At 55.6% G+C, this 60,948-nt stretch overlaps 3 protein-coding genes and 8 non-coding genes across 15 annotated transcripts; 2 read left to right on the forward strand and 9 right to left on the reverse strand.

Moving 5' to 3' along the window:
- Positions 1 to 8,799: 8,799 nt before the first annotated feature.
- On the reverse strand, positions 8,800 to 8,872 carry TRNAV-AAC (transfer RNA valine (anticodon AAC)). The gene has a single exon. It is a non-coding gene; the product is annotated as a tRNA-Val (tRNA).
- Positions 8,873 to 9,178: 306 nt separating this feature from the next.
- Positions 9,179 to 9,250, reverse strand: TRNAP-UGG (transfer RNA proline (anticodon UGG)). The gene has a single exon. It is a non-coding gene; the product is annotated as a tRNA-Pro (tRNA).
- Positions 9,251 to 13,954: 4,704 nt separating this feature from the next.
- On the reverse strand, positions 13,955 to 14,027 carry TRNAT-UGU (transfer RNA threonine (anticodon UGU)). The gene has a single exon. It is a non-coding gene; the product is annotated as a tRNA-Thr (tRNA).
- Positions 14,028 to 15,409: 1,382 nt separating this feature from the next.
- On the reverse strand, positions 15,410 to 26,220 carry TRIM7 (tripartite motif containing 7). Of its 2 annotated transcripts, XM_075998812.1 has the most exons (7): positions 25,705 to 26,220; positions 24,784 to 24,879; positions 20,401 to 20,631; positions 18,601 to 18,623; positions 18,219 to 18,334; positions 17,739 to 17,774; positions 15,410 to 16,981 (listed from the first exon to the last, which is right to left on the reverse strand). In XM_075998812.1, the coding sequence occupies exons 1-7, from the start codon at positions 26,218 to 26,220 to the stop codon at positions 16,470 to 16,472; spliced, it is 1,530 nt and encodes a 509-aa protein (XP_075854927.1). In that variant the 3' UTR covers positions 15,410 to 16,469. The 2 variants fall into 2 exon arrangements, with proteins under 2 accessions (XP_075854927.1, XP_075854928.1); XM_075998813.1 differs by lacking the exons at positions 15,410 to 16,981; positions 17,739 to 17,774; positions 18,219 to 18,334; positions 18,601 to 18,623; positions 20,401 to 20,631 and adding exons at positions 22,376 to 22,590; positions 23,460 to 23,476 and having other exon boundaries at positions 24,764 to 24,879.
- A 3,099-nt stretch (positions 26,221 to 29,319) lies between these two features.
- On the forward strand, positions 29,320 to 29,391 carry TRNAA-UGC (transfer RNA alanine (anticodon UGC)). The gene has a single exon. It is a non-coding gene; the product is annotated as a tRNA-Ala (tRNA).
- A 6,207-nt stretch (positions 29,392 to 35,598) lies between these two features.
- On the reverse strand, positions 35,599 to 35,671 carry TRNAK-CUU (transfer RNA lysine (anticodon CUU)). Its single transcript has one exon. It is a non-coding gene; the product is annotated as a tRNA-Lys (tRNA).
- Positions 35,672 to 36,082: 411 nt separating this feature from the next.
- On the reverse strand, positions 36,083 to 36,155 carry TRNAV-CAC (transfer RNA valine (anticodon CAC)). Its single transcript has one exon. It is a non-coding gene; the product is annotated as a tRNA-Val (tRNA).
- A 2,292-nt stretch (positions 36,156 to 38,447) lies between these two features.
- TRIM41 (tripartite motif containing 41) lies at positions 38,448 to 49,183 on the forward strand. 4 transcript variants are annotated; one of them, XM_012738549.3, is made up of 8 exons: positions 38,448 to 39,974; positions 44,570 to 44,665; positions 46,323 to 46,553; positions 47,061 to 47,083; positions 47,285 to 47,412; positions 47,836 to 48,017; positions 48,597 to 48,653; positions 49,005 to 49,183. In XM_012738549.3, exons 1-8 carry the CDS (start codon positions 39,165 to 39,167, stop codon positions 49,050 to 49,052), a joined length of 1,575 nt encoding a protein of 524 aa, XP_012594003.1. In that variant the 5' UTR covers positions 38,448 to 39,164; the 3' UTR covers positions 49,053 to 49,183. The 4 variants fall into 4 exon arrangements, 3 of the variants coding, with proteins under 3 accessions (XP_012594003.1, XP_012594004.1, XP_012594001.1); XM_012738550.3 differs by having other exon boundaries at positions 47,836 to 48,011; XR_001147271.2 differs by having other exon boundaries at positions 47,836 to 48,653; positions 49,005 to 49,094.
- Positions 49,184 to 50,542: 1,359 nt separating this feature from the next.
- Positions 50,543 to 56,275, reverse strand: RACK1 (receptor for activated C kinase 1). Its single transcript, XM_075998804.1, has 8 exons — positions 56,036 to 56,275; positions 54,368 to 54,539; positions 53,674 to 53,821; positions 53,343 to 53,438; positions 52,526 to 52,636; positions 51,888 to 52,028; positions 51,284 to 51,394; positions 50,543 to 50,653 (listed from the first exon to the last, which is right to left on the reverse strand). Exons 1-8 carry the CDS (start codon positions 56,142 to 56,144, stop codon positions 50,588 to 50,590), a joined length of 954 nt encoding a protein of 317 aa, XP_075854919.1. The 5' UTR covers positions 56,145 to 56,275; the 3' UTR covers positions 50,543 to 50,587.
- Positions 53,981 to 54,059, reverse strand: LOC142865613 (small nucleolar RNA SNORD96 family). Its single transcript, XR_012915813.1, has one exon. It is a non-coding gene; the product is annotated as a small nucleolar RNA SNORD96 family (small nucleolar RNA).
- LOC142865614 (small nucleolar RNA SNORD95) lies at positions 55,818 to 55,885 on the reverse strand. Its single transcript, XR_012915814.1, has one exon. It is a non-coding gene; the product is annotated as a small nucleolar RNA SNORD95 (small nucleolar RNA).
- Positions 56,276 to 60,948: the final 4,673 nt, after the last annotated feature.

Raw genomic sequence — 60,948 nt, forward strand, 5'->3', positions numbered from 1 at the left:
CTTCTTTTTTTCACTTTTTAAAATTTATTTTTATTTATTTATTTATTTTGAGACAGAGTCTCACTCTGTTGCCCAGGCTAGAGTGAGTGCCGTGGTGTCAGCCTAGCTCACAGCAGCCTCAGACTCCTGGGCTCAAGCGATCCTCCTGCCTCAGCCTCCCCAGTAGCTGGGACTACAGTCATGTGCCACCACACCCGGCTAATTTTTTCTATATATATTAGTTGGCCAATTAATTTCTTTCTATTTATAGTAGAGACGGGGTCTCGCTCTTGCTCAGGCTTTGCTCAAACTCCTGACCTCGAGCAATCCTCCCGCAGAGGCCTCCCAGGGTGCTGGGATGACAGGCGTGAGCCACTGCGCGCCCCCCCCCCCCCCCCCCCCCCCCCCCCCGCCTCTACACCCTTCTAATTTTGCTCCAATTAACAAACCTAATTGCCTACTCCCTTTCCTGTCTAAATACCCCCAAAAAACCCTGTCTTCCCAAGTTCTTGGAGAGGCGGACTGAAGAAATGCGTCCCTGCTGCCCGCTTAGCGCTGTGCGGGACAGACTCCCCTTTGGGATCTGACTGGCTCAGGACCTGGGTTCTTCTCTGCGCAGCGGCCACTGCGACACGGTCGGGTGGCAACGAAAGCAGCCGGCTGGGTTTGGGGAGCCAAGGAACGTGCCAAGCCGAGTGCGCGCCACAGGCCGGGCCTGGAGGGAGCTGGCCCGCGCTGGCCCTGCGTGTGGAGGTGCCGGAGCTAGCCGGCGACATGCAGCACCTGGAGTTAGGGGCGAGGCTGAGAAATGAAGAGACAACACACAGACGGGGGCGGGAGGATGGAGTCCTTGGTGACTGCCCTGCCGCAGTTGCTGTATTTACACAGATAAGAACAAAGGAGGCCGGGCGCTGTGGCTCACGCCTGTAATCCTAGCTCTTGGGAGGCCGAGGCGGGCGGATTGCTCAAGGTCAGGAGTTCAAAACCAGCCTGAGCAAGAGCGAGACCCCGTCTCTACTATAAATAGAAAGAAATTAATTGGCCAATTGATATATATATATAAAAAAAAATTAGCCGGGCATGGTGGCACATGCCTGTAGTCCCAGCTACTCGGGAGGCTGAGGCAGAAGGATCACTCAAGCCCAGGAGATTGAGGTTACTGTGAGCTAGGCTGACGCCACGGCACTCACTCTAGCCTGGACAACAAAGTGAGACTCTGTCTCAAAAAAAAAAAAAAAAAGAACAAAGGAGAAGCGAAATGGAACAGGTGGTGCATGTCTTCACTAAACCAGAGAGCAAAACAGTTCTTGTTTCTTTCAACCTTAAGTCATTTTGATTGCCCTTTCCCTCGTGTAAGCAGTTTTCTAATCTACAACTTAACTTTCTTCTGATATCAATAAAGCTACAAATACTCAACTGTGATTGCTCAGACAGTTCACGGAAAAGAGCACCCAAGCGTAATTTACGATTCTGGGAAAGGGGTGTGCAGGGCTTGGGGGGTGGCTATAAGCTACGCGGGCCGTGTGCACAGGATTACTTCAGAGACCTTCCATAACTGCTCCTGCTATCTCCAGCACCCTCCGGGCTGGAAGAAAGGCCAAGAATGCCAGAGCTCTGAGTCAAGGCGGTCTCAAGGACCCCAGTGTTCGGGGGCTGCAACCGCACTTTAACTCTCCCCTGTCCTGGACAGCTCCGGACACTTCCCAAGTTCTTGGAGAGGCGGATTGAAGAAAGGGGTCCCTGCTGCCCGCTTAGCGCTGTGTGGGACAGACTCCCCTTTGCCATCCGACTGGCTTAGGACCTGGGCTCTTCTCTGCACAGCGGCCGCTGCCACGTGGTCGGGCAGCAATGAAAGCAGCCGCTTCGGTTTGGGGAACCAACGAACGTGCCAAGCCGGTGCGCACCACAGGCCGGGCCTGGGAGCAGCTGGCCCGCACTGGCCATGCATGTGGAGGCCCGCCCAGGGCCAGGAGGGGCTCCGGGGGGCCAGGACACGTCCAGCAGAGAGGGCAGCCTGCGCTCTTGCACTGGCGACAGGGTTGTCACACAGAGATGAAGATATAGTAAAGTAAAATTTATTTTATCCTTTAGGAGGACAGAGAGAATGTGGGGGGCGGGGGGTGGGGGGGAAGCAGGGAGACGGCGTGGCATCCCAAAGAAAGAGAAAGGAGACGCCAGGAGGGAGACCAAAGTGGCTATCTGCTTTTATAGGGACAAAGAGAAAAATAGTAATTGTCTTGGAGTAATTTGCGAAACCACCCTTCAATAATGGGGTGCGAGGCGAGAACTGTGCTGAGGGCCTAGCTAAAAATAATGCACAGGCCTAGCTAAAAATAATGCACAGGTCTAGCTAAAAACAATGCACAGGTCTAGCTAAAAATAATGCCCAGGCCTAGCTAAAAATAATGCACAGGTCTAGCTAAAAATAATGCACAGACCTAGCTAAAAAACAATGCACAGGTGTAGCTAAAAATAATGCGCAGGGCTAGCTAAAAATAATGCACAGACCTAGCTAAAAAATAATGCACAGGTCTAGCTAAAAAATAATGCACAGGTGTAGCTAAAAATAATGCGCAGGGCTAGCTAAAAATAATGCACAGACCTAGCTAAAAAATAATGCACAGGTGTAACTAAAAACAATGCACAGGTCTAGCTAAAATTAATGCACAAGCCTAACTAAAAAATAATGCACAAGCCTAGCTAAAAAATAATGCACAGGTGTAGCTAAAAACAATGCACAGGTCTAGCTAAAAATAATGCACAGGTCTAGCTAAAAATAATGCACAGGCCTAGCTAAAAAATAATGCACAGGCCTAGCTAAAAATAATGCACAGGTCTAGTTAAAAATAATGCACAGGCCTAGCTAAAAATAATGCACAGGTTTAGCTAAAAAATAATGCACAGGCCTAGCTAAAAAATAATGCACAGGCCTAGCTAAAAATAATGCACAGGCCTAGCTAAAAAATAATGCACAGGCCTAGCTAAAAATAATGCACAGGTCTAGCTAAAAATAATGCACAGGCCTAGCTAAAACTAATGCACAGTCCCGCGGGTCTCCGGGTTGCAGCTGCGGGAAGGCGCAGGGGACCCCTGGCCCCGAGCCAGGCGCCGGGCTGCGGGTCCTCCCGGGGGAGTGGGGACGGGCTGGGCGCGGGCGGGCGGGACTCCCGCGGGGACTTGCAGCTCGGGAGGTCCCTGGCTCCGACCAGGGCACCCGTTAGCTTCCCCGGGGATGCTCTCCGCCCTGCGCGCTCGTTAAAGGCTCGTTAGAAACTTTCCCCGTAACGAGCCCTGGCGGACGCGCCGCTCCCAGGCAGGGCACCTGGGGACGAGGAGCAGGTTCCGGAGGGACCTGGGAGCCTCGGAAACGGTCCGGGAGCGCGCGGGCCTGGCCTCGGCTTTGCCCGGGTTTGCGTCCCCAGCAGCAAAAGCAGCTCTCAGCACCCCTGGCTTTCCTTAGTGTGGTCGCAGGTGACGCACCTGTCCCTGGGCCCACCTGTCCCTGGGCCCCACCTGTCCCTGGGCCCCACGTGTCCGTGGGCCCCACCTGTCCCTGGGCCCACCTGGCCCTGGGCCCCACGTGTCCCTGGGCCCCACCTGTCCCTGGGGCCCGCCTGTCCCTGGGCCCACCTGGCCCTGGGCCCCACCTGTCCCTGGGCCCACCTGGCCCTGGGCCCACCTGTCCCTGGGCCCCACCTGTCCCTGGGCCCCACCTGTCCCTGGGCCCCACCTGTCGCTCCGGGCCCACCTGTACCTGGGCCCCACCTGGAGCTCTCCCGTTGGATCCCCCAGCCCCAGTGGCGGCTTGGCCCCAGTCGCCTGCCCGCTGTGTCCCCAGAGTCCCCAGGCTCCCCACCTGACCCGAGCCCCGCCCTGCCCTCGGGAGAGAGGGGCCTTCCATTTTGTCTCCTTCCTGCTCTAGCCCCCTGGGGGAAAACCCCACCTGTCTTGGCTCACCTTGATCTCACCTCCGTGCATCCCGTGAGTCTCTGCAGGTGCATATACACTTGGTGCATATGCATGCATTAATTCGTTTTTAAGCCTCCATCACCAACCTAGACTATTTTTTCTTTTTCTTTCTTTCTTTTTTTTTGTTTGAGACAGAGTCTCACTCTGTCACCTGAGTCAGCCTTGCTCACAGCAACCTCCAACTCCTGGGCTCACATGATCCTCCTGCCTCAGCCTCCCAAGTAGCTGGGACTACAGGCATGCGCCACCACGCGCGGCTAATATATATATATATATATATATTTATATATATATATATTTTTTTTAGTTGGCCAATTAATTTCTTTCTATTTTTAGTAGAGATGGGGTTTCGCTCTTGCTCAGGCTGGTCTCGAACTCCTGACCTTGAGCGATCCCCCGCCCCTGTGCCTAGGCCTCCCCTCCCAGGGAGCTAGGATTACAGGAGTGAGCCCCCCCCCACCCCCCCCACCCCCGCGCCAGCGCAAACCTAGACTACAATCACCACCATCAATCATCCCATCCTACAGACAGGGACTCAGACCTGGAGGTGATGCACGACTTGAGCCCTGCCGGTGAGTGCGGGACCTGAGCCGGCACAGGTGCCCCTTGCAGAGCAGACCACCATGCTCACAGACGACATTTTTAAGACAGACACAGAAAATAGAACGTGAGAGTCCCCAGCTCTTCGAGTGCTGGCACTGTGCACAGCACTAACACTCGCCCGCACGCTTTGGTGCCTCATGCAGACACAAACTCGGGTGGCTGTGCTTGTTTTTACCATAGCCTGGATACTTTTGTGGGTTATCATTTCATTTCCGCAACTGTGCGCTTCTCATGTTTTGAACCCATCCTTTGGCAAGTTCTTCAGTTGGCAATTTCGGATGGATCTTCCATCACTGTCCTTGCAATTCTCCGATCTTGCAACAGCTCCTCAACTCCTTCGTTTACTTGTCATTTCCTCAAATTTACTCGCATCTTTATTATTTATATATCTACTTTGGCTTCATTACAGGCAATGCTATAAATAAATTCAAGTTTCAAGATGCAAGTTACTTGTCTTCCAACACCACGGTCAAAGCATACATAGGCCAGGCACGGTGACTCAGACCTGTAATCCTAGCACCCTGGGAGGCCGAGGAGGGAGGATCGCTTGAGGTCAGTGTAAGGTTTTTGGGGATGGGTGAAAAGAAAAGACAGACACACAGAGAGAAAGAGTGGGGCCAAACCACGCGGCTTTATTTAGTGCTCCCAGACAAGGTGGAAGTTGCTTCCGTTTGGAAGTCGCCTCTGTTTGAAGGGGGTGAGGCCTTTAACACCGTTTTGGCCGGGCTAGGGACTTTTGGCGGGAAGAGCTGGGGCGACCTTTGGTGGTCACTGAGAAATGGGAGGGGCTGGCAGCATTTACAGAATCCAGGAGCCAAAACATTCTTATCCGGGTGTGGTAGTTTTCAGCCGGACAGTCATCCTTGGCAGGTCCCTGGCGGGTCTGGTCTCATGAGCCTTTTCTTTTTTGATCCAGGGAAGGGAGGGGGCCCGCCACCGGCCTTAGAGTTAAGAGTTCGAGACCAGCCTGAGCAAGAAGCAAGACCCTCCTCTCTACTAAAAATAGAAAGAAATTAATTGGCCAACTAATATATATAGAAAAAATTAGCCGGGCATGGTGGCGCATTCCTGTAGCCCCAGCTACTCGGGAGGCTGAGGCAGGAGGATCGCTTGAGCCCAGGAGTTGGAGGTTGCTGTGAGTGAGGCTGACCCCACGGCACTCTAGCCCCGGCAACAGGGTGAGACTCTGTCTCTAAATAAATAAATAAAAATAAAAAGAATGAGCAAAGGGCTTGAATAGGCATTTCTTCAAAGAAGATATGCAAATGGTGATAAGCACATGAAAAAATGCTCTCAACATCATTAATGATTAGCAAAATGCAAATCAAAACCACAATGACATACCACCTAAAACCCATTAATTAAGATGGCTATTATAAGAAAAACAGAAAAGAACCAAGCGGTGGTGAGAATATGGACAAATGGGTATCTTTGTGAATTGCAGATAGGAATGTAAAATGGTACAGCCACTGTGGAAAACCCTATGATGGTGTTTTTTTGTCCACCATAGTGGACAAACTTTGTCAAAAATTTAAACATATTATTACCATATGATCCAGCAATTCTACTCCTGAGTACCTACACACGAGAATTTAAAGCAGGGACTTGAGCAGGTATTTGTACACCAATGTTCATAGTAGCGTTATTCACAATAGCTGAAAGATAGAAACAACCCAAATGACCATTGAGGAATGAATGGATAAATGAAATGTGGTGTATACAAATGAAGGAATATTATTCAGCCTTAAAAAGGAAGGAAATTCTGACAAATGCTACAACAGGGATGAACCGTGAGGACATAATTATGCTAAGCGAAGGAAGCCAGACACAAAACAACAAATATTGTATGATTCCACTCTTAAGGTACCTAGAATAGTCAGATTCATCGGGACAGAACGTAGAGCAGTGGTGTCCTGGGGCTGGGGGGAGGAGGGAAGAGGGAGTTATTTTTAATAAATACACTGGTTCAGTATAGAGTGATGAAAACATGGGTAGTACTGAGTTGCATAACAATATGAATGTATTTAATACCACCGAAATGAGGACTTTAAATAGTTCAAATGGTACTTTTCATGTTAGATATATTTGTTACAATTTTTTTAGAAAGAAAAAAAACCCAATTCATTTAGAAAATGAGCAAAAAATATGAAAAGACATTTCATGGAAGAGAAAATATAGGTAGCAAATAAGTACACAAGAAGGTGTTCAACATCGACAGCCATTGGGGAAATGCAAATTAAGATTGAGGGGAGATTTCCCTACATGCCATAACAGCAAAAATAAAAAACAGTGATAACGCCAATGTTAGCAAGGATGCGGAGCAAATGAACCTCTTGTACAATGCTGGTAGGAATGTAAAATGATACAGCCGCTCTAGAAAATAGTTTGGTAGTTTCTTCCAAAACTAAAAATACACTTAGCGTTTGACCTAGCAATTGAGCTCAAGCGTTTATTCCAGAGAAATGCAAAGTTATGTTCATGCAAAAACTTGTACACAGATATTCATAGCAGCTTTATTCCCAACAGCCAAAAACTGGAAACAAAACAAATAACATTCAACAGGTGAAGGATTAAGCAAACTGTGCATATTTATAGCATGGATTGCTACTCATCAACAAAAGGAAATGAACCACTATATTGATACGATTGGGATAGATCCCAAGGGAATTATGGTAAATGAAAAAAAAGCCAACTTCTAGGGGCCATATGCTGTATTATTCTATTATTGTATTTATGTAATGTTCTTTTTTATTATTATTATTCAACCCTAAGAAAGCATGCTGAGACCATCTCTGCAGGCCTCTGAGGCCTGTGGGATACACGCATGGGCTTAAGAGCAGCCAGCTGTATACTGTCTTAAGAATCAAGACACAACCTGCACATTAAGGAACGAAATATCCGTGCCAAGATTTCATGACACAGAACCTAAGTTTAAAAAGCACGATTTCAATGTTTATCTGCAGCAAAATCACAACCAAGGATACAGACGTACCGGTACAGGGGAAAATCAACAGGAAGACAAATGATACTTGTTCACCAACTATTGATGGTTTTCTCCCAGTTGTGGGTTTACGGGGTTTTATTATTATTATTATTATTATTATTATTATTATTATTTCTATAGGTTTTCCCTGGATTTTGCTACTTTTTGAAAATAGATGTTTCTAACCAGGAAAAAGGATATTCGCTGTGCAGTGCGAGCGAGTGTATTGTGACAAGGCTTGTCTGCAGACAGGACACCTTGAGCTGGAAAATAGCTGCTTGGAGGTGGAAACCTCCAGGCCGCGGCCAACGCATCGGTGCCACTGCCAAAATGCGAATTAAAAAAAAAAAAAAGGGAATGGACATTCCCTCCTGCCTCAGCCTCCCGAGTAGCTGGGACTACAGGCATGTGCCACCACGCCCGGCTAATTTTTTCTATATATATGTTAGTTGGCCAGTTAATTTCTATTTTTATTAGAGACGGGGTCTCGCTCTTGCTCAGGCTGGTCTCGAACTCATGACCTCGAGCGATCCGCCCGCCTCGGCCTCCCAGAGTGCTGGGATGACAGGCGTGAGCCACCGCGCCCCTCCTTTTTAATTCATAAAAACACCACGTTGATAGTTTTTGGTTTTGGTGAGTCCAGAAGGCTACGCCACTCCGCAGAGGGGGCGGCGTGGTGACGTCCTGAGGGACCTTCCGTGCGGAGGGCGGCGGCGCAGTCTCCCAGCCGCCCACCGGGACCGCGCCGCGCCGCTCGCCCACGGCCGGGTGCCGCAGTTTCTGTGGTGGGGTGGGTAGCGCGGTCCAATGGGACAGGCTCTGGTATCCTCGGGACCGCGGGTTCGAATCCCATCGCTGCCAAGGAGTTAGGGCTTTTAACCCCGTGGGTAAAGAACTAGGTGGAAGAGGTCGACTCGGCCGGGCCGTGTATGTGCTGGTGTCCGCGACAGCGCAGCGAGCCGGGTTCGAGTCCCCGCAAGTGCGGAGAGTCAGGTTGAGGCTGTGGAAAGCAGTGGTCCAGGGAACTCTCCGCTGGAGACAGGAGCGGGGTATTCTGGGTGAGTTCCCAGAACTGTGTAACAAACGTCAAGTAGTAAGCAAGAATCACTTTATCTCTACTCCTGGCAAAAAATAATAAAACTAAAAAAAAAAAAAAGCACACCTGTGAAATTAATGCCAATAGATAAAGAAAAAATAAGTAAAACGATAGTAAGAAAAGAAAGCTAAAAACGTTTAAAATTCAACGAAAAACCAAAGCCACCCGCTGTTTCCGCCCGGTTTCGAACCGGGGACCTTTCGCGTGTTAGGCGAACGTGATAACCACTACACTACGGAAACACGCAGGCTGCTGCTTTGCACCAACACTATTGAACGTTGCTGAAGAATTCCATGTGACAGTAGACTACCCACCAAGTGCTAAGAGGGGTCCCCACTACCCACACTGGAGGAAACAGCCACGCGCGGCTCTGTGCCCAATCCCTCGCCAGGAACCCTCCGTTCTGGTGTGGCTACCTCACTGTCTTATCCGCACTTCTCCCCGAAGCCCGGCACTCCCGTAAATCTTGACAATGCACACTGGCCCCGCCCCGACAATTTGGGATCAAAACAGTCAATTTGTAAAAAAACGTAAGCGGAAAACACGACGGGCTCGTCCGGGATTTGAACCCGGGACCTCTCGCACCCAAAGCGAGAATCATACCCCTAGACCAACGAGCCTGCCGGGGAAAACCGCCTGCTGGATTAGTTCATGATCCTATTGTACGGGGATCATCCCATCCCCTCAACAAGGAACTTGACTTCCAGCCGCCTGGAGACACGCTCCCGGTCTCCGAGTGCTTCGGGCCCGGCTACCCCTGCTCGTCTCTGCGTCCGCCATCGACTCTCAGCAAGTGGAGCCCCGTGTCCCTGGTCCCTCTGAGACGCGGAACCCTACGGAGCGGCCCCGCGCGCCGGGCCCGGAGCAGCGCAGGACCCCGCGCTCTGCAGGCCGGCGTCCTCCCCGCGCAGCCCGACCGCGCGCGCAGGCTGCGGCGCCAGGTCTCGCGAGAGGGCGCTGCGCCCCCTGCAGGACGCGGGACCGGCCGAGAAGCACCGTGAAACCAGGGGCCCAGGCTCCTTGCTTTATGAAAATATGAAAAGCAACAGACTTTTTTGCAAAACCTTCCCAAAAGGTAGGGAAGCCTGTGGCAGAAACGACCAAGGACGGGGAACCGTGCAACTTCTTTTGAAAACTCTTTTTTTTTTCTTTTGAAAAATCATCTTTTTTTTTTTTTTTTTTTTAAGTATCAGTGGGGAGAAAAAGGTAAAAAGGGTCATTGATGTAGAGGGACTTACGAGCGAGCGCGGTGTTGGGGCCGGATCTCCGCTCTGCAACCGCCCAGACCCTGCGCTTAAGGACCTTGGGGGAAAAGGTGCTTCTTCCCAGGTGACCTGCCTTCGCCTGGGTCCGGCCCACCCCACACGGCTCCCTCCCGGGGTCCCTCCCACCCTACACGGGCTCCCTCCCCAGGTCCCTCCCACCCTACACGGCTCCCTCCCCGGGTCCCTCCCACCCCACACGGGCTCCCTCCCCGGGTCCCTCCCACCCCACACGGGCTCCCTCCCCGGGTCCCTCCCACCCCACACGGGCTCCCTCCCCGGGTCCCTCCCACCCCACACGGGCTCCCTCCCCGGGTCCCTCCCACCCCACATGGCTCCCTCCCCGGGTCCCTCCCACCCCACGCGGCTCCCTCCCCGGGTCCCTCCCACCGCACACGGGCTCCCTCCCCGGGTCCTTCCCACCCCACACGGGCTCCCTCCCCGGGTCCCTCCCACCCCACGCGGCTCCCTCCCCGGGTCCCTCCCACCCCACACGGGCTCCCTCCCCGGGTCCCTCCCGCCCCACACGGGCTCCCTCCCCGGGTCCCTCCCACCCCACATGGCTCCCTCCCCGGGTCCCTCCCACCCCACATGGCTCCCTCCCCGGGTCCCTCCCACCCCACACGGGCTCCCTCCCCGGGTCCCTCCCACCCCACACGGGCTCCCTCCCCGGGTCCCTCCCACCCCACACGGGCTCCCTCCCCGGGTCCCTCCCACCCTACACGGCTCCCTCCCCGGGTCCCTCCCACCCTACACGGCTCCCTCCCCGGGTCCCTCCCACCCCACACGGGCTCCCTCCCCGGGTCCCTCCCACCCTACACGGCTCCCTCCCCGGGTCCCTCCCACCCTACACGGGCTCCCTCCCCGGGTCCCTCCCACCCTACACGGCTCCCTCCCCGGGTCCCTCCCACCCCACACGGGCTCCCTCCCCGGGTCCCTCCCACCCCACACGGGCTCCCTCCCCGAGTCCCTCCCACCCCACACGGGCTCCCTCCCCGGGTCCCTCCCACCCCACACGGGCTCCCTCCCGGGGTCCCTCCCACCCCACACGGGCTCCCTCCCCGGGTCCCTCCCACCCTACACGGGCTCCCTCCCCGGGTCCCTCCCACCCCACACGGGCTCCCTCCCCGGGTCCCTCCCACCCCACACGGGCTCCCTCCCCGGGTCCCTCCCACCCCACACAGGCTCCCTCCCACCCCATAGCGCTCCCTCCCCGGGTCCCTCCCACCCCACACAGGCTCCCTCCCACCCCATAGCGCTCCCTCCCCGGGTCCCTCCCACCCCATAGCGCTCCCTCCCCGGGTCCCTCCCACCCCACACGGCTCCCTCCCCGGGTCCCTCCCACCCTACACGGGCTCCCTCCCCGGGTCCCTCCCACCCTACACGGGCTCCCTCCCCGGGTCCCTCCCACCCCACATGGCTCCCTCCCCGGGTCCCTCCCACCCCACATGGCTCCCTCCCCGGGTCCCTCCCACCCCACATGGCTCCCTCCCACCCCACATGGCTCCCTCCCCGGGTCCCTCCCAACCCACACGGGCTCCCTCCCCGGGTCCCTCCCACCCTACACAGGCTCCCTCCCCGGGTCCCTCCCACCCCACACGGGCTCCCTCCCCGGGTCCCTCCCACCCTACACGGCTCCCTCCCCGGGTCCCTCCCACCCCACACGGCTCCCTCCCCGGGTCCCTCCCACCCCACACGGCTCCCTCCTCGGGTCCCTCCTGCCCTACACGGGCTCCCTCCCCGGGTCCCTCCCACCCCACACGGCTCCCTCCCCATGAGCCTTGCACCCAGCCTTCAGGACCAGCTGATCATGGGCCTGACACTGGCATCTCCCCTCCCTGCACTTCACCTACCTGCTGTCTGATTAGGCCAGGTGACCTTCAGTGCACCTGGCCCCCCTCTCTTGGGCGTGGCTATGGCGCCCAGGCTCTGAGTCCCCTGAGTGCAAGGCCTGGGTCATTCACCTCTGTTGGGAATATATGATTGAGGAATTAATGAGATGTGGCTTATAAAATCATTGTTTTATTTTATTTTTTCATTTTTTAGTTATTATTTATTTATATTTTATAATAAAATATTTTAAAATAATATATTGTTTATATATTATTATTTATTTATTATTCACTTATTTCATTATATATTTTATTATATTTATTTTTTTGAGGCAGAGTCTCACTCTGTTGCCCAGGCTAGAGTGAGTGCCGTGGCCTCAGCCTCGCTCACAGCAACCTCAAACTCCTGGGCTCAAGCGATCCTCCTGCCTCAGCCTCCCGAGTAGCTGGGACGACAGGCATGTGCCACCATGTCCAGCTAATTTTTTCTATATATATTAGTTGGCCAATTAATTTCTTTCTATTTATAGTAGAGACGGGGTCTGGCTCTTGCTCAGGCTGGTCTCGAACTCCTGACCTCGAGCAATCCACTGGCCTCGGCCTCCCAGAGTGCTGGGATGACAGGCCCGGCCAAGATCATTATTGTATTGTATAACCCAATATTACTCTATTAAAGACAGAAACAGGAGTTTGCAGGGTTTTGCAATTCCTTTGTTTGAAGGAATGTGTGGACTCAGTGGTTCACTTATTAGAGGCTGCTATCCTGGGAGAGCTCTCAAATCTACGGTAGGGATGTTTTCCAGGGAAGTATCTCAAAATCTGTGAGCTTCCCTGTGTCTTGAAAGACAAGGCGAAGAGGGCCCACAGGGTGGGAGCCCAGATGATGAGTGCACTTTGCCCAGAGATGCGCCCCGGTGGTTAGAGACAACCTGTTTATGGGAGAGGGGCTTCCTGCTCTCTCCTGTCTGCCTACCTGCAAGTCTACCGTAACTAATCGAAGAAATACACAGAGTCACTGTGCCTCTTTTGTTTTACCTTTGCTAACTGGGAAATACCTTTTTAGAGGTTAGGCCCCTGACAGACTTTGTACCTGTTTGTTCACCTAGGTAGGTTAGAAGCCCCTAGAGAGGACTTTGGACCCCAACCCACTCCCTTTGTCTCCCCTAGCAACTGCATTCCCTGATATGCAAATGTGTTACCCTGACAACTGGCAATTGATGCCTGTGATTATAAAAACCTGTATGGACTTGTGGAGGGAGGGGGGAAAGGGGCTTTTATTGAAACCTTAAAATTTGCACCCCCATAATATGCCAAAAAAAACCAAAACCCTGTATGAATCTAACCATATTGCTGGTGGTTATGGAGATGCACCAGTCCCCTAGGGGCCCCCGCTGTGTTATATCTGATATATATACATATACACATATATGTATATATACATATATGTACATATATGCATATATGTATATAAACTATACCTTAGACTCTGTGTATTCTTTTATTTCTCTCTGTTGCCTATCAATTTCCTTATCCTCTGTGGAGACCCCTATCTTAGGGACCTGGCTGCGCGGGGAGAAGCAGCTGATCTCCTCAGGGGCCTGCCTCAACTACTGTCGCCCCCCACACCTGCTTGTTCAAGTATTGCTTTCTTTTTCTTTTTTTTTGTTTTTTTGAGACAGAGTCTAACTCTGCTGTCCCGGCTAGAGTGTCAATGGCGTCAGCCTCGCTCACAGCAACCTCCAACTCGTGGGCTCAAGCAATCCTGCTGCCTCAGCCTCCCGAGTGGCTGGGACGACAGGCACGCGCCACCATGCCCGGCTGATTTTCTCTCTATATATATATTATTTAGCCAATTAATTCCTTTCTGTTTATAGTAGAGACGACGGGGGTGTCGCTCCTGCCCAGGCTGGTCTCGAACTCCCGACCTCGAGAGATCCGCCCGCCTCGGCCTCCCAGAGTGCTGGGAAGACGCTGACGCTTTAAAAGGACTGAGAAGCGAACCCCGGGCGGGGACGGCCTGCAGGCCGGCGTGTCGCGAGTGCGGGAGTTCGCGCTTTCCCTCAACGATGCCACAGCGGAGAGAGGCAAATGTCGGGGTGACGCGCGGGTGTCGGGGACGCACCTCAGCCGCCCCGTGAGGCGGAAATCCGACTTGGCTCGCGTCTATTCCGGTTTCCCGCCGTTTGGGAAAGGGGTTTGAAAATAAATTGAACGTGAGGAAAACTGGAGCAGGCCCCAGCGAGATTTGAACTCGCGACCCCTGGTTTACAAGACCAGTGCTCTAACCCCTGAGCTATGGAGCCAACTGCAGGAGAGGCTTCTGCGCAAGGGCAGTAGACGCCGGCTCTGGGCCCGCGCAGCCGCAGATCGCGCGGTCAAGGAGCTGAACGGGGAAAAGGTGGAACAGATGTTTCTCGGTGCAGCGGCCGCCGCCTGGCGCGTAGCGTCTGTAAGTGCAGCAGACGCTGGCGGCTCGCAAACGCTTGGGAAGACCATGCAGGCGCCTGGGGGAATGGGGGTCAAGAGGTCAAGGCTACAGAAAAGGCCAGGGGAGGAATGTCCCTGGGGCTGTCCTGCGGGAACGCAGGCCTGAGCTGTGCAGGTGGGCCCTGGGGGGGGGCCGGGGGGGGGGCGAGGAAGCAGTGGGGGCGTGGAGAGGTAGAGGCTGGGAGGGAGTGCATGGGGGATTTGAAAGGTGGAGATGTTTGGAGGTGCTGGGCCAAGGTGGGGCGGGGGTGGTGAAGGGTGACCCTTGCATCACCTAGGGGTGAATTAGGAAAAGACAATTCTTAGGGCTTGCCTTGACTCAGGAGCTGGTCTGTCAAGACCCCTAAAAGGCACAGGGGTTGAAGGACAGGGAAGGAGGGTGAGGGCCCAGGTGACAGGAGCCCTAACCTGGCAAAGGGTAGAAAGTGGTGGCTTTAGGTGGTGGGCCTTGGCCTTGTGGCCCAGCCTGCCCTATGGTCCCTGCAAGGTTAGGCATCCTCTCAGCCTTGATGCTGAGGGCCTGTGAGGGTCTGCTGGCAGGGGCCTGGATTCTCTGCCCCTAAAGATATTCCCACAGTGGCCGGGCATGGTGGCTTGGGCCTGTCATCCCAGCACTCTGGGAGGCCAAGGCGGGCGGATCGCTAGAGGTCAGGCATTTGAGACCAGCCTGAGCAAGAGCGAGACCCCGTCTCTACTATAAATTGAAATAAATTAATTGGCCAACTAATACATACAGAAAAAATTAGCCGGGCATGGTGGCGCATGCCTGTAGTCCCAGCTACTCTCGAGGCTGAGGCAGGAGGATCGCTTGAGCCCAGGAGTTGGAGGTTGCTGTGAGCGAGGCTGACGCCACGCCACTCACTCTAGCCTGGGCAACAAAGCGAGACTCTGTCTCAAAAAAAAAAAAAAGATATCCCCACAGTGTGTATTTCCATCTCCCCATCGCCCTTCCAGGGGAGCACGGAGCAGGGAACAGCCCGCTGCCACCCTCCCACACGCTCAGCCATCCAGAAGGCGGGGAGCAATTAGCCAAGAGGCAAGGAGGCAGCCACCCTCCAGGGCACTGGCCTGGCTCCACCCCTGGCATACATTTGCCAGGTTCCAGAAAGGGTCTGTCAGGGGTATGTTTGTGCATTTCTAAGCTGGTGCTGGTTACATCTGTAAAATTATAAATACCAACTTTTGTTTCAAAGTTCCAGAAGCTTTAATCTCAAGGGAGGCTGTACTTTGGCTCTGGGGAACGGAGGGTTTGGAATCCATGAGGACATGTGTCACTGGGGCCGCTGGGGTCAGGATGCAGCGCTCTGTCATCAGACTAAGGGGTGTTGGAAAGTGGCCATGCCTCCATGCTGTTGTCCTGGGCTTTCCCCTCACATGTGCATGGAGAGACTCCTCCCAGGCTGGCCCAGGCTCTCCTCTGAGCCGGGAGCACCGTGCTCCGCCCCGAGCAGGCAACTTTCTCAGGCCAGCTGGATCCAGAGGCCCAGTGACCATTCAAGGCAGAGCAGGGAGCCATCAAGAAGGCAAGGCAGGGCCGGGCACGGTGGCTCACGCCTGTCATCCCAGCACTCTGGGAGGCCAAGGCTGGTGGATCACTCGAGGTCAGGAGTTCAAAACCAGCCTGAGCAAGAGTAGAGACCCGTCTCTACTATAAATAGAAAGAAATTAATTGGCCACCTAATATGCATAGAAAAAAAAAATTACCCGGGCATGGTGGCGCATGCCTGTAGTCCCAGCTCCTCGGGAGGCTGAGGCAGGAGGATCGCTTGAGCCCAGGAGTTGGAGGTTGCTGTGAGCGAGGCTGACGCCACGGCACTCACTCTAGCCTGGGCAACAAAGCGAGACTCTGTCTCCAAAAAAAAAAAAAAAAAAGAAGGCAAGGCAAAAGTGATGATGAACCTGGCTGGCCGACCCTGAGGGCAGCTCAGGACCGGCCTGACATCATTCCTGGGAACCAGAGGCCCCCCTGAGTCAGGGCAGGGAGCCCCTGGGATAGGAAGCACCCCCAGCAAGAGCTGGCTTCCTGTGCTCCCCAGCCTCCACCTCCTCAGGGCTCTGGCCAAATCCACATGCTGCCCACAGGGAGGGGACAGCCCCCAAGCATGCACGGCCACAGTCCCTGGGTGCCACGCCTCCAGGGTTGTGCCAGGCAGCCTGGGGCTAGAGTGTGGAGGGCAGACCCGAGGCATACTGGCCAGGGGGCCACGACCCTCCCCACAGGCAGACAGGAGAGGGGGACTCCTCCCCAGGAGGGCCCCTCAAGGCCAGATGCGCAAGTAGGTGCCGGTGGAGCAGACGGAGAAAAGCGGGAACACGCGCTCCTGGAAGTTGACGCGGAAGGTGTAGAGGTGGCGCAGGTCCTCCGCGGCGTAGAAGGACACGGCGCCCACCTCCAGGTCCAGGGCCACCCGCACGCGCGACAGGCGCGCACAGCTGAGGGGCGTGCGCTCGGGGCTGGTGACAGCCCAGTACTGGCCGCCGTGGAGCTGCAGGGCCCAGACGCCCTCCTCGGGGGTGAAGGGCGTGAGGCCCTTGCGGCGCACGCTCTCCCGGGCCACCCCGAAGGCCCAGCCGTCCCTGGAGCCCACTTCCACCTCCCAGTGGTGCCGGCCCGAGGAGAAGCCGCAGGACGCCAGGACGCGCGTGTTGGTGTCGAAGCGCCGCGGGTGGCCGGGCAGGTCCTGCGCCCGCTGGCCGAGGCGCACGCTCTTCAGATCCAGGGAGAGGACCAGGCGCGGGTTGGCCGTGTCCGGGTCCAAGGTGAGCTCCACTGCGGGCAGAGACAGAGGGACAGGAGCCCCATGCAGGGCCCTGGCACGGCCCCTCCTGGTGCAGCCAGCCTGCCTTCCCTCCCACAGCATCTGTGCCAGTGCCCAATCCATGCCCAGTCCATATTCCAGGAGCAGCAAGGAGGGTGCATATCGGGGAGCCGGGATGGTGGGAGGAGGGGTGTGCAGGGAGGCCAGATCCCAAGGGGCCACCATGGGGCTCTGAGCACAGGAGGGGCATGGTCTCACTCAGTTGGTTTAGGTAAACTCTGACTTGGCCTGGTCTCTGGCGTCAGGAATATGTGCCTGTCCCTCCTCTCCCCTCCTCTCCGTTCCCCTGGGTGTTGGGTCCCACACCCTCCAGAGCTCTGCAGGACTCAGAACCATCTTCCTTCCTGGCTCCGGCCCCCCCTTGCTTCCCTGGGCCTTACAGAGATCCCCAGGGGAGGTCTCCGTCCGTCCTGGAGTGGGGCCCAGGAAGAGGTTCATCCAGGTGACTGGCCAGCCTTCCCCAGTCTGAGCGTCCCAAGGTACAGGGCACTCTTGCTCCTGACTGACCTCTAGCTTTTGGGCCCCCTGAGGGAGCCAGAGCCGCCCACTCCCAGGGGGAATGGGGCAGGGTGGCCGACCGGCAGAGTCGCCGAGATGGGTGGGCAGAAGGAACCCACATCGTGTAAAACCCGCGAGATGGTCTCGGCAGGGCCAGGCTCCTTGTCAGGCAAAATACTCCGAACTCAGTAGCACCAGCAGGAGCCCTACCTTTCTCCTCTTTCTCCAGCTCTTCCCGAAGATCCTCTGCGGAGGAAAAACAAAGCAGGGTGTGTGAGGACGACGTGGGAGACTGTCTAGCGAGGACACCGGCTCTTCCCACGTTTATAGCCCAACAGACTTGCTCATCCCCAGCCGCTCCAGAGGCTGCGCGAGTTGGTGTGCAGACACCCGGGCCAAGCATGGCGGCAGGGCAGGGCCAGACGCCCAAGTTCCCTAGCTCTGGCCCGAGCTGAATTTCCCCTCCTCAGACTTCTTTCTGCCCCCAGTATTCCTCCAAGCGGTCTGAACCCGTGGGAAGCTGCATTTGCCACCGATGCCTCCCCCTACCAGCCTGGCGTTGGCACACCCAGCTCTCTCCTGTTTTCTCACGAAGCTTCTGGAAGGGCACACCCTGGGGAGCCCCGAGCTACGAGAGCCTGACCACCCCCACCCCGCCTGCATGGCCCAGCCAAGAAGCCAGGCCCGTACCTTTGAACTTCTTCAGCAGCCCTTTTAAGACGAAGGTCTTCAGGGAGACATTCCAGACTTTATTCTTCATCTCAGAAGAGACTGTGGTTGGCTTGGGGCCAGGAACATTGCTGCACCTGCAGCAGGACAGGGGCTCTGAGGAAGGTCCCCGGACACCGGCCTGCTCCCACCGGGCTGGGACAGTCGGGACGGTGAGATCCTCTTGGCAGAAAAAGGTAGAAAAAGGGGAGAGCCAGACCTCGTGTGGGACAAGCCGAGGCCAGGCAGGCAGACATTTGCCACGGAAGGTAGCCAGGCGAGGAAGCGGTGGGATCAGGTGAGAGGGCGGGTGGGGAAAGAGGAGAGAGCCAGCTCAGCCCCAGGCACCGTGAGGCTCACTCACCTGTCTAGTGTGCTTTTGAATTCCTGGAAGAAAGCACAGAAGAAAACCAAATCAGCATGGGGTAACTTCCATTCGCCTTTCATCGTTTTTTTTTTTTTTATTATTTTTTCTTATTTTCCCTATTTCCCATTTTTTTCATATTCGTTCATTATTTTCCTTTTTTTTTTTTTTTGAGACAGAGTCTCACTTTGTCGCCCAGGCTAGAGTGAGTGCCGTGGCGTCAGCCTCGCTCACAGCAACCTCACAGTCCTGGGCTCAAGCAATTCTGCTGCCTCAGCCTCCCAAGTAGCTGGGACTACAGACATGCCCGGCTAATTTTTTCTATATATATTAGTTGGCCAATTAATTTCTTTCTATTTGTAGTAGAGACGGGGTCTCGCTCTTGCTCAGGCTGGTTTCAAACTCCTGACCTCGAGCAATCCACCCGCCTCGGCCTCCCAGAGTGCTAGGATTACAGGCGTGAGCCACCGTGCCCGGCCTGTTTTCCTATTTTAATAGACCAGCATATCCCATCCATTCACCTTTGTGAAATAAAGCTTGCCCTTTCATCTGAGAGAGTAAGCAGCAAGCAGGTGCACCACGCCTCCCGGCCTGCGTGGGCTCCTGGAGGCGTCTGGCTGCTGGGTGTCTCTCCACGGGGGACTCCTCACCACAGCCAGCCTGCTTGCTTGTTTTATTTATTTAGACAAAGTCTCGCTGTGTCTCCCGGGCTAGAGTGCCGTGGCGTCAGCCTCGCTCACAGCAACCTCAACCTCCTGGGCTCAAGCGATCCTCCTGCCTCAGCCTCCTGGGTAGCTGGGACTAACAGGCATGCGCCACTGTGCCCAGCTAATTTTTTATATATATTTTTAGTTGGCCAATTAATTTCTTTCTATTTTTTGTAGAGACGGGGTCTCCCTCTTGCTCAGGCTGGTTTCGAACTCCTGACCTCAAATGATCCACTCGCCTCGGCCTCCCAGAGTGCTGGGATTGCAGGTGTGAGCCACCGCGCCCGGCCACACAGCTTCATTTATTACAGATTCATGGCTGGAACCATTCTGCCCTTGAAACTACCCGAGACAGGTCACAGCCCTTAGGCACTGACTGGTCACTCAGACCAGTGTCTTTTAAATGACTGTTCTTGACCCATTTGTGGTTTGTGAAGTTTATCTCCGTGGCTTGTGACTGCTTTATAATGATATAAAATAGAATAGAAAACATCAAAGAGCATGACATGTAGCAAAGGTATTATTTCTGACTTTTGTCTCAAAAAGTATACTTGGAATATTATGTAATATATGCAATTGTGGCTCACAATCAAGGTATTTTTTGTTTTTTGAGACAGAGTCTCACTCTTGCCCAGGCTAGAGTGCCGTGGCGTCAGCCTAGCTCACAGCAACCTCCAACTCCTGGGCTCAAGCGATCCTGCTGCCTCAGCCTCCCGAGTAGCTGGGACTACAGGCATGCACCACCGTGCCCGGCTAATTTTTTTCTATATGTATTTTTAGTCCAGATAATTTATTTCTATTTTTAGTAGAGATGGGGCCTTGCTCTTGCTCAGGCTGGTCTCGAACTCCTGAACTTGAACGATCCTCCTGCCTCGGCCTCCCAGAGTGCCAGGATTGCAGGCGTGAGCCACCGCGCCCGGCCCTCAATCAAGGTTTTATCACATTCCTCTAGACCTCCAACCCCAGGAGAGTCAGGGTGCCTTCCCTCAGTGCCCTTTCGCGCCGGGTCCCACGATTCTACTAAACCCCCGGGATCTGACTCGGTTCCCCGGCTGCCCATCCTGATGCCTCGGGATAAACGACTCAGACTCACCTGGAGAAAGTCGAGGTCAGGCTTTCCGGCTGTCTCCTGGATCTGGCCGCAGAGCTTGGAGAGCTGGGCGATCTCACCTGCAAGCTGGGTCAGGTTCTCCTTGTGCTTCTGTGTCACTTCCCGGGACAGCTCCTCCAGGTGGCCCTGGAGCCGGCCCTCCTGCTCCACCAGGAAGGCCCGCAGCGCCTGGAACTCTGCCCCCACCTTCTCCTGCTCAGCCGCCATCTGCTTCTGTCCCAGAGGAGAAGTCGGAGAGGCAAGGGTCTTGGGCATGGAGCTATAACATTTGGACAGGCGCCTCTGAGTCGTCCCACGAGGGCAGGGCCCTCCCCTTCACGGACTGGGGCTCAGGGGCTCCCCCAGCAACGTGAGCTCTGCACAGGCTCTGCTTCCCACACCCGGCTCTGTGTGAGGTGCAGTCTCCACACACGCCGGCCTCTGCCTGCCACAGGTGTGCGCCCGCATCTCTTTGGACCTGAGCTCTACCGCCTAAACTAGGGTGACTTCATACTCCCCCAGAGCGACCTGCTGTTTCCCCCCTTTATAAGACGCAAGGGATAAATTAATGGGGCCATCATGACGACTAAACTAAGATTGCTTTTTTCCTCCCCAAACACATTTATTTCATCATCCACAAACTTTCGCTCTTCACTTTACTTTTTTTTTGTTTTGTTTTGTTTTATAATTTGAGACAGGGTCTAGCTCTGTTGCCCAGAGCTACGGTACAGTGTATACGCGCATAGTTCCCTGAGCCCTCAAACTCCTGAGCTCAAGTGATCCTCCTCCTGCCTCAGCCTCTGGAGTAGCTAGGAATATAGGCGACCACCACCATGTCCTGCTAATTTTCAAATTATTCGTGGAGACCGGGGGTCTTGTTATGTTGCCCAGGCTGGTCTCAAACTGCTGCTCAAACTCCTGGCCTCAAGGTATCCCCTGCCTGGGTCTCACAAAGTGCCAGGATTACCGGTCTGAGCCACCCTGCTGGGTTTCTTTTTCTCTCTCTTTCTCTCTCTCTTTCTTCCTTCCTTCCTTCCTTCCTTCCTTCCTTCCTTCCTTCCTTCCTTCCTTCCTTCCTTCCTTCCTTCCTTCCTTCCTTCTTTCTTTCCTTTTTTTTTTTTAGACAGAGTCTCACTTTGTTGCCCAGGCTAGAGTGAGTGCTATGGCGTCAGCCTAGCTCACAGCAACCTCCAACTCTTGAGCTCAAGCGAGCCCCTGCCTCAGCCTCCCGAGTAGCTGGGACTACAGGCATGTGCCACCATGCCCAGCTAAATTTTTTCTATAAATATTAGTCGGCCAATTGATTTATTTCTATTTTTAGTAGAGATGGGGTCTCGCTCTTGCTCAGGCTGGTCTCGAACTCCTGACCTTGAGCGATCCTCCCGCCTCGGCCTCCAAGAGTGCTAGGATTACAGGCGTGAGCCACCGTGCCCAGCCGTCTGAGCTTCTTAATGCTACATCCTACTGCCTCCCAAGGAGATAGCACGTGGAAAACAGTATTTGCCAAAACTCTCGTAATTGGGGTTTCCCAGCCTCAGCACTATTGACGTTTGGGGCCAGATCATTCTTTGCCGATGGAGGTTGTGCATTATAGAATGTTTAGCAGCACCTGTGGCATCCACGACTACATGCCAATAGCACCCCATCCCAGTGTGGACAACACAAAATACTTCCAGAAACTGCCAAGTGTCCCCTGAGGTAAGAGCATTTTCAAATAAAAGTATTCCTTCTCCTTTTGATCGTGCAACAGTAGTTGTAGTCTACCTCCATTTTTTCTTTCTTTCTTTTTTTTTTTTTTTTGAGACAGAGTCTTACTGTATTGCCCAGGCTAGAGTGAGTGCCGTGGCGTCAGCCTCGCTCACAGCAACCTCCAACTCCTGGGCTCAAGTGATCCTCCTGCCTCAGTCTCCCGAGGTAGCTGGGACTGCGGGCATGCGCCACCACGCCCTGCTAATTTTTTCTATATATTTTTAGTTGGCCAATTAGTTTCTTTCTATTTTTAGTAGAGACGGGGTCTCGCTCTTGCTCAGGCTGGTTTTGAACTCCTGACCTTGAGCAATCCTCCTGCCTCAGCCTCCCAGAATGCGAGGATTGCAGGCGTGAGCCACCACGCCTGGCCTACCTCCTTTCTTTCTTTCTTTCTTTCTTTCTTTCTTTCTTTCTTTCTTTCTTTCTTTCTTTCTTCCTTCCTTCCTTCCTTCCTTCCTTCCTTCCTTCCTTCCTTCCTTCCTTCCTTCCTTCCTTCCTTCCTTCCTTTCTTTCTTTTTTTTTGTTTTCTTTGAGACAGAGTCTCACTTTGTTGCCCAGGCTAGGGTGAGTGCCATGCCATCAGCCTAGCTCACAGCAACCTCAATCTGCTCAGCTCAAGCGATCCTCCTGCCTCAGCCTCCCGAGTAGCTGGGACTGCAGGCATGCACCACCATGCCCGGCTAATTATTTGTATATATATTTTTAGTTGGTCAATTAGTTTCTTTCGATTTGTATAGTAGAGACGGGGTCTCGCTCTTGCTCAGGCTGGTTTCTGAACTCCTGAACTCGAGCGATCCGCCCGCCTCGGCCTCCCACAGTGCTAGGTTTGCAGGCGTCAGCCACTGCGCCCGCCAGGCCCATTTCTTCATTAAACAGGTACTTTATTGTTATAAAAAATGTGTGGCCTGGGAATGCGGGTGAAGGGGTGGGTGTGGGGAGAGGGCAGAGGTGGAAGGTGCGGAGTGATGTCTGGGGAGTCGGCTCAGAGCCCCAGCGGCTGCCTGTGCGGTGGGAAGACCCTCTGGGTCACGGATGTAAACCAGCGGCCGCAGAGCTACACACGGGCTCACTCCAGCAGAAGTGGGCTGGAGCGCCAGAGGGTGGGCTCGCCTTTGTGGAGGGAAGTAGACGATCAGATGGGGAGGTCTGGGGCGCGCTCTGGGTGCAGCTGTAACAAATGCAGTTGGGGGTTAGGAAAGGACCTTTGGGGATCAAGGGGGGAGGCGCCCAGAACTCAAGGGTCCTTCCCTGCTGCCTCCTCACACTGAGGATAGGACAGTGCTCAAGGGCCTCTTCTTCCTCCAGTTCCCAACTCCAGAGCTGAATGGCCCTGCCCTAACAGGCCTCAGTAGATCCTTTCACTCTTTCAGAACCTATTTATTCGGGCCGGGAGCGGTGGCTCACGCCTGTCATCCTAGCACTCTGGGAGGCCGAGGCAGGAGGATCGCTCGAGGTCAGGAGTTTGAAACCAGCCTGAGCAAGAGCGAGACCCCGTCTCTACTATAAATAGAAAAGAAATTAATTGGCCAACTAATATATAGAGGAAAAAATTAGCTGGGCATGGTGGCGCATGCCTGTAGTCCCAGCTACTCGGGAGGCTGAGGCAGGAGGATCGCTTGAGCCCAGGAGTTGGAGGTTGCTGTGAGCTAGGCTGACGCCAGGGCACTCACTCTAGCCTGGGCAACAAAGTGAGTCTCTGTCTCAAAAAAAAAACAAAACAAAACAAAAACAACAACACCAATTTATTGGGCTAGGGACTGGATTTGCAAGGTAGAAACTGACAGTCAGTGATGCATGTTTGCCTACTGTAACCAACATGAGCCCCATGTCACTCTCCTCTTCCACCCTAAGGAAGTCAAAGTATCATCCCAGTGGGGACCGGGAGCAGACAGTGCCAGCAGGCTGGGCTGCTGCAGACCCAAGTCCCCAACCTCCTGCTCTCTGACAGAGCCAGGAGCAGCTCTGATACCCCCTGAGCCCCTTCTCCCTTTGCCTCAATTTCAAAAAAGAGAAACTCTGAAAATGGACATTTTTTTCACTCTCCTTTTGGTGACAAAACATGCCTTGAGCTGACATGAGGCTCTTTATTGTATTTATGTTCCCACTTAATATGAATATCCAGGGCCGGCGCGGTGGCTGAAGCCTGTCATCCTAGCACTCTGGGAGGCCAAGGCAGGAGGATCGCTCAAGGTCAGGAGTTTGAAACCAGCCTGAGTAAGAGGGAGACGCTGTCTCTACTAAAAATAGAAAGAAATTAATTGGCCAACTAAAAATATATAGAAAAAATTAGCCAGGCATGGTGGCGCATGCCTGTAGTCCCAGCTACTCAGGAGGAGGCTGAGGCAGGAGGATCGCTTGAGCCCGGGAGGTTGAGGTTGCTGTGAGCTAGGCTGACGCCACAGCACTCTAGCCTGAGCAAGAGTGATGCTCTGTCTCAAAAAAAAAAAAAAAAAAGTTCTGGTTTGTACAATACATTGTATGGTCACCCTATATAATATGCACCCTATCATCTTCCTAAAATCTACCCTGCTCTTCCACAGCACACACTCCAACACCTGGCACACAGAGCCAGCCCAGGTGGCGGTGGCGGTCCTCTGCTGTCCCCCATGGGGCCCACCTGAGGGGTGCCTGGCTCACCAGGAGCTCCTTGCTCTCCTTCTCTTCCGAGGCCTGGAACACCTGGTAGTCTTCCAGCTCTTTCTTCAAGACCCGGAGCCTGGACTCCAAGAGCTCCTGCGCGGGAGAGGGGACGCGTCGTGGGGAGACTTCTGGGACCCCCGCACGTGCCTCCCTGGAGCCGCGCGGGAGAAAGGGAAGCCCTAGTCCTGGAGGAGGGGCTGGGCCGAAGTCACCTCTGCACACCGGGCTGCGCACAGTCTGTGCAGGCTGCAGACACAGGTGCCGGGCGGCAGCAGGGCGACTCCAAGGGCCCCTGATCTTGCTTGCCCGCAGCGCAGCCCCCGCAGCGCAGCCCGCCTCGTCCTCTGCTCGGCTCTCCTCCCCACAACCAGAGGGAGGGCGGGCTGGAGCAGGGTCGGGGAGCAAGGCGAGCCTGGGGCCGCGCTCACTCCGCCAGGCCCTCGCGAGCAGGAGGCGCCCCGAACCCGCCACCTTGGCGACGCTGGACACTCTGCTGAACCCGGAGCCTTGGAGCCCCCAGTCCCGGGGCCCCTGGCGGGGTCTTCGCCCTCGGCCCCGCGGGCGGGGTTTGGAGCAGAGCCGCGCCCCGGGGAAAGAGAGGGGAGCGGGGCAGTGGGTGCGCGGGGGTCACGGAGGCTTCCCGGGAGGAGTGGCAGGCGCGCAGAGCGGGCTGGAGGCCGCGGATAGACAGCGAGAACGTCGCCAAGTTCGCGGGCGCGTCGCTCCTGGGGGACCCCACGTCCGGCCCAGAGCGGGACGCAGGGGGAACTTTGGGAGGGGACAGGGGAGGGACGCGCGCAGGCCGGGACCCGCGCTGGGCAGCCCGGAACGGGAGAAGGGAAGCAGGCTCGAGTGGCCCCCGCCGGCCTCCCCGGGGGGCGGCGGTCGGGGGCCCCGGGCGGTGGGGCCCGCGCTCACCTTGGCCTCCTGCACCGCCTCGTCGAGCGGCAGCACGGCGTGCGCGCGGTGCTCGCGGGCGCGGTCGCACACCACGCAGATGGCGCGCCCGTCGTCCTGGCAGTACAGCTTGAGCGGCTCGCGGTGCTGCGCGCAGCGGGCGGCCGACGGCCGGGCCGCCGCCTCCGGGGCCCCGCGCTCCCCCGGGACGGGCGCGGGCAGGCGGAAGCGCCGCAGCAGCGCGGCCACCGCCGCCAGCGGCCTGTTGGGCCGCAGCTGCCCGGGGCGCGCGGGCTCGCGGCACTGCGGGCAGGGCAGCGCGCAGGGCGGGCCGCGGGGCGCGGAGGCCCCGGCGCCAGGGCGCTCCCAGCAGCGCGCGATGCAGGCGCGGCAGAAGCTGTGGCCACACTCGGCCGACACCGGCTCGCGGAAGAGCTCCAGGCAGATGGAGCACGTCGCCTCGCCCTGCAGCTCTGCGGCCAGCGCCAGCGCCTCGGCCCCCGCACCCGGGCCGGCCCGCGGTCCCACCTCCGCCATGCGTGTCCCCGCGCGCCCGGGCGCCGCGCTCCGGGCAGGTGTCCGCACCCGCCGGTGCGCCCCGGACGCCCACGGGGAGGGGAGGCGCGGGCCGCACAGCAGGACAGCGGGGACCCTAGCGGGGCGCCCCGGACGCACACGGGGAGGGGAGGCGCGGTGCGCCCCGGACGCACACGGGGAGGGGAGGCGCGGGCCGCACAGCAGGACAGCGGGGACCCTACCGGTGCGCCCCGGACGCCAACGGGGAGGGGAGGCGCGGGCCGCACAGCAGGACAGCGGGGACGGAGTGGGGCGCCCCGGACGCCCACGGGGAGGGGAGGCGCGGGCCGCACAGCAGGACAGCGGGGACGGAGCGGTGCGCCCCGGACGCCCACGGGGAGGGGAGGCGCGGGCCGCACAGCAGGACAGTGGGGACCCTAGCGGTGCGCCCCGGACGCCCACTGGGACAGGAGGCGCGGGCCGCACACCAGGCTAGCTGGGAATGGAGCGGTGCGCCCCGGACGCCCACGGGGAGGGGAAGCGCGGGCCGCACAGCAGGACAGCGGGGACCGGAGCGGGGCGCCCCGGACGCCCACGGGGAGGGGAGGCGCGGGCCGCACAGCAGGACAGCGGGGACCAGCCGGTGCGCCCCGGACGCCCACGGGGAGGGGAGGCGCGGGCCGCACAGCAGGACAGCGGGGACCAGCCGGTGCGCCCCGGACGCCCACGGGGAGGGGAGGCGCGGGCCGCACAGCAGGACAGCGGGGACCAGCCGGTGCGCCCCGGACGCCCACGGGGAGGGGAAGCGCGGGCCGCACAGCAGGACAGCGGGGACCAGCCGGTGCGCCCCGGACGCCCACGGGGAGAGGAGGCGCGGGCCGCACACCAGGCTAGCGGGGACCAGCCGGTGCGCCCCGGACGCCCGCGGGGAGGGGAGGAGCGGTGCGCCCCGGACGCCCACCGGGAGGGGAGGCGCGGGCCGCACACCAGGCTAGCGGGGACCAGCCGGTGCGCCCCGGACGCCCACGGGGAGAGGAGGCGCGGGCGCCCCGCCAGCGGGCAAGGGAGGTTACCGGAGACCGGGCGATTCCAGCGCGGGACAGTGCCCTGCGCCCGGGCTCTGCGCTGCCCGGTATGCCCCTTGGCCAGACGCCTCCGCCCTGGCTCAGCCTCTCTAGGTCGCCCCAGCCTGGCCCAGTCAGCCCCGGGAAACGGGCCGCGACAGGTGGGCGCGCGAGGCCACCGCCCAGCCGACCCAGCACCGCCCGGGCGGGCGAGGGCCGGGCGCGCGGGCCGCGGTGTCAGGTTCCCTCTGCGGAGCCAAATTTAGATCTGGAACCCAGCCTCGTCCCCAGCACGGCCTCCACCTCTGTAGCTGCGTTTCCCGCGGCTGTCCCTCTTCTTCATTCTTTATGTCATTTTCTTTTTTTGAGACAGAGTCTCACTCTGCTGCCCAGGCTAGAGTGAGTGCCGTGGCGTCAGCCTCGCTCACAGCAACCTCAGACTCCTGGGCTCAAGCGATCCTCCTGCCTCAGCCTCCTCCCAAGTAGCTGAGACTACAGGCATGCGCCACCATGCCTGGCTCATTTTTCTATATATATTAGTTGACTAATTGATTTCTTTCTATTTATAGTAGAGACGGGGTCTCGCTCTTGCTCAGGCTGGTTTCTAACTCCTGACCTTGAGCAATCCGCCTGCCTCGGCCTCCCAGAGTGCTAGGATTACAGGCGTGAGCCACCGCGCGGGGCCTTTTTCTTTGTTCTTTATGTAATTTTTGAACAAATACTACATCTACAATTTTCCCACCTTATTTGGTATTTTTCCCCACCCCAACCCCTAATAACTCACGCATGTCGGCCTCCTGTGGTTCCCTCCTCCTTTCCCTGCACTCACTCACTCCTTGGGCCTCCTTCACTCACGCCCTTGTGATAATCACTTCCATTTCCTTGCCTTGAAAGCCCCTCTCTCCCTGCTGACGACTCCACACTAACACCCCAACCCTCCTCCAACGAAGCCCTTAAAATAGCCCGAAGGCCTTGCCCGTTTGTCCCCATCCCTGCACCCACGCCTCCCTGGCCTGTCTTCTGCTCTCTGGAGTGGACCCCATTCTAGCCACATAGCCCTCTTGCTATTCTTGCGTAATGTCAGGAATTACCCTACCCCAGGGCCTTTGCACTGCACCCCTTCTCTCACAGGCCTGCATGGCTCACATCCCACCTCCTTCAACTCTTTTTATTTTTTTGAGACAGAGTCTCACTCTGTTGCCCCAGGCTAGAGTGAGTGCCGTGGCGTCAGCCTCGCTCACAGCAACCTCCAACTCCTGGGCTCAAGCGATCCTCCTGCCTCAGCCTCCTCCCGAGTAGCTGGGACTACAGGCACGCGCCACCACCATGCCGGGCTAACTTTCTCCATATATTTTTAGTTGTCCAGCTATTTTCTTTCTATTTTTTTTCCATATATTTTTAGTTGTCCAGCTATTTTCTATTTTTAGTAGAGACAGGGGTCTCGCTCTTGCATCAGAGCTGGTCTCGAACTCCTGACCTTGAGCGATCCTCCCGCCTCGGCCTCCCACAGTGCTGGGATGACAGGCGCGTGAGCCACCACGCCCGGCCTCTACAGCAGTTCTTGGCAAGCTCAGGAAACTTGTCTTGCATTGAACAGATTTAAATTGTGCTTCAAATTTCATAAGACGAGCAGTTCAGAGTGAACAGTCGGCCTTATGTCCACTTCTTTCCCCATCCCAAGCAATCAACTTCACAGTTTCTAGGTTATTTTGTTCAAATATTCTGTATTTTACTGCCCCAACATCTCCTTTTTAAAAGGAAAACGTTGCATGCTGCATGCACATGCATAGTGTTGTTTTTACTTCCCTTTTTCAAGACACAGTCCATTTTGGGCATTGTGCCTGATGTTTCCCTCTCTTTTTTTTTTCCCACCGCTGCTCCCAGGTATTTCCAGCGGGCTCAGTGCTCCCTGGTGGCACCCGGCGGTCAAGACCCACAGGTGTGGCGTCAGTGGAGGACCGTGCAACACGTCCTGCACAGGTTGCAAGCCCTGGGCTCCCCGCACCGCGCGGGACAAAGCCATTAAGAGAGTGACGAGAGGAGGCGCCAGCCGTGTGGGGATGTAGCTCAGTGGTAGAGCGCATGCTTTGCATGTATGAGGTCCCGGGTTCGATCCCCGGCATCTCCAGCTGCGTTTTGCGCTTTTCTTTTCTCTCCTTCTGCACAATTTGTCTCTCCTTATTCAAGTTCCACTTTATTTGCAGAGTGCTAGGGAAAAATCCCAGCGGGTAGCGTCTTCGCAGCTTGGAAAAGCTCCGCTGCAGCTGCCGCCCTCCCACTGTCCTTCCTTCCTGAGTAAAAAAAAAATCCACAGGTGCAGTGCTGCAGCGGTGTCAGGATGCACACGGTTTTCCTTCGCGTCGTGCACTGCACCCCGGGTGCAAAAAGCCCCCAATCGCTGGCAGAACAGGCAGGAAACGGGCGCACGTGGGAGGGACGGCCAGGCAAGGACGGCGGAGTTTGGATTTCCCGGGCTGCCAAGGCCCTCTCTTGGTTCTATTGCAGTCCAGATGAATGCAACCAGACAATTTAATTGGCTGGCTGGCTTTTAAGAAAAACAAAGAAATCCTGTCCTGGAAACTTTGTACGTGCATTCATTGGGTTTGTGTGTGTGTGTGTGTATGTGTGTGTGTGTGTGTGTGTGTGTGTGTGTGTGTGTGTGTCTGGGGGGGTAATTTCTTGTTCATTGTTTAATCTATCTTTTAACTGGTAACAAAAAAAAATGAAATTTTTTTGGTAAAATATGCATAACAAAATTTACCATGTTAACCATTCCTAAGTGTGCATACAGTTCTGTGGCATTAAATACACTCACATTGTTTTGCAACCATCAACACCATTCACCTCCAGACCTTTTGCTTCTTTCCCAGCTGAAGCTCTGTGCCCATTAAGCGCTCATTCCCCATCTCCTGGCAAGCACCATTCTATTAACACTTTCTGTCTCTAAGTATCCTGTACAAGAAGTAAGACACAATATTTATTATTATTATTATTATTTTGAGACAGAGTCTCCCTTTGTTGCCCAGGCTAGTGTGAGTGCCGTGGCGTCAGCCTCGCTCACAGCAACCTCAAACTCCTGGGCTCAAGCGATCCTCCTGCCTCAGCCTCCCAAGTAGCTGGGACTGCAGGCATGCACCACCATGCCCGGCTAATTTTTTCTATATATATTAGCTGGCCAATTAATTTCTTTCTATTTATAGTAGAGACAGGGTCTCGCTCTTGCTCAGGCTGGTTTCCAACTCCTGACCTCTAGCAATATGCCCGCCTCGGCCTCCCAGAGTGCTGGGATTACAGGCTTGAGCCACCGCGCCCGGCCACATTGCTGTTTATATTATATCATGGTGGTTCAAGGGTACAAGTCTCCCGGATTTAAGAGAAGAAAAAAGGCAGGTCTCAGTCACATACTGATGTTGTGGGGGATGTGAATTTTGGGCAAGGAGGAAACTGAAATGTCGACCAGAGGGACATAATTCTGGAGGACTGCCTGCAAGAGGAAGGGTGGCCAAACGATGACCCAGAATGACCTGCTCTTCCATTCTGTGTCAGAACCAACTGGATGAGAATCAAGGGGTATTTTGGGAAACTCCGAGCTTATGACTGTCATTTGAGATGTTTAACATCTAAGGGTGAGCGGGGGACACTTTTGAATATAAAAAAGACTACATATTTGCTTTGTGATTAATAGTCAGTTTATCAGAGTTATAAATATCAAGGCCTAGTTTTTCTAAAGGCCTTAAATTCAATTTACAAATGTTGTTGTTTTTCTATAAAGCTAGCAATTTTCAAAACAGCAAGAACAATCCCTTTCACTGTTTTCTTCATGAATTAAGGCTAATCAAATGGAGTCATTCTGAATATCTAAGCTATTGGTGATATTCTCTTAGACATTTCAAGTTGCAATGACAAACTTTATGTTTCTGAACCCTCGGTTAGTGGACAAGGAGACAGAGGCACTGAGAGATTAGGTCACAGAGCTGGAAGTGGAAAGTTGTTTACTGTTTAGAGACTCCCTGCTTTAACCACGAACCCATTATCACTTTTAGAAATCCTGGCTGTATTGTTTATTGGTAATCTTCTGAATAAAGCTAAATCCTCACTTACCTGTCTCTAACAGCTCTACCCAGAGATCCTACCCCTGCCAGCCTCATTAGCCAGGGAATCCGCTAAGACTGTGGAGCTGATGTCCTCCACTCATTTTTCAGTCCATTTGTGAAATCAAAACAGCAAATGAGGCCGGGCGTAGTGGCTCACGCTTGTAATCCTAGCACTCTGGGAGGCCGAGGCGGGCGGATTGCTCAAGGTCAGGAGTTCAAAACCAGCCTGAGCGAGACCCTGTCTCTACTATAAAAATAGAAAGAAATTAATTGGCCAACTAATATATATATATAAAATTAGCCAGGCATGGTGGCGCGTGCCTGTAGTCCCAGCTACTCGGGAGGCCAAGGCAGGAGGATTGCTTGAGCCCAGGAGTTGGAGGTTGCTGTGAGCTAGGCTGATGCCACGGCACTCACTCTAGCCTGGGCAACAAAGTGAGACTCTGTCTCAAAAAAAAAAAAACAAAAACAAACAGCAAATGGTGTGGACAGATTAATCAGAATGCAGATTCAGGGAAGCATAGCCATGGCTCCTTACCGCACTGATGCCCGTCTTTCCTCTGTTCTTGAATACACCAAGCTCATCGACTCCAGAGACTTTGAACCTTCTGCTCCCTCTCCCAAAGGCCTGTTCCCCAAGATCTTTTGGAAGCTCTTGGCCAGTCTCTACAATGCTGCCCGCCAAGTTCCATGCTGGTTCGCAGACGTCCTGATCTGCAAATTCTATACAACCTTTATGAAAGAGCAGTAAGTAAGAGATGTGCACAAGGCCGGGCGCGGTGGCTCACGCCTGTCATCCTAGCACTCTGGGAGGCCGAGGCGGGAGGATCCTTTGAGCTCAGGAGTTCGGGACCAGCCTGAACAAGAGCGAGACCCCCCCCCTACTAAAAATAGAAAGAATTTACTTGGACTGCTAAAAATACATAGAAAAAGTTATCCAGAAATGGTGGTGCATGCCTGTAGTCCCAGCTAGTCAGGAGGCTGAGGCAGGAGGATCTCTTGAGCCCAGGAGTCTGAGGTTGCTGTGAGCTAGGGTGATGCCAGGGCATTGTAGGCCAGGGCGACAGAGTCAGACTCTGTCTCTAAAAACAAACAAACAAACAAACAAAAAAACCCCAACAACAACAACAAAAACCCGAACTGGGCACATTTGGTACTTTTGTGTGTGCATGCGTGTAAGTTATGCTCATGCAAGTGGCCTAAGAAGCTTTGCTACCATTAGGCTATCTTTAGTCTATGCTTTGTCTGCATTTAAGGTGTTGAAACTTTAAAGAGAACTTGATTCGCCCACTTTGACGTCTTAAGCATTCGACTCTCAGGTCCGGCAGGAGTGTAGGGAAAGAGGCTTCCGGTCACGTGTGCTGAGCGCGCTCACTGCAGGGCACCCGGGCGCGGCGGGGTGGGGAACAGGCGGGGCGCGGAACAGGCGGGGCGCGGGTTGCGCGTGCGCAGTGCGATGGGGCGGCTGCCTGGGCGGGGTAGGGATGGGCGGGGCGCGGATTGCGCGTGCGCAGTGCGGCGGGGCGGCTGCCGCGGCGGAGTGGGGACGGGAGGGGAGCGGGTTGCGCGTGCGCAATGCGGTGGGGCGGCTGCCGCGGCGGGGTGGGGTCGGGCGGGGCACGAGCTGCGCGTGCGCAGTGCGGCGGGGCGGCAGGGATTCACCTGAGGGCTGTCCCCGGGCCGGCAGCCCCTGTCGCCCGAACTAACGCAGCGTGTCCCCCTGGGTTCCCCTGGAGTCCTGTTTCCCTCTTCTCCGTCCTTTAGCCCCGTCCGCCCAGGTTTCCTCACCTCAGGGGACGAGGCTGGGCTTCGGTGGCTCCGTCCCTAAACTGGGGACAGTCGCGCCAGCCCGGCGGGCCAGGGCCGCCCACCTGCCGTCGGCGCCCAGGGTCTCGCCGCTGGCCTGTCTGTGGAGGGAAAAAAGCCCAACGCTGTGAAATAATGTTAAAGAGGTTTATTCTGAGCCAGATTTGAGGACCATGACCCGGAGCCACTGCCAAGAGGCCTTGGGCAGGTGGACTCGCGGTGGCCGGGTCACAGTTTGGCTGTTTTCTTTTGTTTTTGAGACAGTCTCGCTTTGTTGTCCGGGCTAGAGTGAGTGCCGTGGCGTTGGCCTCGCTCACAGCTCTATCTCCAGGGCTCAAGCGATCCTCCTGCCTCATGCCCTGCTCATTTTTTATATTTTTAGTTGTTTGGCTAATTTCTTTCTAGTTTTAGTAGAGACGCGGGTCTCGCTCTTGCTCAGGCTGGTCTCGAACTGGCGACCTCAAGCGATCCTCCTGCCTCATGCCCTGCTCATTTTTTATATCTTTAGTTGTTTGGCTGATTTCTTTCTATTGATAGTAGAGAGGCGGGGTCTCGCTCTTGCTCAGGCTGGTCTCGAACTGGCGACCTCAAGCGAACCTCCTGCCTCATGCCCTGCTCATTTTTTATATCTTTAGTTGTTTGGCTGATTTCTTTCTATTGATAGTAGAGAGGCGGGGTCTCGCTCTTGCTCAGGCTGGTCTCGAACTGGCGACCTCAAGCGATCCTCCTGCCTCATGCCCTGCTCATTTTTTATATCTTTAGTTGTTTGGCTGATTTCTTTCTATTGATAGTAGAGAGGCGGGGTCTCGCTCTTGCTCAGGCTGGTCTCGAACTGGCGACCTCGAGCGAACCTCCCCGGCCTCGGCCTCCCAGAGTGCTGGGATGACAGGCGCGAGCCACCCCCGCGCCCGGCCTCAGTTCCAACCCTGGAGCAGCAGCAGCGTGTGCAGACCCTCACCTTGCCAGGTGAGACTCTGCCGCAGGTGCCAGGACGGCAACGCCGGCATCGCTGCCCCTGGTGCAGCCGGGACCGAGACCCCCAGGCCGCCTTCTCCTCGGGGGGCCTTGCGCCCTCCGGACCCCCCATGTGGCACAGACTTCTCTGTGGGGGACACCGCGACGGCTGGAAGATGGGGAAACAGGCTGCATAGACGAGCGGATTTCCACGGGCGTTAAGGAAGAATCTCGTGACAGGATCGGTAAACTGAGGCTGTTCGTGTCACGGTGCTTCGAAATAAAGGTCACTTGTGCATTGGAGAGGAAGAGCGGAGGCTGGAATGTGTGGGACAGCCTCCCCACAGAAGAGTCTTAACATCAAAAGCATGGGAGACAGTGTGTGGACGATGAGGTTCTCGAGGACACAAACAGCCTTTGTTTTTTTTTTGTTGTTTTTTTTGAGACAGAGTCTGGCTCTGTTGCCGGGCTACGGTGCCGGCGTCAGCCTCGCTCGCAGCAGGGGTGCCAGGATGGCCGGCGTGAGCCACCCCGCCGGCCTTTTTAAAATTTGAGACAAGCCGGGGCGCGGTGGCTCGCGCCTGCCATCCCAGCACTCTGGGAGGCCGAGGCTGGCGGATGGCTCGAGGTCAGGAGTTCGAGACCAGCCTGAGCAAGAGCGAGACCCCGTCTCTACTAAAAATAGAAAGAAATTAATTGGCCAACTAATATATATAGAAAAAATGAGCCGGGCATGGTGGCGCATGCCTGTAGTCCCAGCTACTCGGGAGGCTGAGGCAGGAGGATCGCTTGAGCCCAGGAGTTGGAGGTTGCTGTGAGCGAGGCTGACGCCACGGCACTCACTCTAGCCTGGGCGACAGAGTGAAAAAAAACAAATTGAGACAGATTTTCTCTCTCTCTTGCCTGGGCTGCAGTGCAGTGGCATCATCATAGCTCACTGCAACCTCCTGCCTCAGCCTCCCGGGTAGCTGGGACTACAGGCATGCGCCACCATGCCTGGCTAGTTTTTTCTATACATTTTTAGTTGGCCAATTAATTTCTTTCTATTTATGTTAGAGACAGGGTCTCGCTCTTGCTCAGGCTGGTCTCGAACTCCTGACCTGGAGTGATCCGCCCGCCTCGGCCTCCCAGAGTGCTGGGATGACAGGCGAGAGCCCCCGCGCCGAGCCAGGAGCCTCTGTCTCCACAGGAAACCGAGAGCAGGCCCTGGCGGGGCGGCCTAGGCCACCCAGGAGGCGGGCGCGGACGCCCACGGCGCTCCTCGGTCTGGCCAGGCTTGTGGAAGCCACGCTGGACCCTCGGGCTGCGCGGGCGGGTCGCCTGGTGGGGGGGGGGCAATGGGCTGCCACAAGCGGGGCCCGTTGACTCCTGTCTCCCACCCGTTACCTGGCTGCAACGGAGCATGCGCACCTGCTCTCAGCTCCGGAGAGTACAATGCTGCCTGTGTGACAAAAGTGCCTTCTCATTTCCAAAACTACCGCCGCCCAACGTGGGGCTCGAACCCACGACCCTGAGATTAAGAGTCTCATGCTCTACCGACTGAGCTAGCCGGGCAACTGGCAGGGCCCTGTTCTGTTGTGTCCAGAAGACCAAGGTTGAGCCGCAGAGGCGCGAACTAGTTCTCAGGAGCACCCGCACAGGCGCTGCGGGGAGCCCGCCCAGCACCTGCCTGCTAAACCCGCAGACCCCTGGACAGGAGAGCGGGGCCTGCACGGGCTTCCGGAGGGAGGAGCGGAAGATGAGGCGAGGTGCCGAGTTTTCCTGTCGAACCTTTATGGAGGGTCCGGCGTGAGTGGGGCTCTGCTTCAGTGCCTCGCTCCCTCTCTCCGGAACAGAGCGACAGGTTGACATCTGTGTCCTCCCCTCCAAGACGTGAGGTGAGACGCAGTTCTCCGGGGAGAAGAGGGTGAGGAGTTACCCAAACAACCCCTCAAAAAAAAAAAAAAAAGTAAAAAAAACAAAACGTGTTTCCGCCCGGTTTCGAACCGGGGACTTTTCGCGTGTGAGGCGAACGTGATAACCACTACACTACGGAAACTGCTGCAGCCTGCCTTTGACTGGCATCTCCATGAAGCTACACATAGCCAGGAATGAGGCGATCAACCCCACGTTCTCAGAGGTCCCCCGACCCTGCCCTGAGGAAGCGCCGCGAACACCTGGAGTTTGCGCGGGAGGCGGGAGGCGCGTTGAGAGTGGGGCAAATTCTACCTGCCCAGCCTGGCACCGAGCAGTTCCCGGCACTCACTGGTGATTCTGTACATCATCTTGGTCCTGTAATTTCTCCCTCATAAAAAAAAAAAAAAAAATGAAACTGTTCACCATGGTAGTGTATATGTAAAAAAAAAATAAATAAAAAAAAAAGATAAAATGGCTTTTCAGTGTATGTGCTGCTGAAGCGAGCACTGCAATAGCTTTTGTTTTTTATTTGTTTATTTTTGAGACAGAGTCTCGCTTTGTTGCCCGGGCTAGAGTGAGTGCTGTGGCGTCAGCCTCGCTCACAGCAACCTCCAACTCCTGGGCTCCAGCGATCCTCCTGCCTCAGCCTCCCGAGTGGCTGGGACTACAGGCATGCGCCACCATGCCCGGCTCATTTTTTAATATATATATTAGTTGGCCATATATATATTACTATATATTTATAGTAAAGACAGTGTCTCGCTCTTGCTCAGGCCGGTCTCGAACTCGTGACCTGAAGCAATCCCCACCCCCACCCCCAGAGGGCTAGGATTACGGGCGTGAGCCACCGCGCCCTGCCCGCAATAGCTTTTAAAATAAAGCATCAAGTATGATTTCTCTCGCACAGAGAATCTCTCGGGCGCAGATGCTCCTGAGTACCACAGCAGCACCTTTCCTAATACACCCCGACAGCACTCTCTAAAGTAAAGTCCGCTCCATAAACCCAGCTGGAGCCCCTGCTTTTAAACGGGGACTCCATGGGGTCAAACCTCGAGCTGCTGCGGCTGCGAAGCGCGAGCGGTGCGCGGCTCAGACAGTATTTGTTAAATGAATCCATGGCACTTAGGGAAGAAACCTTTCTTCTCTTCCTTCCTTCCTTCCTTTCCTTCCTCACTTAGGGAAAAAACTTTTCTTTCTTCTGTTTCCTTCCTTCCTTCCTTCCCTTCCTCACTTAGGGAAAAAACTTTTCTTTCTTCTGTTTCCTTCCTTCCTTCCTTCCCTTCCTCACTTAGGGAAAAAACTTTTCTTTCTTCTGTTTCCTTCCTCACTTAGGGAAAAACTTTTCTTTCTTCTGTTTTCTTCCTTCCTTTTCTTCCTCACTTCCTTTCCTTCCTTACTTCGGGAAAAAACTTTTCTTTCTTCCGTTTCCTTCCTTCCTTTCCTTCCTCACTTAGGGAAAAACTTTTCTTTCTTCTGTTTTCTTCTTTCCTTCTTTTCCTTCCTCACTTCCTTTCCTTCCTCACTTTGGGAAAAACTTTCCTTCCTTCCTTCCTTCCTTTCCTTCCTCACTTAGGGAAAAACTTTTCTTCCTTCCTTCCTTCCTTAGGGAAAAAACGTTTCTTTCTTCTGTTTCCTTCCTTCCTTTCCTTCCTCACTTAGGGAAAAGACGTTTCTTTCTTGTTTCCTTCCTTCCTTCCTTCCTTCCTTCCTTCCTTCCTTCCTTCCTTCCTTCCTTCCTTCCTTCCTTCCTTCCTTCCTTCCTTCCTTCCTGCCTCCCTCCCTGCCTCCCTCTCTCCCTCCCTGTCTCTTTTTTAAAGATACGTATTAGGCAGGTAGGCTCGAAACTCAAAGGCACAGAACGACACCCACGACTCGCACGCTCCCCCACACCGTCCCGAGTTTCCTCGCCGGACGCTGACGCCAATAGAGGGGCGCGACGCCCGCAGGCTCTGTGTGCGCAGCGACGTTCCGATCGCTTTACGTGACACGAACTCTAATTTTTACAAAACCCTCCGAGGTATTGGCCTGCGTGAGTAAGCACAGGATGACAAACATAGCAAATACTTTCAACAACCTCCCCCCCATTTTTTGCAGCTGAAGAGTACTCCACACGCTGTGGGGGCCCTTGTTTTTATTGTTTTTTTACTTGAGAATGCATCTTGACTACGAGTCAAGTTTTTACCGTGTGAACGTGAATGTAATGACTTGTCAGTTATTCCTTTACTGATGTGCAGTTCGGGAAGTTCACCCAAACAACGCGACAGCGACCTGGCGGCAGTTTCTAACTAACACAGGTGTGGAAATGCTAACCTTGGCTGGGGGAGGGTGGGACGTCTCCGGCCCCGCCCCCAACCCGAGTCCTCCGCAACAAAGTAAGTCCACCGCCTAGAAGGGCCGGAAGTACTTCAGGGCGCTCTCCGGGGCCCGCCCCTCCACTTCCGGGGCCGGCTGCGGGGGAGTCCGTGCTCCAGCCGCCCGTGCCTGATCGGTAGGATGGCGCTGGGCCGATGCGGTTATAGCAGCAAAAGCAGACAGTCGCCAAGCGCTCCCACGGCCCTCCAGAGTTTGCCCCCAGTGGCGGGGGATGGGGATGGGCGATTCTTCTGTTCTGTCTGTATTCCCCGCTGCCCCTGCACCACCGAGACGCGGGCCTCCACCGTCCTAGCCCTTCCGCCCTGTGCCCGAGTGCCGGCTAGAGCGTCTCCTCGTCGTTTCCTGTCGTCCTCGGGCCCGGCGGGGAAGAAGCGGGCGTAGCGCGACCGCGGAGGGAACTCGCGAGCCTGGACGGAGTGCAGAAGCCGGAAGTGTTGGGAGCGAGGCCGGAAGCTGGGGGCGGGGCCAGGAAGTGAGGTGGGGCGGGGGTTTATGAGGAGGCCAAGGGAGCGTTGGGGCAGATTTGCACTCAGGGCCACCTGAGGGACTTGGCGGTGGCGCTCAGCTCTGTCCCCTCCCCTCGCAGAGACACGGTTGTCGTCCAGGCGTAGGGAGTCCTGTGTCGAGGGGTGGGTTGTCGGGAGGACTTTCCTCTGGCAGCGCTTGAGGCGAGCTGTGGGGAGGCAGGGCTGGGGGTGGGGCCGGGTCGCCGGGGCGTCTGAGAGGGAAGACCCCCGCCCCCCCACCGCACCTCTACCCTGGCTGACTGGACACTAAGATGGCTGCCGTTGCCATGACACCCAACCCTGTGCAGACCCTTCAGGAGGAGGCGGTGTGCGCCATCTGCCTCGATTACTTCACCGACCCCGTATCCATCGGCTGCGGGCACAACTTCTGCCGAGTGTGTGTAACCCAGCTGTGGGGCGGGGAAGATGAGGAGGACAGGGAAGAGTTAGACCGGGAGGAGGAGGAGGAGGACGGCGAGGAGGAGGAAGTCGAGGCTGTGGGGGCCGGTGGGGGATGGGACACCCCCATGCGGGATGAAGACTACGAGGGTGACATGGAGGAGGAGGTCGAGGAGGAAGAGGAGGGTGTGTTCTGGACCAGAGGCATGGGTGGGTCCAATTGGGACAACATGGACTACGTGTGGGAGGAGGAGGACGAGGAAGAAGACCTGGACTACTACTTGGGGGACATGGAGGAGGACCTGAGGGGGGAAGATGAGGAGGACGAGGAGGAAGTGCTGGAGGAGGACGAGGAAGAAGAGCTAGACCCCGTCACCCCACTGCCCCCGCCTCCAGCCCCTCGGAGGTGCTTCACCTGCCCCCAGTGCCGAAAGAGCTTCCCTCGACGGAGCTTCCGCCCCAACCTCCAGCTGGCCAACATGGTCCAGGTGATCCGGCAGATGCACCCCACCCCCGGCCGAGGGAGCCGCGTGAACGAGCAGGGCATCTGTCCCAAGCACCAAGAAGCATTGAAACTCTTCTGCGAGGTGGACGAAGAGGCCATCTGCGTGGTGTGCCGGGAATCCAGGAGCCACAAACAGCACAGCGTGGTGCCGCTGGAGGAGGTGGTGCAGGAGTACAAGGTGAGAGGAGATGGGGGGGAGGATGGCGGTGGAGGAGAGGAAGTAAGGGGAGCTGGGGTCCCCTGAAGAACCTCATGTACTGGTGGGCTGATTCTCTCTAAGCAATTACCGGCACCAAGGTGGGTCAGAATGAAAAAGATCTTGTGCACAAGACAAAGTGTGCGGTGAGGAAGACCAGGGAAGGCTGATTTCCTCAGAGCAAATAGCTATAAGCCAGTGATGCCGGATTACGGGGCCTCATCTCCTGGGGAGCAAGCCACTGCTGTTTCACACTTGCGCTGTCCCCAAGTGTAAGAGTGCAAGTGACAGGTCCCTAGGCTTTGCCACTACTCTCATTTTCTTCTGGGTGAGTCTTCGGTCTATCCTTCACTGAGATACCTAGAGCTGGGAAAAACCCGGGGACCTCAAAGAACTGGAAGGGGCTCTAAAGCAAGAGCATAGAAACGACGACTAGTGTCAGACCCAGAAGCCCTGCACTTGCCTCCCACCAGGTTCCCCACCCCACCCCATGATGTGGCTTGATTCTCCTCTTGAGAATTTTTGTTGGATCTGCATTATTAGTCTGGTGTACCGACCAGAAAAGAGAGGGGCTTGTAAGTCAGAAGACGTGGCTCTGCACTTATTAACTGTCAAATCTTGGTTAGGTCTCTGAGTGTATTTGAACTTTACTTTCACCAGGATTGATAGTTAATATTTACTGGACACTTATGTGTATATCAGGCACTGGGTAGGCACTTTTTGCAGACTATCTCATTAAAACGCAAAGCAACCCTGTGAGTTTGATATGTTTTCCGTTCCCATATTACAGACTGGGAAACGGGTTTTAAGTACTCTACACAGGGCCATACAGCGTTAGTAAGTGATGGTTATTAGTGTCCCTCCCCGTAGTGTATACTAACAGCGTCACCACCATTTGGATGTAGTAGTTTGACTTTACTGACATGTGACCCTTCTTCTTGGAGTCAGATTCTGGTTTTGCTAATGTTTTGCCCCCTACTTCTGATCCTGACTCTTTGAACACATGTAAAGAAGACTTGTCCATGAGACAGCCAGAACAAATACAGATAGCACTACTTAGTGAAGGCCTGGATGGGTTTAAAGCAACAGGACCAGGGGGAGGAGAGGGTAGCCTCTGTGTGTTCTGTTTCTTTGTGGTTTTGAGACAGGGTCTCTATCACCGTGATTAGAGTACCGTGGTGGTGTCATCATAGCTCACTGCAAACGCTCACTGTAAACTCCTGAGGTCAAGTGATCCTCCTTAGGATCTTAGCCTACCCAGTACCTGGGACCACAGGTGCATGCCACAAGACCCAGCTAATTTTTCTACTTTTTTGTAGAGATGGGGGTCTCGCTCTTATTCACGTTGGTCTCAAACTCTTGACCTCAAGCGATCCTCCCGCCTCAGCCTCCCAAAGTGCTAGGATTACGGGCATGAGCCACAGTGCCTGGCCTCCTCTGTGTGTTCTGCACTGAGCATTTTTGTTTTGTGACTGTTTTTACACCTCCTGATTCCTACAGTAACTTCATTTGGGTATTATCATCATTACTACAATTTTAGAATAGTGTGTCTATGGCTTCTCTGTTCTAACACAGCTTCAGACAAACATACATCATCTCATCACAAGTAACTCTTCCTTCTACACAATGATTATTGAACCTGGCTGACTGTCAGACCTGGCTGATTGTCAGAATTACTAGGGGAGGTTTTCAAAAGTACTGTGGATCCTACCACTGGAGTTTCTCAATCAGTAGTGGGGAGAATATGTTTAGGAAGCCCAGTTTAGCTAAATCACTGGAATCACTGCATTGGTAGCATGGTTTGCCTGGTAGGCCTTCATTTTTAGTGGAAGTTGTGACCTCCTTTTGTCTTTCCCTTTTATAACCCCTCAGTTCCAAATTAACCGTACCCATCAAATCATGTGCAGCCGCTTTGTTATCTGGAACCTGGCTGGTGGACTGTCCATGAGCTTTCTGCCCTTTCACCTTCGAACCCTCTCACCCTCCACAGGATTCCTCCAAAGAGCTTCTGAAACTGGATTTTAATTTGTATTAGGCAAATCTGTTGAATGCCAGTTGCCTGAAAATCCTGTATTAATTAGGTCCTGAAGTGGATGGGGAATTAAGTCATAATCCCTTTTCTTGATCGGTTTGCTGGGCTCTGCAATTTGGGAGGCCAGATACACATATTTAATCTGACATTAACTGATCAACAAATGTAAATACGTAAGTTTTATTATATAGAAGTAATGTGAGTGGTTTCCTTTCTGACTTTTAGACTATTGATAGGCGGGTAGTTTATTCTTTTCAGATACATACTTACACTAACCAGCACTGGCTTGACACACAGTTGTGTTTTGTAGAAATATTCTTTATTGAATAGGTAATAACACACAAATGATATGTAAATAAAGCTGCTAAACAGTTAAATGCCCTTGAAATGTTTTCCTAAATATTACTATTTGGGCCGGGCACACTGGCTCACGCCTGTAATCCTAGCATTCTGGGAGGCTAAGGTGGGCAGATTGTTTGAGCTCAAGTGTTCGAGACCAGCCTGAGCAAGAGTGAGACCCCTTGTCTACCAAAAATAGAAAAAATTAGCTGGGCATGGTGGCGCGTGCCTGTAGTCCTCAGCTACTCAGGAGGCTGAGGCAGGAGGATCACTTGAGCCCAGGAGTTTGAGGTTGCTGTGAGCTAGGCTGACGCCATGGCCCTCTAGCCCGGAAAACAGAGTGAGACTGTCTCAAAAAAAAAAAGAAAGACTGTATTTGTATTTGTGCTTATGAATGTTTTGGTCAATTTAGGAAAAATATTAATGGTAAATTTAAGCATTATCAATTCTGAATTAATGGATTAGAAATTATTGACTGTAGAAAAGTAGAAAGTATTATCAAAAGGTTAAATTTTGTGTAATTTGTGTTTTCATGTGCTAGATAGACTATAATTTTATTATTACTGTCATATTTTTCCATAATCACTTATCCTGTGCAACAACTGCCTTTTCTACTCTCGGTCAGTAACCTCTTTAGTGCAAGGGTCATTATTAGGATGTCACTGGCAGCTTAAGGCCTGCAAATACTAGATAACATTTACTGATCTTTTGCTGTATGCCAGACACTGCACTGAGTATACTGTCCGTGAGTTAGATTCCGTTCCCATTCTAAGCTGAGGGAACTGGAAGCATGGCTTGCCTCAGGTCACCTCGAGCTGCATTCTGGTCCTCCTTGGAGTCCAGGCTTGAGCTCTTCTACCGTGTATTACTTAAGGAAAAGGAAGGGAGAAAGGCTAGAATAGTACATAAAAGAAGAAAGAGCAAGTAGGTAGGGCTTATTTCACCTATTCTGGTCTCTAACAGCCCTTTAAAGAAAAAGATTCAGCTACAAATTGTTGGAACACAGAGCTTGCATACCTGTTGGCTGTGAAAGTTACAACCTAAGGCATTCTGAGAGGGTTTTTGTTCTTGTGTTCCATTTAGCATGGAAGAGAAAGCAGATAGGCAGAGAGAAGCATAGAAATTAAAATAAGTGAAATGGGGGCAGGGCCTCAGTGTGTCCTCAGGAGGCATACTTCTCAATTATTGGTGCTGCGGCAGTGTATGGGTTTTATTCGGGATTCCTTGGGATCACAGAGAAGTTGGGGCTGGGGAGGATCAGGGCCATGGTCAGGGAACTGGGTTTTAGAAGAATACCTTGGGCCAAGTGGAAGGGCAGTCCTAGGCAGAGGGAACAGCATGGAATTGTACTCAGGAAATGACAAGTAGTTTTATGAAGCTAAACCTAAGAGTCTGTGTGGAAGCCATAGGTATAGGAGGTGAGGCTAGAAATGTAGGGTCAATATTTTGGAAGTGGTGGAGAACCACGGCAGGATTTTTAGCACAGGTACACCACCATCAGAAAAGTATTTAGAGGCCAGGCTCGATGGCTCATGCCTGTAATCCTAGCACTCTGGGAGGCCAAGGCAGGTGGATTGCTTGAGGTCAGGAGTTCGAAACCAGCCTGAGCAAGAGGGAGACCCCGTCTCTACTATAAATAGAAAGAAATTAATTGGCCAACTAATATATATGGAAAAAATTAGCCGGGCATGGTGGCGCGTGCCTGTAGTCCCAGCTACTCGGGAGGCTGAGGCAGGAGGATCGCTTGAGCCCAGGAGTTTGAGGTTGCTGTGAGCTGAGCTGATGCCACAGCACTCCTTCTAGCCTGGGCAAGAAAGTGAGACTCTGTCTCAAAAAAAAAAAAGTATTTAGAGATGAAAATCAAGGGGAAGATTGCCTGTGAGGGGGCAGGGACCAAAGGCAGGAACACAGATGTGTAAAGACCCCATGTGGTGAGGAGTCCACCCTAACTTTGAGCATCATAAGGATCCCACCTTTAGAGAATACCCTCAGGGCTTTTAGACCTGAGCACAGGGAGGATTGGAGGCCCTTGAAATACTCCGAGAGAAGAAAGGGGAGAAGGGAGTACAATGTTCATTTGACACTGTGTTGGGGGGATCAGACTTTGAGCCCCAACCCACTGTAGGGAGGATTAGAGCGGTGGGCTCTGAAGGGGCAGGTGCCTCTCCCAGCTCTCACCTCTAATCTTCCATTTCCCATCCCTCAGGCCAAACTACAGGGGCACGTGGAGCCGTTGAGGAAGCACTTGGAGGCTGTGCAGAAGATGAAGGCCAAGGAGGAGAGGCGGGTGACAGAGCTGAAGGTAGGCAGGCATCCCTGACAGGGGCTGACTGGTCTTGGGGTCAGGCAAGGAAGGCGGGACGGCCACTCTCATAAGGGGTGACTAAGTCTCCCGAGGGGGTGTAGCCAAGACCTGTGAGAAGGGGGCCTTGAGGGTCGGGAGGCATGTTGGTTCCTAGGTTCCCAAACGGAGTGCAAACTGAGGCCTGTTTTGTGGAGTGTCAGGTGCCCGCCCAAGGCTGCAGAGCAGGACACCTAAATTCAGAGCCTGGAGAAGGCAAGGCAAACCCACATTACGGCCATCAGAGAAGCCCCAGGTCCCAGAAGAGATGCAGGTGGTGGCCAGAGCAGCCCAAGCATGAGAGGGGTGTGGGCTTGGGACAGTGCTCTGTCCTGGGAAGGGGCCAGGGTGTTTTGGTGGGAGGGAGGAATTAGTGAATGCTCACCTTGCAGAGACCTGGTATCCTAGTGCATTGTTTCTCAGCCCTTCTTGTATTATTGCTCACCTCTCCCCCAGGAGTCTTCTCAGAAATTTTCTTCAATCCCTACCCCATGCTGGAATGGGCTGGCACTGTGGGCTTCAGAGACCAAACCAGCACATCCTCTTCCGTCCCTCTTTCCTCCTCCCTCCTGGCACCTGCCTCACAGGCAGTGGCTGGGCCTTGCCACTTCCCAGGGCTCACGCTCATCCCCACCTACACATTAGGACTCTGCTGCTTGGGAATCTGAGTCTGGCAGTTGGGCAATCATCCTGCCTCTGGCCAGCTGCCCGAGTTGATGCTTTTGGGCTCTCCGGGGTACAGAGGAAGATGTGCCAGGATCTGAGTGTCACTGGGGCAGAGAGTGACACTGACTGTGGTGGCTGTTTCCCTCCCCCACCTGGCTACCCCCTCAGGCTTGTTACTTTGTCCAGAGAATGTCTGCAGCTGGTGGTGACGGGGTGAAAAGCATGACCACCCCCCTGGATTGCCCAGACCAGGCACACGGGGAGGGACTGGGCAGCCGTGTTCTCTGTTATAGGACATTAAGCACCTGTATCTCCTTGATTTTGCCTCTTGGCCCACAAAACATAAAATATTTACCATCTGGACCTTTACAGAAAGAGTTTGCTGATTCTTCATCTAGAGGTCACTGTGATTAGTGGTATAGTCAGGACCTAATTTCATATCTTGATTCCTGAATATATTCATTTAATTTAAAAAATTCTTAACAAGTGCCTACTCTGGTTGGTGCTATGCCAGAGTCTGAGGACACCGTGGCGAACAAAGACATTCCGAGTCCCTGCCAGTGGGAGCTTACGGTATAGCAGGGAAGAAAGATGTTGGAACTCCATTGTAAACATAGCATTTCAGTATTCTGTGTGCTGTGAAGAGATACAGCGATATTTATGGAGGTCCTGATTCACATCTGGAGGGGAGGGAAGGCTTCTTCTTGCAGTAATATCTAAGCTTAGCTGTGAAGGGTGAGTCAGGTTAGGTGGGCCAGGCGGAGGTAAGTCTTCCGGGCAGAGGTTGGTGAGTTTGGGACCAGTGACGAGGCCTCGTACCACTCTCAGGTCTTTCTTGGACCTGGGGAACGTAGGGCTCCTTTCCTGTGAGCTGACAGGTGGCAGTTGCAAAGCTAGGTCTATCTTCCTGTGTGTCGAGGTGGTGTCCACTGTCCCCTCTGCATCATTCCAGAGCCAGATGAAATCAGAGCTGGCAGCTGTGGCTTCGGAGTTCGGGCGTCTGACGCGGTTTCTGGCCGAAGAGCAGGCAGGGCTGGAGCGGCGCCTCAGAGAGATGCACGAAGCCCAGCTGGGGCGCGCGGGAGCAGCGGCCAGCCGCCTGGCGGAGCAGGCCACCCAGCTGAGCCGCCTGCTGGCCGAGGCCCAGGAGCGCAGCCAGCAGGGGGGCCTGCGGCTGCTCCAGGTGAGCAGCGTCTCCTCCAGCGTCTCCTCCGTCTCCCCCAGGCCCCTGGTTCTGTCGGGCAGTGCTCACTAGGACACCTGTCCAGAGAAACCCACCTGATTTAACCTGAAGACCAAAGACGTTTTTTGAGGCTGGAAACAGAGTTAATGTCAAATGTGTGTGTGACGATGGTTGTACCCAATGAAAGGCAAGATTGGAGTTGTAGAGTGAGGGACTTAAATGAGAGTTGAGGAAAGAATTTTTGACAGTGACACCCCGAGAAAGGCAACCAAGTCAATACTGTGAAAATTCCATTATTGGGCTGAGCAGGTGAGAGGAGTCAGGTGTAGTACGGCACAGGGTGGTTAGAAGGGTGCATGTTTGCTGGGGGCCTTGAGGCTGCTGATTGTCCCTTCTTGTTCAAGTTCAGTCCTTCTGGCTGGACACTGGGGAAAGGAGCTGTCCCTGTGCAGCTGACACTTTTTTTGTCTCTTTCTCCCTCCCTCTTTTTGTTTCTGTTATTCCCAGGACATCAAGGAGACTTTCAATAGGTGTGTTTCCACTCTGTCCCCTTTGTGACCCAGTGGCATCTGGTTCCCCGTCCCTGCCTCTTTTGGGTGTCCCTCCCGTCCTTCCTTCCCCAGGACCTGAGTTTCTGCCTCCCGGACCCTCCCCTCTTCTCCTTCCCCCAGCTTCTGCTCTTCCCTCTGGGAGTATCATGGTCCCACCCCTGCCCGGTCCCCTTCCTCCAGGTGTGAAGAGGTACAGCTGCAGCCCCCAGAGGTCTGGTCCCCTGACCCGTGCCAACCCCATAGCCATGACTTCCTGACAGATGCCATCGTGAGGAAAATGAGCCGGATGTTCTGTCAGGCTGCGAGAGGTAGGGAGGTCACCTGTACGACCTTCCTTTGCCTTTCCCTTCACAGACCTGAGATTGGGTCCTGAGGGAAGTCGGGCCCTGGGGGAGGTGTGGGGAGTGGAGACGGAGCAGGATACAGGTGGGCTGCTCTGAGGTTTCCAGCCAGGAGTGGCTGGTCCTAGCTCAGCTAGGTTTTGTGGGTGGGTGGGGTGGCAAGAAGAGCCAGGGCCAGTGGGCAGACCTCCTGCCAGGTGTCCTGGGACCAGGAGTGAGGAGAGGTGGAGCCCATGGGAACCTGGGCCTGGCCTCCAGGGTGGCATGGGCGTTCAGGGGAGCTGGACAGGGGCAGGTGGGGAGGACAGCAGGAAGGGCCGAGCCTGTGGAGTTGGCTGCTGATGGGGAACAGTCGTTCCAGCCCGGGCATATTTGTCCTCCCCCCCCAAGTGGACCTGACGCTGGACCCCGACACGGCTCACCCGGCCCTGATGCTGTCCCCTGACCGCCGGGGGGTCCGCCTGGCAGAGCGGCGGCAGGAGGTTGCTGACCACCCCAAGCGTTTCTCAGCCGACTGCTGCGTACTGGGGGCCCAGGGCTTCCGCTCCGGCCGGCACTACTGGGAGGTAGAGGTGGGCGGGCGGCGGGGCTGGGCGGTGGGCGCTGCCCGTGAGTCGACCCATCATAAGGAAAAGGTGGGCTCCGGGGGGTCCTCTGTGGGCAGCGGCGATGCCAGCTCCTCACGCCATCACCATCGCCGCCGCCGGCTCCACCTGCCCCAGCAGCCCCTGCTCCAGCGGGAAGTGTGGTGTGTGGGCACCAACGGCAAACGCTACCAGGCGCAGAGCTCGACGGAGCAGACGCTGCTGAGCCCCAGCGAGAAGCCTCGGCGCTTCGGCGTGTACTTGGACTATGAGGCTGGGCGCCTGGGCTTCTACAACGCAGAGACTCTGGCCCACGTGCACACCTTCTCCGCTGCCTTCCTGGGCGAGCGTGTCTTCCCTTTCTTCCGCGTGCTCTCCAAGGGCACCCGCATCAAGCTCTGCCCTTGATCAGCCTGCCACCCGCAGGGGCCCCTCTGGTTGGCACTAGGGGGACGGGTGGTGGTGGAAGGTGGCCCGTAAGTCTGGGGCTCAACGGCTCCTCCCGCTGTTTGTTACTGCGATGCTTCCCGCTGCCCTTTGACCCCAGGCCCCTGCTTCTCCTTCTAGGAGCCTAAAGAACCCTCCTGGCCTCCAGCTCGGCCTTCTCTCACCTCTGTCCAACAGGTCTGCATGGGTCCCTGATAGTGAGAACAGCTGCCTGGCCTTCCCCGTCTGCCCATCCCATCCCAAGGAAGGGATGTGGGGAGATTGTAATTTCATTCCCTAACTCCTTTCCCCACCCCTACTCAACAACCTCAGTGTCAGTGCTAGGGCTGGAGGGTTTGGGCAAGACTCACAACATCCCCATTCCAATTCCATCTTCTGATGCAGATTCTAGCTAAGGGATTTGGAAGCTGTTTTGGGGAGGCAGGCTGGGCCAAAGGGTAGAGCTGGGTAATAAAAAAAAAAGTCTACTCTTCTGGGGAAGGAGGGATTCTAAATTTTTCCTTCCGTCCCCAATTTCTACCTCCATAGACCGGCCAGAATTTAGCTTCAGTGAGAGATCTGGAATGGTCGCCATGATTGAAACTACATACCATACATCACCCAATAAATTATTTTCTCCCCCTTCCCTTTTCCAGCACTCAATCTGGGAGCAAAGCTCTTTCCACCCTACACCCCTCCAGGTGTTTTCACTGCCATGCTCCTTTCCATTTTGTTCAAATGGAGTTGGCTTTTCCGTTTCCAGTCAGTCTCCATGCCTTTAGTTCCGTTTGGCAAGCCCTTGAGGGGGCACTTGGGGACAGGTTTGGGTCCCCAGGTGCAGAGCCTTGGGTATAATCTATTTTTCTAATAACCCCTTGCCTTGTCACTTGTCAGCTTCTGTCCTCTGCTTTGATGGCCGAGGTGAACTCATGTTCTTAGGGAAAAGGGAAGGTGGGTTGTGTTGTGGAAATAAAATGTTTATTTGCTTCTTTTGTGGAGTCCCTTCCTTTACATGAGCAGAAACAGGATGTAATTCAAGAGATTTCTTTGCCACAGTGAGCACACAACAGAGCTGGTAGTTCCGCTTTACGCCACCTTTCTGCACCTGTCACACCTGAATCAACAAAGACTGGATGCTGATCTCCCCCCCAACACTTCACCTAGTTTCTTTACTGGCAATGTTCAGAATTTACTTGAAGATAATTTGCCATTTCTTTTCTACCACTGCTCTGAGGCTCTAGGAATGAGGTTCCCCCAGGAATCTCATACCCATAGCTCACAAGCCCAGGTCTCTGGAACATACCTCCAAGGATATGTGTGACCAACACCTAGCTGAAACTCCAGTCAAGGGAGTAGGAACCAGGGCAAAGCGGCACATACACACCTGCAACATGCTGCAGCTGTTCAGCTGTCAGAGTACTGTGCTGGGAAAACTGCAGTTTTGAGGTCTCATAAGGCTATTACAGCACACCTGTACTGAGATTGGAAATTACAGGGCTAGTTTTACAGCCCACTTCTGACCTTCCACAAGGCAGCCATGCTTGTGACTAACAGGTGTAGGTTGAGAACTGTACGGAAGGGCCTATTTTAATTTATGAATACTCCCCAGGCCACTCAGAACTTTAAACAAGTTGTGGTTAAGCACCAATTCTTCTGGTGAGAGTTGGCTTGCCTTCAAGATTTTTTTTTTTTTAAAAAAAGAACCCACTCCATTTTGATCAAAGATCCAAGTTGATAGAGACTGGTCTCTATCAAAGAGGTTTCGAGGAGCCTGCTATTTCCAACTCGATGGCAATCACCTTGAAACAACCAGTCTTTTTCACTCAGCAAGTTTCCCTAGGCTTAAGGTAGGCTGACTGTACCGGAATGTAGGACACAGGGATGGGGCAAGTTTGGGAAAACTCCCTCCCATAAATGTGACATCTGACGCCACCACAACCCTACAGAAAGTGGACACAGACTGACATTTCCCTTTCCCCTCTAGGCCTTCTTTACTTGGTCCCCAGGTTTCGCCCCCAGCCTCCAGGTTGCCAATACCTCAACTAATGGCTTCTTGACCTGTAAGCAACATAGATACGTATGGAGCCTTAAGTCAGAAAAAGTTTATTTCTAGAAACTCTGCCGTAAAATTTCTAGCGGGTGCCGATGGTCACCTGCCACACGCGTACCAGGTTGTCTGTGTAGCCAGCAAACAGAGTCTGCAGGAGAGAAAAAACAGTGATAGGCCCAGCCATGAACTCTGCAGCTCCACTAGTGCCAGTGAAGGCCTCATTTCTAAGAACTCCACTCTGCTTGCTAAAAGATAAAAGCAATTCCTTCTAAAGTTCCAGGATCATTAAAAAAAACACAACCAGCCCCACTTCTAACTACCAGATTGTAGGCGGTGACTATGTACCCCTAGAGGAAGCAGCAGCCAGTGAGTGATAGGATCCAGACATTTCAACTCTGGTCAAAATAAGCAAGGTACAAACTGAAGGGTGCGACCACTGCCCTCCAAATCACAGCCGTCGCCCTGGTGCGCAGCTGCCCAGACCATGCTAATCAACCCAGCTAATCCTTTTTGCCATTTCACTTTATGCCAAACACACTGATCTTGTGCCTGACAAACCAGACACACTAACAGCTGAGAGGAAAGGCTAGCCGGGCGTGGTGGCGCACGCCTGTCGTCCCAGCTACTCTCGAGGCTGAGGCGGGAGGATCGCTGGAGCCCAGGAGTTGGAGGTTAGGGTGACTTACGATCAAGCCACCCCACTATACTCCAGACTTGGCAACAGAAAGCCCCCCATCTCAAAACAGAAGCAAAAAATAAAAAGGAAGCAGCGACTTACCTGGCCATCAGCAGACCAGGCCAGAGAGGTGCACTGGGGGGGCTCTGCCTTGCTGCTGGTGCTGATGACCTCCTGCTTCAGCTCGTCCACGATTATCTTGCCCTCCAAGTCCTGGGGACGGGGCGACACCAACAAAACCCTTCACGCTTCCATCCACCAGAGGTTCTCCCTCAAAGCCCCGTCATAACTCAGTTTCTCAGTGGGACGATTTTCCCCCAGGGGACGTGTGGCCGTGCCGGCACACATGCATTTTTAGTTGCTCCTGCTGGGGAGGGAAGGATGGCTTCTAGTGGGCAAATGCTGGAGACGCTGCCAGACACCCTGAAATGCACAAGGCAGCACCCCACTGCAAAGGATCACCCAGACCGAATGTCAGTTTATGCTGAGGGCGAGTAAGCTGCTATACAAGCCATCCCACCACCGCAAATCCCAATCCTGGGAAATCTGAGCCTTGCTGGGTCTCTGCTGACAGTGAGACGGTTAGCCACTTGTTCAGGAGCTCGGCTCCCCCCGGCTGGGGGCCAGGGGCACCCGCAGCCATCGCCACACTGCCAGGCTCACCGTGTGCACTGGGCACCCAGCCGGAGCCACAGCCCACACTCACCCAGATTTTGATGCTGGGGCCTGTGGCGGCACACAGCCAGTAGCGGTTGGGGCTGAAGCACAGGGCGTTGATGATGTCCCCACCATCCAGTGTGTACAGGTGCTTGCCTTCGTTGAGGTCCCACAGCATGGCCTGGCCGTCCTGGGCACACAGGTGAGGTGAGTCAGGGCAGCGCGACCTCTTCCAGATGTTAATCCCACCCGTCTCTAGACTTCGGTCAGAGTCCATCCTTCACGCTTTCTCCCAGTACCCCGGGCCTCCCGAAAGCTAATGACTCAGAGGACCAATTATTTATTTCTATATGCCTTTCCTTTAATGTGGAACACCACACCGACCCCATCAAGAGCCACTGACGAGGTATAAATAAATTACTATGGTCAGTTCCAAAAACAGGATCCCAGTCTCACCAATTGCTCCAAGAAACCCAACTTTATAGAGAACAATCCTTTTCTTTTAAATAGTATGCCTTTCGCTACATCGTTTTCAGAAACATACTCTTGGAGTGCTATCTCGCTATCCTCCTACATCAATCCAGCTAACCTTTAACTGTCATTTCATTTCACGTTAAAGACGCTGGTTAAGTATTCTTCCCACGATACTCTCTCTCACCGAGTAAGAGACTTTTGGCCCCAGAATACCTTGCCTCCAGAAGCACAGAGTGATCCATCCGGCGAGACAGTCACTGTGTTCAGATAGCCCGTGTGGCCGATGTGATTGGTCTTCAGCTTGCAGTTAGCCAAGTTCCACACCTACACAGATGGGTGGGTTGACGGGTGAGGCACCCAGCTCTGGACTGACTAGGGCCAGGAGAGTTCAGGCCCAACAAAAGAGGTGGCACCTTGTTTTAAAAAGCAAACTCCTTTGGCTGGGCGTGGTGGCTCACGCCTGGCATCCTAGCACTCTGGGAGGCTGAGGCAGGCGGATGGCTCTCGGACAGGAGTTCGAAACCAGCCTGAGCAAGAGCGAGACGCCGTCTCTACCAATTAATTGGCGAATTAATATGTATAGAAAAAATTAGCCGGGCATGGTGGTGTATGCCTGTGGTCCCAGCTACTCGGGAGGCTGAGGCAGGAGGATCACTGGAGCCCAGGAGTGTGAGGTTGCAGTGAGCGAGGCTGATGCCACGGCACTCACTCTAGCCTGGGCAACAAAGCGAGACTCTGTCCCAAAAAATAAATAAATATAAAAAGCAAACTCCTGGATAGAGTACCCATTTATCATCCCCAATAGTAATAAGAAAAGGTTAAAAACCTGTCTTGGACCACTCAAGGGCAGCTGAGAATAAGAAGGTACCAAATGCTGTGTGCTGACTTTAAAAGAACTAATTAGCTACTTCAGATCGTAAAACAGCAAGAGGAAAAACCAACTGAGAGAATCCGCAAAAACCTCTACAGCTGCACTCTGTCGAGGAGCACACTCTGGCCGTAAGGGCCTGTGCCGTGGCCCAGAGCTCACCTTGACCAGCTTGTCCCAGCCACAGGAAACGATGATGGGGTTGCTGCTGTTGGGCGAGAAGCGGACACAAGACACCCACTCCGAGTGGCTCTCATCCTAGAGGACGGAAAGGAAAGGAGGTCAGGGAAGACATCCTGCCTCGTGAGACCCCAGGCCCCCACCCCTCCCTTCAGTGGAAGGGGTGTTGGCATCCTTGGAGCCCGAACCTTCGGGCTTAAGGTCTCTTTCCACTCCTGACAAGACCTTTAAAGTCACCACATTAAGACAAAGGCTAAGAAAACAGGCGGGAGAAAACCCTGGGTGCGCACTGTCTGCCACGCCCTCACTTTACCTGGACAGTGTACTTGCACACGCCCAGAGTGTTCCACAGCTTGATGGTTTTGTCTCGGGACCCAGAGACAATCTGCCGGTTGTCAGAGGAGAAGGCCACGCTCAGCACGTCCTTGGTGTGCCCCACGAACCGCCGCGTGGTGGTGCCCCTGCGAGGGAGGAGGCGATCACTCTCCAGACAGACTCTGCAAATGCTCGCCCAGCCACACCGCTTCCCCGGCCAGTCCCCGTCTGCTGCACCTCCCACCAAACCCCGGGGAGCGGCTCTGATCACAGCAAGCCCTCGGCTAAGTGCACACATGCCAGAGAATCCCTTCAGAATTGCAGGACATGTCCTCACTCCCACGTGGGGGTTGGCTGACAATGTCGTCCATCATCACCAGGACCCTCTATTCCGCCTGCCAACTACTATCCAGGACAGGGCTTTCCAGATAAAACACCCGAGAGCAAGTGCTGCCAACTCCAAACTGCTGCACCTGGCCAAAATTCCCAGCCAGACCACTCCCCGGCAACTCTGAGCTAACTCAACTCGAAGCACAGGAGGTGAGGCCAGACCAGCACAACCGTCTTCTCCGTGTACTCTGCTTACAGCTCCAGATGGGCCTGATGTCCCCTGGGAAACTGCCCCCCCCACCTCATCTCCGCCCAGCTTTCTCCCAAGCCTCCCCCCCCCAGCTAGGCGAGCAGCTACTTGCGTTGTGAGATCCCAGAGGCGCAGGGTCCCATCCCAGGAGCCTGAGAGCGCGAACTGGCCATCCGAGGAGATGACCACGTCACTGACGAAATGGGAGTGACCCCGCAGAGCACGCTGCGGGATGCCGTAGTTGGTCTCGTCTCTGGTCAGCTTCCACATGATGATGGTCTTATCTAAGGAGAGGTGAAACAGACAAGGAAAACGAGTGAGGAACTCTGCAGCCGATGCGCTAACCTACTGGGTAATTCAGGATGTCTCAAGGTTGCAGTGGTTGGGGTAACAGGATGACAAATTAAAGACACATAAAAGGCTGGACACGGTGGCTCACACCTGTCATCCTAGCACTCTGGGAGGCCAAGGCGGGCGGATTGCTCCAGGTCAGGAGTTCGAAACCAGCCTGATCAAGAGCAAGACTCAGTCTCTACTATAAAACAGAAATAAATTAATTGGCCCACTAATATATATATAAAAAAATCAGCCGGGCATGGTGGCGCATGCCTGTCGTCCCAGCTACTCGGGAGGCTGAGGCAGGAGGATGGCTTGAGCCCAGGAGTCTGAGGTTGCTGTGAGCGAGGCTGAGGCCACGGCACTCACTCTAGCCTGGGCAACAAAGCGAGACTCTGTCTCCAAAAAAAAAAAAAAAAAAGATACATAAAAGAGAAAAGGAGGCTACAATAGCATTTATTAGGCCAGGGCTGAGTGACCCCCTACCCGGAATAAAATCACAGGTACAGCTAAGCCACACCCTGATAATTTAACTCAGGCGCCCCAGATCATGGACAACCTTTTCCTGAGATTCAGAGGAACTGAACCATCTTTTTCTCAGAATTCAGAAACACAGCTGTTTTGCTGTTGATTACCTACGGGCCTCCTGTGACGACAGAAAATCGACAATTAACACAAATGCCATGTGAGGCTGTATTTAACTCGGGGCTAGTTTTTTAAGCCCAGGGCCTCGTGAGAAGCATAGGCGACACACACATCTCTTAACTTTACTCCTGTGAACTATATTTCCCAAGTTGCACAGAAAATAATAATAAATAAAAAAAAAAAGCAACCGATTTTCCGTCACGTTAGAAACTACTGTCTCGTTTTCAAAGTTTTTATAATAAAACCCCATGGCCTCAGGGTGAACAAATTTTTTTATTTTTATTTTTATTTTTTGCAACGTGGCAGTCAATGCTGCAAAAGCCACTTTCTGCAGGACCACAGGACTGGATGCTTCGGCTGAAGGTGACACGTGTCGCGCGCTCCAGCTTTAGGGCTGAGAGCCAAACACGACCTCCTGGCGTCAGACAATTCTAAATAGCGTGGGGGCGAATGGAAGGCACGAGAAGCCTCCGAACGCACTCGGGCACACGGGGGACGAGGGTGCACAGGACGGGCCGGAAGGGCACGAGTCGGGAGGCGCCCCGGGCCACCCCCGTCCCACCGGGCCGGGAACAGGGCGGCAGCTCAGAAACAGCCTCTGGATTTCAGCACGGGCTCTCAGATGGCATGTTGGGGTCATCACCGCTCCGCCCGCCCCCGGGTCCCCGCAGACGCCCAGCCACACTGCGGGGAGGCCGGCAGGAGGCCCACACGCAGGGGTCGGCCAGGCCCGGCCACGCGTGCGGCACGCGCACCCCCCAGCGCCCAACCCGGTCCCCGCGCCCCAGCCCCGCACTACCTCGAGAAGCGGACAGTATCATGTCCGGGAACTGCGGGGTCGTAGCGATCTGGGTGACCCAGCCGTTGTGGCCCTTGAGGGTGCCACGAAGGGTCATCTGCTCAGTCATGGCGACGGCGGGTGCGAGGGTCGCCGCAGCGACGAGGATGCCACCGGATAGCCCAGAGAGACGAGCGCCACGGCCGCTCCCGCCGCGGGCCTACGGAGAGAAAGGAAGGACCAACCCCCCGCCGGAACCGGAAACACCCGCCCGCCCGGGCAAAATGGCGACCCCCACGAGCCGTTTCCGCTCAAGATGGCGGCGCCCTGTGGTTTACGGGGAGAGGTGAGAGCGCCCGACGCCGTACAAACACGTTGGGAAACGAATACACTCAGGTGTGTGAAAGCGCTCCTCAGGCGACGATTTAGGGTGTGATACCGAAGAGGTGAGCCAGGTGAAGCGCGCACTCCCGCGGGGACCGCCGAGCCGCGTCCCCGGCCCTGAGAGGCGCCGCCTCTTCCGCTCGGTGCTCGCGGGCGACGTTGGCTTTCAGTTCGCTACTGCCAGCGAGGGTGGGCCATTTTAAATAGACAGAGTGAGGCTCTGTCTCAAGATGAATAAATATGCGGCATTAAAGTTTTTAAAAGAAACTTTTATTTTTTTTTGAGACAGAGTCTCGCTTTGTTGCCCGGGCTAGAGTGAGTGCCGGGGCGTCAGCCTAGCTCACAGCAACCTCAAACTCCTGGGCTCAAGCGATCCTCCCGCCTCAGCCTCCCGAGTAGCTGGGACTACAGGCACGCGCCACCATGCCCGGCTAGTTTTTTCTACATATTTTTAGTTGGCCAATTAATTTATTTCTATTTATGGTAGAGAGACGGGGTCTCGCTCTTGCTCAGGCTGGTCTCGAACTCCTGACCTCGAGCGATCCGCCCGCCTCGGCCTCCCAGAGTGCCGGGATGACAGGCGCGAGCCGCGGCGCCCGGGCCTAAAATTTTTAGAAGAAACTCCAAAGCGGGGAGCGTGGGAACTGCGGAACGCGATCTCCCACGTCCCCGCGCGCTCCGAGTCCCCAGAGGGAGCCGGTCCGGCCAGCACTGAGGCAGGAGGGAGTGACCTTGTAGGAACTAAGTGAGAATCTGGCAGCGGACAGCGTGAAGCCCGGGAACTGCGCCGCCGCAGCCCTGAGGGAGCCACGAAGGGTCCCCCGCCTTAAGCGCCCTTTCCGGAAGCGGGAGGGCGGCCCCGCCCCCCGCCGGCGGATGCGGGTCCCCGGCCTCGCGAGACCGGGGCCTCGCGCGATGCCTCCGTCCGCCGGCCGGGAGTGTCCCGGGGCCCGCCCCTCACCCCGAGAGGGACGCTCGTGCCCGCGGCCCTCAGTGGCCCGGGGAGAAGGGGAAAGGGACTGTGTGTGGTGGGCTTTCCCTTCGGAGTTTCCCGCCGACACCCTCCGCGCGCCCGGAGGGGATGCCCGCGGGCCGCAGCGGCCGCGGAAGGACAGGCCTGGGCGGCCTCGGGTGAGGCCTGGGCCGGAGCGCCGCCTCCCCGCTGGGCGCCGGCTGGCGTCGACCCGCGCTCGCGAGTTCTCCTCGGGGGCCGCGTAGGCACCCGCGCCCGCGCCGCCCGCCCCCTGCGCCCCCGGGACTCTCCGGCCGCGCGGAGGCTGGGGGCCTGCCGGAGCCCCCCGCTTGCTCTTCAGGGGAGACTCCGGGGCCGGCCGGCGCCCCGACGGCGGGCCCGTTCCTGGCCGCGGGGTCCGGGCGCTGCCCGCGCGCTCGCACGTCTGGTCCTCACGGCACACTGCACTCCGCGCGAGGTAAGAACCCCCGAGACTCTGCACGCGAGGTAGGAACCCCCGAGACTCTGCACGCGAGGTAGGAACCCCCGAGACTCTGCACGCGAGGTAGGAACCCCCGAGACACTGCACGCGAGGTAGGAACCCCCGAGACTCTGCACGCGAGGTAGGAACCCCCGAGACTCTGCACGCGAGGTAGGAACCCCCGAGACTCTGCACGCGAGGTAGGAACCCCCGAGACACTGCACGCGAGGTAGGAACCCCCGAGACACTGCACGCGAGGTAGGAACCCCGAGACTCTGCACGCGAGGTAGGAACCCCCGAGACACTGCACGCGAGGTAGGAACCCCCGAGACACTGCACGCGAGGTAGGAACCCCCGAGACACTGCACGCGAGGTAGGAACCCCGAGACTCTGCACGCGAGGTAGGAACCCCCGAGACACTGCACGCGAGGTAGGAACCCCCGAGACACTGAACGCGAGGTAGGAACCCCCGAGACTCTGCACGCGAGGTAGGAACCCCCGAGACTCTGCACGCGAGGTAGGAACCCCCGAGACACTGCACGCGAGGTAAGAACCCCCGAGACACTGCACGCGAGGTAGGAACCCCCGAGACACTGCACGCGAGGTAGGAACCCCCGAGACTCTGCACGCGAGGTAGGAACCCCCGAGACTCTGCACGCGAGGTAGGAACCCCCGAGACACTGCACGCGAGGTAGGAACCCCCGAGACACTGCACGCGAGGTAGGAACCCCCGAGACACTGCACGCGAGGTAGGAACCCCCGAGACACTGCACGCGAGGTAGGAACCCCCGAGACTCTGCACGCGAGGTGGGAACCCCCGAGACTCTGCACGCGAGGTGGGAACCCCCGAGACACTGCACGCGAGGTAGGAACCCCCGAGACACTGCACGCGAGGTAGGAACCCCCGAGACACTGCACGCGAGGTAGGAACCCCCGAGACACTGCACGCGAGGTAGGAACCCCCGAGACTCTGCACGCGAGGTAGGAACCCCCGAGACTCTGCACGCGAGGTAGGAACCCCCGAGACTCTGCACGCGAGGTAGGAACCCCCGAGACACTGCACGCGAGGTAGGAACCCCCGAGACACTGCACGCGAGGTAGGAACCCCCGAGACACTGCACGCGAGGTAGGAACCCCCGAGACTCTGCACGCGAGGTAGGAACCCCCGAGACTCTGCACGCGAGGTAGGAACCCCCGAGACACTGCACGCGAGGTAGGAACCCCCGAGACTCTGCACGCGAGGTAGGAACCCCCGAGACACTGCACGCGAGGTAGGAACCCCGAGACTCTGCACGCGAGGTAGGAACCCCCGAGACTCTGCACGCGAGGTAGGAACCCCCGAGACACTGCACGCGAGGTAGGAACCCCCGAGACACTGCACGCGAGGTAGGAACCCCCGAGACTCTGCACGCGAGGTAGGAACCCCCGAGACACTGCAGAGGCTCCTCCGAGAAAGTCTCGCCGCTGCTTTTCTGGCAGGAGTCACGCGGTTGGAGGGCCCTGCCGGGGACGCGGGCCTTTTCTGGAGGACGCGCCCCTGTCTCCTGCCAGCATTCGGCCCTCGATGGGGTGCGGCAGGTTTTCCCTCAAATGCCGAGGCCAGGGCTACCTGTAGGCGGTAGGCCAGGGCTGCCTGTGGGTGGTAGGCCAGGGCTGCCTGTGGGTGTAGGTGAGGGCTGCCTGTAGGTGGTAGGCGAGGGCTGCCTGTTAGGTGGTAGGCGAGGGGTACCTGTAGGTGGTAGGCGAGGGTTGCCTGTGGGTGGTAGGCCAGGGCTGCCTGTGGGTGGTAGGCCAGGGCTGCCTGTAGGTGGTAGGCGAGGGCTGCCTGTGGGTGGTAGGCGAGGGGCTACCTGCGGGCGGTAGGCGAGGGGCTACCTGTAGGCGGTAGGCGAGGGCTGCCTGTGGGCTACCTGCGGGCGGTAGGCGAGGGGCTACCTGTAGGCGAGGGCTACCTGTAGGCGGTAGGCGAGGGCTACCTGTAGGCGGTAGGCGAGGGCTACCTGTAGGCGGTAGGCGAGGGCTACCTGTAGGCGGTAGGCGAGGGCTACCTGTAGGCGGTAGGCGAGGGGCTACCTGTGGGTGGTAGGCGAGGGGCTACCTGTGGGTGGTAGGCGAGGGGCTACCTGTGGGTGGTAGGCGAGGGCTGCCTGTTAGGTGGTAGGCGAGGGCTGCCTGTTAGGTGGTAGGCGAGGGCTGCCTGTGGGTGGTAGGCGAGGGCTGCCTGTGGGTGGTAGGCGAGGGGCTACCTGTAGGTGGTAGGCGAGGGCTACCTGTAGGTGGTAGGCGAGGGGCTACCTGTAGGTGGTAGGCGAGGGCTGCCTGTTAGGTGGTAGGCGAGGGCTGCCTGTGGGCGGTAGGCGAGGGGCTACCTGTGGGCGGTAGGCGAGGGGCTACCTGTGGGCGGTAGGCGAGGGGCTACCTGTGGGCGGTAGGCGAGGGGCTACCTGTGGGCGGTAGGCGAGGGCTACCTGTAGGCGGTAGGCGAGGGGCTACCTGTAGGCGGTAGGCGAGGGCTGCCTGTTAGGTGGTAGGCGAGGGCTGCCTGTGGGTGGTAGGCGAGGGGCTACCTGTGGGTGGTAGGCGAGGGGCTACCTGTGGGTGGTAGGCGAGGGGCTACCTGTGGGTGGTAGGCGAGGGGCTACCTGTAGGTGGTAGGCGAGGGCTACCTGTAGGTGGTAGGCGAGGGGCTACCTGTAGGTGGTAGGCGAGGGCTACCTGTAGGTGGTAGGCGAGGGGCTACCTGTAGGTGGTAGGCGAGGGGCTACCTGTAGGTGGTAGGCGAGGGGCTACCTGTAGGTGGTAGGCGAGGGCTGCCTGTTAGGTGGTAGGCGAGGGCTGCCTGTGGGTGGTAGGCGAGGGGCTACCTGTGGATGGTAGGCGAGGGGCTACCTGTGGGTGGTAGGCGAGGGCTGCCTGTGGGTGGTAGGCGAGGGCTGCCTGTGGGTGGTAGGCGAGGGCTGCCTGTAGGTGGTAGGCGAGGGGTACCTGTAGGTAGTAGGCCAGGGCTGCCTGTAGGTGGTAGGTGAGGGGCTGAGGAAAGGGTGTGTGGCCAGGACCACAGGGGCTGCTGACTGCTCGCTGAAGCTCTGGGCAGGTGGCTTTCCCACAGTACTGCAA

This window comes from Microcebus murinus, chromosome 30 (genome assembly GCF_040939455.1).
Source record: "Microcebus murinus isolate Inina chromosome 30, M.murinus_Inina_mat1.0, whole genome shotgun sequence".
Classification (NCBI taxonomy): Eukaryota; Metazoa; Chordata; class Mammalia; order Primates; family Cheirogaleidae; genus Microcebus; species Microcebus murinus.

Coding starts and splice junctions, on each gene's coding strand:
- TRIM7 (XM_075998812.1), bottom strand. CDS start 26,220: ATGGCGGAGGTGGGACCGCGGGCCGGCCCGGGTGCGGGGGCCGAGGCG. Junction 24,880..25,704: donor AGGCGGTGCAGGAGGCCAAG/GTGAGCGCGGGC, acceptor TCTCCCGCGCAG/GAGCTCTTGGAGTCCAGGCT. Junction 18,624..20,400: donor CTGACCTCGACTTTCTCCAG/GTGAGTCTGAGT, acceptor GCTTTCTTCCAG/GAATTCAAAAGCACACTAGA.
- TRIM41 (XM_012738547.3), top strand. CDS start 39,165: ATGGCTGCCGTTGCCATGACACCCAACCCTGTGCAGACCCTTCAGGAG. Junction 39,975..44,569: donor AGGTGGTGCAGGAGTACAAG/GTGAGAGGAGAT, acceptor CCCATCCCTCAG/GCCAAACTACAGGGGCACGT. Junction 46,554..47,060: donor GGGGCCTGCGGCTGCTCCAG/GTGAGCAGCGTC, acceptor TGTTATTCCCAG/GACATCAAGGAGACTTTCAA.
- RACK1 (XM_075998804.1), bottom strand. CDS start 56,144: ATGACTGAGCAGATGACCCTTCGTGGCACCCTCAAGGGCCACAACGGC. Junction 53,439..53,673: donor TGTGCAAGTACACTGTCCAG/GTAAAGTGAGGG, acceptor TCCGTCCTCTAG/GATGAGAGCCACTCGGAGTG. Junction 51,395..51,887: donor GCCCCAGCATCAAAATCTGG/GTGAGTGTGGGC, acceptor CCCCGTCCCCAG/GACTTGGAGGGCAAGATAAT.